The sequence below is a fragment of the Mytilus trossulus genome, unplaced genomic scaffold (genome assembly GCF_036588685.1).
Source record: "Mytilus trossulus isolate FHL-02 unplaced genomic scaffold, PNRI_Mtr1.1.1.hap1 h1tg000233l__unscaffolded, whole genome shotgun sequence".
NCBI lineage: Eukaryota > Metazoa > Mollusca > Bivalvia > Mytilida > Mytilidae > Mytilus > Mytilus trossulus.
In genome coordinates this window covers 1,025,631-1,096,343 of record NW_026963314.1, presented here as the reverse complement: position 1 = coordinate 1,096,343, position 70,713 = coordinate 1,025,631, and the positions used below count along the sequence as shown (strand labels likewise).

Genomic DNA, 70,713 nt, shown 5'->3' with positions numbered 1-70,713 from the left:
AATTTTTTCAAATTTGTTGTTTCTGGCTTCTAAGCTGACTATGCAGTGTGGGTCTTGCTCATTTTTGAAGATTGTATGGTGACCTGCAGTTATTATTTTTTGTGTCATTTGGTCTTTTGTGGATATACCACATCTTATTATTTTCATATGTTTCATCATGCTTATAGAAAACTATTTGCTTGATACAAGTGATATTTCAAATTAATCGTTGATACATGTCTGAGTAATGTGATTCATAAAGCTAACAATGTTAATAATTGCACTTGTTTTTTGGTTTAAATTATTTGGGGGGTGAGCATGATTAAACGTGTAATAGTGATAAAGATCAATGATTAATTATTTAAACAAATCGCTCGTCTATTCATTCATTAAAAAAAAGAATGTGTCCCCAGTACACGAATGCCCTACTTGCACTATCATTTACTATGTTCAGTGGAAATTGAAATTGGGGTAAAAACTCTAATTTGGCATTAAAATTAGAAAGATCATATCATAGGGAATATGTGTACTAAGTTTGAAATGTATTGGACTTCAACTTCATCAAAAACTAACTTGACAAACAACTTTAACCTGAAGCGGGACAGACAGACGGACGAACAAATGGACGGTATGGCGGACGAAGGAACGAACGATCGCACAGACTAGAAAACATAATGCCCTTCTACTAATGTAGGTGGGGCATAAAAAGATGTACTGCTTTAACTTGTTGATTGTATATCAGTAGCAATTTAAGTCTAAATAAGTGTAGCCTAGGTATTCTGTAATACTTAATCATTTACTATATAACTGTGTTTCTGCTTTCTAGATTAGCACTAAATGTACTATCAAGATAGAATTTTTGAACTGATATGTATAAATTAAGAATGGCCAGTAGGCAGGGTAGGCCATTTTGATGGAAAATTTATATAAATGAATGTCAATGTATCTTACCATCCATGACTTTTGTCCATACAAAACAGCATTAGTAGCAGTCTAGTTGTAAGGGTCCATATGTAAACTGGACCTAGAAAATTGTGAACCCCACAACATCAAACAGTCCCAAGGTCTAACTTCATCTGGAAATAGATTAAAGAATTTTTTTTTCTGCATACACCTGTAAATAAAAAAAAATGTATCCAAGTTGGTGTTTTAATTCAGTTTGTTATCAAATTATCATTAATCACATATCTCTAGTAATTTACATTGGATATATCAAAGCTAATGGAAGCAAGTGATTTCTTTATGCCTTTTTTATCAATAGAAAAAATGGTCTAGTAATTTATATCGGAATGGGATATATCACAGCTAATTTTAGCCAGAGATTTCTTCATGACTTTTTCATATATAGAAAAAAACAGGAATATAAATTGACTTGAAATTGCCCTAAACTTGGATTGACTCTCACTCATATATATAGTTATAAGAAGATTAGTCCGAGACTACTCTGACGTCCAACGGCTGTTTTCCCAGACAAGCTGGGCCATTGGACATCAGAGCTCGTCCCATATCAAAAAGTGGATATTTGCCCACCCAAAATAGATGCTCTGCTTTGTCGCTTCTTGTACCGACTGACGGCCTCTGAATTATATAAATTGGGCATTTATCTCTTCATTTATGTAAGTTTCACCTACCTATCAACCTTTATTTTCTCATAATTAGACTGTTTCAACAGAGACCCATCCATTTCGGCATTTTGCCTTTCATTTTCAAAGATTATCACGTGACCACAAGAAAACAGTGATGATTTATGCAAATGACCTAATGTAACACATCGTTCATTAATGATGCAAGTTATCTAAATGTCAGAGAGCTTCTGATTGTAACGTGGTCCGAACTTCATGCTCCATACCGATCTCCTGTAAAGGAGGTGAAAAAAAGTGGTTAGTTACTAAATCATGTTAAACATCGATCTCCTATAAAGGAGGTGAAAAATATAAATATTTGCATATTTTGAGTCTCGAGACCACAAACTCTCTTGTAACTTGATGTCCATTTGAAAGTGAAGGTCAAAATGCCGAAATTGATGGGTCTCTGTGGAAACTGTTAAAATATGGGAAAATAAAGGTTGGCTTGGACTATAAGAAGATGTGGTATGAGTGCCAATGAGACAACTCGAGATCTCCATCTAAGTCAGGATTTTTAAAAGTAAACCATTAATGGCATTATAGATCAAAGTACGGCTTTCAACATGAGTTTTTTTTGTGTTTATTTTTCTCCCCCAAACATTTTCCTTTTTATGTTTGTTTTATTTTGATGAAAAAGCACCAACAAGAAACTGATTCTTAATAAAAGCACCTTCATGATCTGGTTTGTTTAAACTGTTAGTCTGACTAAAATTTCTATGTTTTTTTCAACAGTTAAAGTTAAAGTAGCAGTATCACTGTACATTACATACATTAGGACCAATATCTTTCGTAAGTTCAGGTCTGGTGACTATAAATAGTTCATCCTCAAGATAGGTCCAACCATTTGGTCCAGAAGGGTCCAGCTCACTTATAAAAATGTCCATGTCCACTGTTACTGCTGCTGGTTTGCTATTCTGAAGGGGAAAAAAACAAATCATTAAAATTGTTGCATTTCTTTTCAGCTATTTTAACATGCGTTAGAAACAAACTTTGATAAACTTTGACTTCTCAGAAGAAGCACTTTAAAAGGACTACTGTTAACGAGCAATTGGAAAATGGTGGCAAAGTTTGTCATAAACTGTTGAGGGTTGAGATCTCATAAACATGTTTAACCCCGCCGCAAATTTTCGCCTGTCCCAAGTCAGGAGCCTCTGGCCTTTGTTAGTCTTGTATGATTTTAAATTTTAGTTTCTTGTGTATAATTCGGAGTTTAGTATGACGTCCATTATCACTGTACTATTATGCATATTTTTAGGGGCCAGCTGAAGGACACCTACGGGTGCGGGAATTCTCGCTACATTGAAGACCCATTGGTTGCCTTCGGCTGTTATCGGCTCTATGGTCGGGTGGTTGTCGCTTTGACATATTCACCATTTCCTTTCTCAATTTTATACCAGAAACTTTATATATCAAGCTTTCCACCACAAGACAACAAAGGCAGTTCCTACTTCAAGAATTCCTTAACACAGCATTGTTGAATCTTTCTTGTCTTTAAGCAATATAAGAAAGGTGTACTGACATAAGTAGTCTCTAAACACAATAACTCCAAATGGAGTTTTCGTTAGTAGAAGCCATATAAACCATGTGTATCAGTGAGATTCGAAAAATGTAAAAGCATAAAAATATAGTATATGTACCAATACACATAATTAACAGCGCCTAGTGATGTTTCATAGCCTGACCTTGTTAGTATTTTGCTTTTTATTTTTGGTTTCTACTCAAATTATCATTTAGAGAAGTCTGAACTTTTTCAGCACTAATTTTAGACTCAACTGTATTTTTTTTGATGATCCTATATTGACGTTTAATAATATTGATTTTAATGGCCTAACATGTACATGAGTCTAAAATTTAATAAGTGTTTTCATGCAATTACAAAAAAAATCATCTGAAAGGGAAGATGTGAACAATAGTCTAGTGCAAACTTGTAAGCCTGAATGCAGTCAGTATTATTTTTATTTTTATATCAGCTGAAATATTTAAATAACTTTTTATACAAAATTCAGCAATTTTATGAATATTTAGTTAAGATAACAAGTTTTCAAATTTTTAGTTATTAATTAATATTTCTTTTATGTCATTTTTAACCAAGTTGCTGGAGTCTTAACTGTTTATAGTTAATTTGATTTTGTATGCTTTTAAAAATATTTTGGTATATTTTTGATTTTGTAATTTTGTGTATGTATGAACTTGTGTACTTCTGTTTTTAATTGTAAAGCGCTTATAGTAATTGTAGTTGTATATAATGCTATAAAAATGCCTGGTAATAAATAAATACAAAGTAGTGTTATAAACTGGCTGTTTCTGTATTGGCACAGGTGTAGATTCAAGGTTTGCTGTATTGGCCTCGAGGCCCGTAGGGTCGAGGGCCAATACAGCTGATCGATAATTAGCGCCATAAAACCAGGTTTAATTCATCATTTTCTACATATGAAAATGCTATATTAAGTCAGGAATATGACAGTTCTTGTCCATTCGTTTTTGATGCGTTTTTTTATTTGATTTTGCCATGTGATTATGGATTTTCCGAATTGATTTTCCTCTAAGTTCAGTATTTTTGTGATTTTTCTTTTTGATAAGAAGAATGCATATACGTACTTTATTGAAGAATGTTAACACAACACGTTCTTAATGATGCCATTGCTCAACATAGTCGAGGCCATTAGTTTCGAACAACAATTTAATGTAGCATTTGCATTAAGCAATTCATTCGATTGAAGTATTTTCCGAATATCATTCACATGATGTAAATGGTTTCATCGGGGAATTTCATAGTGATGTATGAAAATTTTGTATTTTATCTGAACATAAGCATTTAGTTTATTAATGAGTATTTCTCGCGCGCAACTCTCTATCGTTTTTTCAAACATGTTGTTCTGTGGAATGAAGTTATGCAAGAAAACCGAATACTCAACATAACAAATCAGCCTGCATAAAGTTCACATAAAACAATGCATTGTATCTATAGGACACAGAGGCATGATGATTAATGTATTGTTAAAGGAACACACAAAATGAGGGCTTCTCATCTAATAGTATAAATAGGAAGATGTGGTACGAGTGCAATGAGACAACTCTCCATCCAATTCACAGCTTATAAAAGTAAACCATTTAAGGTCAAAGCATGGCCTTCTAGACGGAACATTGGTTCACACTGAACAACAAGCTATAAAGGGCCCAAAACCATTGAAACGGGAAAACCAACGATCTAATCTATATAAAACAATTAATCTATATATATATAAGTATCTTAATAAGGATGAGATAGATTCACCTATATATTTAAGCTAATTCGCAAAAAAAAACATTTACTCTAAATAATGAGTTAATAGAAGATGTTAGGCTTTCGATAATATATTTAAGTACATTATTTCCAAGCTAATAGCAAGTACCTTTTGTATTTATTATGACTCTAAAAGTTTACTTCTGTTATCTTTCTCTGAACAATAGTTTTATTAGTTTTATAAAGAAATGGTAACTTCCGTACTCCAAACAACAAAACAATACATTTAAGACCGTGTTCACACCAAACGCCGTGTACAGAAAACATGTTTACATTTAATCTAATGTAACGTGCACTAGTTTCAAATTAAATTTGTTCACATCTATACACCTTGTTTAGCTACCTGTACCTAAGATTTATTCTCACTTGTAAACTACATGTCATTTAAATGTTCATTACGTAGAACCGAATTCAAATTTTCTTACAACTTGTCCAGCAGTTAGGGAACGACCATATGACATTAAAAGGAGGGGGTTTTCCCACAATTTGATTACAAATTAAAAAAAGCTAGTCATTCAGATAATTAAAATGAATATATATTCTGAATCCAAAGTTTCCCCATATATTATAGTGTTAAATATTTTATTGGTACCATCGAAAAAAAAACTAATTAAAAACTTTTGCGCAAGAAAAAATTCTGACTCAGAAACCCCCGCTCCCTCCTTTTTTTGTAATTTTGGATGATTTGCAGTAGTTTAAATATGTCTCGATTACGCATTAAAAACGTACATTCACCAGCAGCGTGCTTACAGACGAAGAAAAATAATTGCGATGTTAAGGATCACTACATTTCTTTCTTTTTTGTTTGTTTCAAATGTGTTTTTTTCTCCAAGGAGTATTTGACAAAGGGGGGGAGTAATGTTGTTTTTATTTCTAATTGTATTTTAACGGATCTTAGATACTACACTATATATATAATATTATTGAATGTTGAAAAACAAATTGATTACCAGCATCGAAAAAAACCGGAATATGACGTTTACGCGGAGTAATGTCTGGCTCAAATAGATAAACAAAATACACCACCTTTTTTACGTTAAATGGTTGCTTCTTTATGAAATCCATGTTGATGATTTGCAGTAGTATAAAAATAATAATTATGTCTCGATTAAGCATTAGAAAACGTAGGCCGCAGCAGCGTGCTTGTAGACGAAGAAAAAGGATTGAGATATAAGGGATCGCTACATTTCTATCTTTTGTTTGTTTAAAATGGTATTTCTTCTCCAAGAAGTATTCGACAAAGGGATGGGCAAATATTTTCTTTCAGTTTTGAGTGTAATTTAACGGATCCGAGATACAAGACAAACAATACATTTACCCCACACTTCTTAAGTAATGCATTTATGAGTGAATCGTTGTTTGAGTAAAGACCAGTGGCAAATATTTCTGTGCAAGTCAAGTCGATTCGGAAATACCTTATTTTTCAAATGAATTATGTGTTCGGCAATGATGCTGGTTTGAGTCTTGATAAAGGCTTAATAAAACTACGTTAAGTTTTTTTCTAAAAAAATAAATAAATATATCAAGTTTGGACAAATATTTCTGTAAAGAACTTTATCAATAATTGTTATAAATATTAATATTATTCAAAAATTGTTTCTTCCTTAAATATACACGGATAAACTAATGTTTTAAATACCTAGTGTTGTGTACACTTAATCTACACAAGGCCTATATCGAGTATCGACTGCATGTAGACAAAACTAGGTTTACACTACATGTTAACATTAATTTTTATCAATGGGAACATAACTTTTGTTTAGTTTACGTGTTAGTTACACTTACACAACACCGAGTTTAGGTCAATGTGAACACGGCCTTAGATTTACCTGTGTAAGTTGTTTAATTCAACGCCATATTGTCTCAGGTAAGGGTGGTATTATTGACTTTCTTCCTATACATCTTTTTTTTTTCCTTTTACCTGTAACAACTTTGTTATATAGGCACCTAAGTTGTAATATTGTGTCATAGACCAATCGTATTCGTTCAGCGTATGTGTCCATTCTTTTTTTTTTTGCAGAAATAGGAAAATGTGGTATGGGTGTCAAGTAGACAAATCTCCATCCAAGTCACAATGTGTAAAACGAAAACAATTGTAGGTCACAGTACAGACCGACATATGTCATCCGACGTTGTGTTGGCGTTGTATAAGATTGCGACCAAAAACCAAGGTTCTATAACGTGAGCCGACTTTTAATTCAGATCGCCAACGTTAAGACCTATTTTCAACCAATTATCCACTTTTGTACAACATCAGGTGTATTATCTGAAACTAGAACATGATCGGTTTTCAACATGTGAGAACATTACTCTTTTTGGGATGATAGATAATGAACATTATTGTTCCTTATGCATTCATTCAAAAGTTTATTTTACTAAAAACATAAAAAAAAAAACATTTTAACTTTAAAATCTGGACGAGTTTTAAATACATTTTTGCAATTCTAATGTAGGTCAATGTTAAATACCAGACTTCAAACTTTATGTCGAAAATCATGTGCATGGTCTGTCAGTTTTCTAGTGAATAATATCAGGTATCCTGTTAAACATTTTCATTTAAAATACAACGAGTTATTTTAAATCAGTCGCAATGTAAACATAATACATTTATAAATTTTGTGGTTTGTCCGAATGAATCCCAAAATATATTTTATAAAGTTCAAATGCGGAATCCGTTGTGTTAAAATTTAAGTTATATCAAATAACAATTCACTTAAATGATGAATGTGTGATGATAAAATGCAATACTTTATTTCAAGTTGTTAAAATATATTTTTACAATTCTTATTTAGATCAATGTTAAATACCAAACTTCAAACTTTAGTTCAAATACAATTTGCATGGTCTGTCGGTTTTCTATTGAAATATATCAGGTATCATGTGTAAAATTTATTTAAAGAACAACCAGGAATGGCAATGAAAGGCACATAATACAATCATTAATATTGGGGGTTTTCTACATGAATCACAAAATGTCACTTTTCAGTTCAAAATGGAAAATCCGTTTTGTTAAAAGGGAAACTATTTCAAATAACATTTCACTTCAATGATAAATGTATGATGGAATTATAATGGACATCATTAAGTATTTATTTCATCATCTAAGTCTCATTTAATTCTAGATAAAGTAGTTTCAGGTAAGTATATAATGTTTTGTTAACATTGTCATTCTATGTCTTATCAATAAATTTTTTTTTTCAAAGTTTTCAATATCTTAAGATCTCATTCTACGCGGCATGTTGCCAGGGTATTGAGACACCAATGCATCGTATCGGTTATTCAATTTGCGATTTGTGAACGTAACATTGTAGTTGTTCTTCCTCATAATTATGTTGAGTCAGCTGTATAAACTTGGATAAAAATCTATAAAATAAAAAATGTTTCAATGATACATATAAACCGTAAATGAACAAATATCTATATGTGTAATACAATGTTATTCACGTATAAAAGATTATTAGGTTTAAAAAAAAAATTATTTGTTTTCTAAATTCATAATTTTGGTTTTCGTATTATCTTATATACATTTGTGTAAAATTCTAAATCATTTGACCTGTAATCCGAGATCATTTTCCAGAATTTGCGATCGTTATGCTTTTGATAAGAATGACCAAGACGGAACACGATATGTTTTCTGAGTGCATAAAAAAACATATCTACTTCAACAAATAGAACGTTTTCATCAATATCAATACAAGTCTTTAAATCGAGTCAATGAAGAGATCACAGCTCAATGCGTATTTTGTTATATGTATAATAGTTGAATTATACTATGGTAAATGGTAGTATCTTGAATGTGTATTTTAAACCAGGTTTTTTTCGTCATACCTGGCCAACATTTAAAACGTATATTGACAATTCTTCTAGGTCATTTTTGAATATATTTCCAATCGACAGTTAAATTTCCATGTCTGATACATGGGTTGTTTTAGGTTGTAGAAAAGGTATTTAATGTGGCATATCTCTTTATGAATTATAATCCCTAAAAGAGGAGATAATAGTCCAGCTGATTTGTGCATTTTTCTAGAGGAATTGTGGGTGTGATGATATAACCATGAAGCTATGCAAAGTTGAAAGTCTATATATGGTAGTCAATTTAAGCTATGGACCCACTCTGAAAATCAAGATGGCTGTCAATCAGTCAAAATTGTAAAACCGTATATAAATTACAGCAAATAATATTCAAATCAAATATTTTAAAAGCATATAAAACGTTATCAAATGTTTCTAGTACGTCCTGGCGGGTTGTTAAACTTTGAAACTTTTTTTTAAATGGCGGATTATTATTTCAAAATGGCCGCCAACAAGTGAAAATAAACTAAAACCAAGACTAGGCTCTGTGATATTCATTTCTTTTTTGAAGTGCTATTTGCAGTTCACACTATTCTATGGATTGTGTTTCCCTGAAATACAGCTCTAGCCATAGAGTGAATGATATTTTTACCATCGATTGTCTCCTCCCTCCTCACCAACGTCTTTAAATAGAGCAATGCCATTTGGTATATGGGGCATGTCATGGATTCTGTCTATTTTTAAATTTGCTAAACTAGTCAGATATCTACGTACTTTAGAGCAGGATATACAAAACCATGATAATTTGGACTTTCTTTCAAATTTTTATAGCCAATGCATAGTGTAATTGTAATGCCAAACCAAGTATAAATGGGATAACCAGGTTTTTGTTTTAAGCAAGTGTGCATTCTGCTATTGCCGGGACATTTTGCAGTTTGTGGACAGGAAGTTCAGAAGTATTTCTACAATATTTCCATGAGCATTAGAATAACGAGGAGGTCCATATCATATTCACTGAACTATGAATGCAAAGTGAAAATTCCTCATAAGTTAGTTTATTAGAAATACTGAGTTGGAATGACTTCAACACTTTACAAAATGAAGTTTTATATCATTTTAATTCGAAAATCATGAAATTATATATGTATTTAAATTTACAAATGTTGTAACCACTTCGTTAACATAATATAAAGTTTGCTTTAGTGAGACTGAATGAAAATGGACAAAATTAAGGAAATGTTTAATGAATTATAGTTTTACAATTTAAATTAAACACTTTAAACTCTATATAAAATGCAAAAGCAAAGGTCAAAAGACTAAAAAAAGTAACAATTTGTTTTTCCAATGTTAAAATTAGAAAAAAAAATTCAAATGTCCTTTTTCTTTCCGTTTTATAAACAAAAAATGCACCACAGAAAATGTCTACGACCGGGCAAAAAAGTAAGCTTATGGTGTTGGCATTGCAATTTTATCCAGCAGTTATGCCGGTCCATTAAAGTCGTAAATAAGCACCTGTTTCTTGATTTGTCACTCAACTGTTCGAATACAATAACAGTTGTAAAACGCATTTTTGTGTACAAAAATTACTTCGTTTCGTTATCAAAGTTGTGGTTAGTTAAAATATTCATTTCGTTTTTATGCCAATGTTATCATGAACAAAGTTTCAATATTATTATAAAAATATTTTATCATAAACTATCCGACAAAGGAGGCTGATTTCCCCAGGTTTAAAAAAGCAAGGTGTTGCAATACTTTTTTCCATGTGTATATATTCCATCGTGTCAAAATTGTGTATCTAGCACTAGGAAACGATATTGCGACCTTGGCTATTTGTTAATAGGTCATTAGAAAAAAGAGAATATCATGTGACTTTTCAATATCAAATAAGTACAATGAAGTATCAACCCGAGACATCAATATTATACCAAGAGCTTTAAAAAGCCTTTTCATCGACACTTATTTATATACTTTAAGTGAAAAAAAAAACATGTTTTATGCGGTATGACATAATACGAATTGCTATACCCCATCTGTTTTTTTTAATTCAAATTGTATTTAAACTCGTCAAACGCATACATCCGAATTATCGTGTTTCGTTTCAGAACAATTACACGTAGACATATTTGTCGAAAATATATTAGTGTTTGAACATGTTGAACGTGTCAACTAATATGATGCAACATTTTATTAAATTAATAAAGGTCAATCATTCGGTCTAAACTAAATTTTGACTTCATAGTGGATGGTTCCGCATGTGATACAATTTCCTGATACTGCACATACATGTAACTAAGTTATTCGTCTGTGTCTTGGTGCCCTTGAAACCTCGCCAGTTGAGAGTGTACATGTAGAAGCTTTCGAGTCTTGCTCTATCATAGACGTTTATAGCTTGTTGTTTAATATGCTGTCAGACAGCATTGATTACAACTGTGTTTTCATTCCTATTTATTTATTTTTGAAAAAAACATGATAACAAACTTCCTCAATTTGATTTCGTCCAGAACCACATTTAAATACCTTTGTTTTGAAATATGTTGCCCTTTTATGGAAACTTCCAAAATCAAATTTGATATTTTTATTGTATCCGTAAATACAATTATGTTGAAACAAATTCTCTTTGGAACCTACAACATTATGCTGAAATAAAATCCAACAAATCTGAATTTTCAACAGTTTATACTGATTGATCAAAGGATAAAGTGGCGTCAGTTCCTATCTTTGAAGACAGAGCTGCAACTCTCCGCTAACCATTTAACAATAATATTTAATACATACGTCTCAAGATGTAAAGTTCATGCCTTAAGTTCTTTCAAATTACTATTGCAGTATATAATTGGAACATACAATTTAACAATTTTTAAAATGTCTGCTGCATCTAAAGAAAGGCAAGCACGATTATGCAATATTGTACAGAAAATATTTCCAAAAGTCATGCAAAAGATATTTAAAGAAAGTGTTAGTCCAAGAGGTTTACAAGTGAAATATCAACGGAAACACATACCTATCGATTTAACAGAGAACGAAATATCCTTAATGGAAAAACTTCCAAATATTGATGACTTCACAATTGAACTATGCTATAAAATATTGCGGTACGAAAATGTATTGCATGAACCGTCGTGTAAGTGGGGTAATGTTCCACACGATACAGAAGTTGCAATCGGTGACGATGTTCAGAGAATACTTAATGCAACTAATGAAGTTATCAGTAGGAAGTCGGAGGAAATATCAGAGCTATATTACGAAGAATTTCATAAAAGAACACGAGATGTACTAAAGAGAGTGGACAATTATCTGTGTCAAGATACTTCTATACAATTGTACCAAACAATTCAGAGCTATGATATTGATATTACTGATATGCTTCAACAACTGGCACTTATGCAGCAAGTCAATGGTATGGTTAATAGTACAAATGTAGTATAAAACTATGACGTTTAAACGTAAACATATTTGATATCTCATCAGATTTACCAACAAACGTGTGAAATTCATGAAAGTCAGAACATAAATAACACAGTTAACAATTATAACACATAAGTTATATATTTGACAATAATCGCGCTTTTATGTGTTTTGAAAGATAGTGGTCGTGATACAAATTGAAACCCGTGAAATACTGACTAATATTGGTATGTCTTATTTTAGTTTCTTTCACTTAATTTTTATCGGAATGCGTAGTTCTCAAACGTAAGGGTATTATTCGTCATGTATGAAATGACGCAACGGCCGATATGATGTACATTAATTTGTTTTTAATTAATCTTACATGAATGAAATATCAGGATTTAAGTGCGTCTTTTGGGCTTTACTGATTGGCATCTCAAAAGGATAAGTCTCCGCTGCATCTTTAAATGACACTCGTATTGATATTAGGACCGTAATGTCTATTTAGCATCCTGCCATATGGCACACACATATCCAGGACAAGAAATCTTAAGTTGATCGTAAAAACACATTTTCTGTAATATTTCATTGTTGGCGACTCTTAAATTGATTAAGTAAAGTAGTTATATAACATGTAAAACTGCGTTTACTGTATTTGTAGTTATCCAGACAGTTGATGAGGATAGTGAAAATATAGAACGTTATTCAAGAGTTTCACGAGTTATCATTGACACTTTCCTAAATATCTTCAGAGATATAATCCGCTCAAATATTTCTGCTAACAAATTGTACCAAATGTGTTTGCCGCATCTAAAAAGTTTCTCCTCTGATCAGGAAACTGTATTAAAAGATGCGAACTCGTCCAATTCATATGATTCAATGGACATTACATTGATATATAAGTTGTTGAGACAGTTATCGCTGATAAGTCCTCCTACAAATGGATGGGGAAATAAACCAGAAAAAGCAGATATGAAACTGGCAGATGATGTAGAACGCATTCGTCGCTACAGAAACCATTTGGCTCACCGATGCAACACAAACATCGGAAAAGATGAATTTGATGATTACTTCGACAAGTTCCGTGATATTGGTTATAGAATGGATCTAAACTTTTTCAACAAGACAAATTATGAACGACTTATAAAACTGCATAAGACATGTAGTATGGATAAGCAAATGCAGACCAAATACATGACCGCCTTAAAACAGCTGGAAAATATAAAATGTAAGTGTATACCATCAGCGTTTTTAAAACATATTTATGTTATTACAGTAGCCAAAATTTATAGATGATCGTTGGTTAACTCAACGAGATTGATTTTCTCGCTTAAACCGGTACGGTGAGCAAAGCAATCGAGTTGACATGACCAATGATAATCTGTTTATCGCTATTTTACTTATGAAGATGTTGTGAATTTCCTTGACAACGGCACGTGTTTCCTTAGATAATAATATTCATATCACTCGACTCCGCTGAGAAAGGCAATTATCAGTTAGCAAGATCAAAGGGAAAATTCGTAAAATAGCGATAATTGTATAAATTTTCTGAAAGTATATGCAGAATCATGAGACTCGGTATATTTGCCGATGGAGCTGTTTTTGTGATTTTTAATGAGTCGTGTCATTTTGAGATCCTTTGTTATTTTGCATTTTGTTTATAGATTACTTTTATTCTGCCCATATATTTCTGAGCTGACGTATATTACAACACTTACAATTACTTTTACGAAAAGAGAGGCGAAGAATGAATATTTGGAAGTCGAAAAACAAACTATACCATGGCAAAAATCATTAAAAAAACACGACGAAATGACAACAACAATACACCAAAACAACTTAGAAACCTAGAAAAGGAGCAAAACAAATACAAACGCAGCAGTAACAGTTTCCTGTTTCACATGGAGAGGCCGTCATGTGGCTCATTTTACAAATATAGTCATAAGTCTAAGTCAGTTGGTTACACTCGAGTAAAACGGGACGGGCTACCAACTCGTTATGACGACCAGAAAATTTGCCTTCATCATTTATAGTTTATAATAATTTTCAGCAGATTGAGAGTTGTATAAATATGGCATGATAACGAGATAGAAGTTTTTAGGTGTATTTATATTTTTAATCAAATACAGGAGATGCATGGTCACTATTAACGTTAGTGAAAAAATAGAATTTTGCATGGCAATACTGTAAATTTGACCCGATATATTTATTCATGCCGAAGACCTCCATGATCCATAGTGTTTTGATGTATAGCGTACATGAAATTTTTGTACATGAACACACTTTTGTGCCCGATTTAATTTGTATGCGTATTTATATCTACAGCAGCATTTTATTTCACATTCATGCTTTTTTGTTGTTTTTTTTTACGGGTGATGAACATTTTCAGAGTTGCACCTCCTTGTTAATTTTTATATTTCTTATGGGGGATTTAGTTTACAAAACATGTATGTTTCTGTTCTGCTTGATTTCGTCCGTTCCATATGTGTTATATATTTATAGATTATTCACGTTTTTCTTAAACGAGATGCATTTTCTCATTTTCATCTCATCAAAGGGCGAGATGAGATGAGAATGAGAAAATGCATCGAGTTTAAAAAAAAAACACATAAATAATCTATGTATCGCTATTGTGTGTATTTTCGAATATAAATTGATACCCATTCCATCAAAAAATATCTCTTACACGATGATAATGCATTTCCTTTTAGGTACTTTTTTTGGCGCAGGCTTATTTGATATAAATATGTAATCACACAAGCTTGTTCATTCATTTGAAAAAAAAGTTGTTTCATCTGTTCATCCGCTGTGTTCAATTATGGCGAACACCATTTTCACCGTTTTAAAGTCAATGTTAGGTTGTAAATTGGATGTTTGATTAATATTTTGAGTCGTGACTTCTTGTTTTTCAGTTTCAGTAGTTTGCTTTTTACTAAATGTTTAGTAATTGAAATTTGGAACGTCAAGTGAAAATTTTCCAAATTGTGCATACACATTTTCCCGATATTTAAATTTTTCTATGATTTGAAGCGTTGTATCTAGGTCGAACTCCGAGTCATATAATTCTGATGTGTCGATGACTGAGCATAGCACACGAAGAAATATACATGCATTCAGAAGAAATGCAGACAGACCGACGATCATTTGTAGTAGATTCATGTAGAATTGACATTTTTTTATTTGTAAGAAACATGATTTGATAACTTTTATTAATTATAAATTAATTAATTATTAAATTCACGGTAAACTATTTACTGAACGTCTTACGAGAAATCATCTTTTATACTGCAAGTATAGCAGTGTTTATTTCCTAAATATAGTAACATAGCTATATTTTGTATTATGTCAATTTCATCATGGAACACTTTCTCCAGAATCAGGGGTTCATTAAGGGATTGAGATAAGTTTGACATTTGTGTTACGATTTGAAAAGCTATCCATGTATTAATTTAAGTTCCAGTATAAAAACAATATTAGGTCAATGTCATAAAATTGTATACTGTTTTGTACTCGGCGCAAAACTGGGGAAGGGCTCGGTAGAACCTCGCCCTTTCCCAGTTTCTCAGCCTCATACAAAAAAGTTCATATTTTCCTGACATGACCTAATATTGTACATTTCTGTTAAGGTTTTTTATAGTTTCGGCTAAACTTTTCTGATTGGCCGACACTCTAACGCGTGGATGTGAATTAATACCCTGTTGCTAAGAACCTTAGAAACAAGCGATAACTTTCATTCACTCTACTCGAGTGATATGAAAATTGTCACAAAAAAAGATTAAGGAAAAATACAGATAATAGCGTTAATAGAATATATATGTCTCCGCAATTTAAGCTATATACGTATACGTTTTATACAGAGTGGACAAAAATTATAAAGTAACATCATTTGGGATATTTACTGGTTGTCGTCTAGTTTCATTCTTAAAATGCGCATCGTATAAATTTATGTATTAATTGAATAAGTACTTTCAATTTACAGTGCAATTTGAAAACAAACCTATAAAGTTTTTCTGGGGAGAAAGTTTTAATCAAAGTTTAATGAATCTGAGATCTATATTGAAGGAAGAATCATCAGAAGGTAATTAGCATGAATATATGATAGTTTTGTGTTACTACCTCAGAACACAAAATGAAATTAAAAAATATATATACTATAAAATAGCTTTTAAATAAATCACGAATCCAAAGGATGATTGATTGGTTGACGTTTTCTGAACGTCCAGTGGCAAATGAAAGACAATGGATAGATAGACACAAATTTCTCAAAGATTCGTTCCCATCCTTTCTCACACCACATTAATATTGGGCTTAGCTTACCCATTCCTACCGGTCCTTGCTAGGTACCTGTACATCACGAACAGGCTAACAGATACGACACCTTGGCAAGGTTAATAAAGACGGAAAAACATACAGAATATTTCATGAAGTTCAGTGAAAAGTCACATCATATTCAATATAATTTGGAGATTAGTTGATGTAAAAAACACCAATGGTATACGGATTTCACCTTCGACCTAAGAAATGAATAAAAAAAACATGTTAGATGCTTTCATAAAGAGGGGATTTGAAGATTTAAATAACTGCCAAGCAAGTACATATTTTCATTTCTGCAAAAGATTATTTTTTCAATAGATGTAAATATCAGCGTGTAAATAGCTTTATAACATTAGACTTGTAAGACATCACATATCCAAAAAAAACTCCGAGGAAAATTCTTAATGGAAAGTAATATAATGATACACTTTATAATATTTAGAAGAAAAACGTAAAGTCCGTGTACAGATCATTTTCCAGACTGAGGAGGAAGTCGAGACAACCATTGATATTCTGAACTCCCTCAGAGACGAAATAAACAAAGACTTGGGTGGAATTGAATTTATTGTTGCCACTAAAGGGAGTAATTTAAGCTATATACGTATACGTATTATACAGAGTGGACAAAAATTATAAAGTAACATCATTTGGGATATTTACTGGTTGTCGTCTAGTTTCATTCTTAAAATGCGCATCGTATAAATTTATGTATTAATTGAATAAGTACTTTCAATTTACAGTGCAATTTGAAAACAAACCTATAAAGTTTTTCTGGGGAGAAAGTTTTAATCAAAGTTTAATGAATCTGAGATCTATATTGAAGGAAGAATCATCAGAAGGTAATTAGCATGAATATATGATAGTTTTGTGTTACTACCTCAGAACACAAAATGAAATTAAAAAATATATATACTATAAAATAGCTTTTAAATAAATCACGAATCCAAAGGATGATTGATTGGTTGACGTTTTCTGAACGTCCAGTGGCAAATGAAAGACAATGGATAGATAGACACAAATTTCTCAAAGATTCGTTCCCATCCTTTCTCACACCAAATTATTATTGGGCTTAGCTTACCCATTCCTACCGGTCCTTGCTAGGTACCTGTATATCACGAACAGGCTAACAGATACGACACCTTGGCAAGGTTAATAAAGACGGAAAACATACAGAATATTTCATGAAGTTCAGTGAAAAGTCACATCATATTCAATATAATTTGGAGATTAGTTGATGTAAAAAACACCAATGGTATACGGATTTCACCTTCGACCTAAGAAATGAATAAAAAAAACATGTTAGATGCTTTCATAAAGAGGGGATTTGAAGATTTAAATAACTGCCAAGCAAGTACATATTTTCATTTCTGCAAAAGATTATTTTTTCAATAGATGTAAATATCAGCGTGTAAATAGCTTTATAACATTAGACTTGTAAGACATCACATATCCAAAAAAAACTCCGAGGAAAATTCTTAATGGAAAGTAATATAATGATACACTTTATAATATTTAGAAGAAAAACGTAAAGTCCGTGTACAGATCATTTTCCAGACTGAGGAGGAAGTCGAGACAACCATTGATATTCTGAACTCCCTCAGAGACGAAATAAACAAAGACTTGGGTGGAATTGAATTTATTGTTGCCACTAAAGGGAGTATAGTTCTACATGTAGAGATAATGATAATATTGCTGGAAACAGATCAACTATTACAATCTACCCTTACTTTATTTCTGAGAAGGATTTTAGAACGTATTACGACCTTCAATACTGAAAGTATTGATTTGGTATTGATACCTGTACAAGGTGTGTAACTAATGTTCCATGAAAAATATCTTAACCTCGATTTTAAATACTTATATGCTTGTTTTAAGTAAAATGACAAATATTTTACAGATTTTCAGGACGATTAGAAATTGACAATAGCACACAGTGCGTAGGTTCTGCAAACTAAATTGACCCAAATAAAAGTCGGAACTAAAAGAAAAAAAGTTGATATGCACTACTATTTAATTAAAGGTTTATTTTCAATATGTATATTCCTCGAACGAATTACGAGTTAAACTTCTACTTAATTCTGTACAGCCTTTCCCGTCACTTTGGGTCTCCCTCATACTTCAATTTCTCCGCTATACATGTGAATCTATACTGGTAACGTTCCCAAGTTATGTCTCTATGAGATAGAACAGATATCTTATCTAGGAACGTTAACAAACAAAATATTTATTAATAAAAAGTAAAATCACAAAAATACTGAACTAAGAGGAAAATCAATTCGGAAAGTCCATATAAACCACATGGCAAAATCAAATAACAAAACGCATCAAAAACGAATGGACAAGAACTGTCATATTCCTGACTTGGTACAGGCATTTTCAAATGTAGAAAATGGTGGATTAAATTATATATATATCTAAAAAAAAAAAAGGCGTGTTTTGTGAAACTGAATGAAACCTTCAGGTCAATGATAAAAATCATATTCTTTAAATAAAAAAGAAGAATATGTTATAAATACACATGCTACATGGATCTTGAAATACCCAAATGTTGCTAAGGACATTTCAAACCTCAATGACAGAGATGTGGTTGTCCCCACAGACAAATTCCAAAACATAGTGTGTGTGTAAAAATTATGTAAATCACATTACATAAACTGCGCCATACATGTAGATGAATTAGATATGATAACCCACTTGAAATAAATAAATAAAACAAATTTAAAAAAAAACATGGCACCTATTACTTCAGAAGAAATCATTAAAACATTATATTAGGATGGTATCCTTTTAGAAATTATCTTATGACTGTAACCTTTTATGAATTATCTAAGGACTGTACCCTTTTATGAATTATCTAAGGACTGTAACCTTTTAGGAATTATCTAAGGACTGTAACCTTTTAGGAATTACCTTAGGACTGTACCCTTTTAGGAATTATCTTAGGACTGTACCCTTTTAGGAATTATCTTAGGACTGTACCCTTTTAGAAATTGTCTAGGACTGTACCCTTTTAGAAATTATCTTAGAACTGTACCCTTTTAGAAATTATCTTAGAACTGTACCCTTTTATGAATTATCTTAGGACTGTACCCTTTTAGAAATTGTCTAGGACTGTACCCTTTTAGAAATTATCTTAGAACTGTACCCTTTTAGGAATTATCTTAGGACTGTACCCTTTTATGAACTATCTTATGACTGTAACCTTTTAGGAATTATCTTAGGACTGTACCCTTTTAGGAATTGTCTTAGGACTGTACCCTTTTATCAATTATCTTATGACTGTACCCTTTTATGAATTATCTTAGGACTGTACCCTTTTATGAATTATCTTAGAACTGTACCCTTTTAGGAATTATCTTAGGACTGTACCCTTTTATGAATTATCTTAGGACTGTACCCTTTTATCAATTATCTTATGACTGTACCCTTTTATGAATTATCTAAGGACTGTACCCTTTTAGGAATTATCTTAGGACTGTACCCTTTTATGAATTATCTTAGGACTGTACCCTTTTAGAAATTGTCTAGGACTGTACCCTTTTAGAAATTATCTTATGACTGTACCCTTTTAGGAATTATCTTAGGACTGTACCCTTTTATGAATTATCTTAGGACTGTACCCTTTTATCAATTATCTTATGACTGTACCCTTTTATGAATTATCTTATGACTGTACCCTTTTAGAAATTATCTTATGACTGTACCCTTTTAGGAATTATCTTAGGACTGTACCCTTTTATGAATTATCTTAGAACTGTACCCTTTTAGGAATTATCTTAGGACTGTACCCTTTTATGAATTATCTTATGACTGTAACCTTTTATCAATTATCTTATGACTGTACCCTTTTAGGAATTGTCTTAGGACTGTACCCTTTTATCAATTATCTTATGACTGTACCCTTTTAGGAATTATCTTAGGACTGTACCCTTTTATGAATTATCTTAGGACTGTACCCTTTTATCAATTATCTTATGACTGTACCCTTTTATGAATTATCTAAGGACTGTACCCTTTTATGAATTATCTTAGGACTGTACCCTTTTATGAATTATCTTAGGACTGTACCCTTTTAGAAATTGTCTAGGACTGTACCCTTTTAGAAATTATCTTAGAACTGTACCCTTTTAGGAATTATCTTAGGACTGTACCCTTTTATGAATTATCTTATGACTGTAACCTTTTAGGAATTATCTTAGGACTGTACCCTTTTAGGAATTGTCTTAGGACTGTACCCTTTTATCAATTATCTTATGACTGTACCCTTTTATGAATTATCTTAGAACTGTACCCTTTTAGGAATTATCTTAGGACTGTACCCTTTTATGAATTATCTTATGACTGTAACCTTTTAGGAATTGTCTAGGACTGTACCCTTTTAGGAATTGTCTTAGGACTGTACCCTTTTATCAATTATCTTATGACTGTACCCTTTTATGAATTATCTAAGGACTGTACCCTTTTATGAATTATCTTAGGACTGTACCCTTTTATGAATTATCTTAGGACTGTATACCCTTTTATGAATTATCTTAGGACTGTATACCCTTTTATGAATTATCTAAGGACTGTAACCTTTTAGGAATTATCTTAGGACTGTACCCTTTTATGAATTATCTTATGACTGTACCCTTTTATGAATTATCTAAGGACTGTACCCTTTTATGAATTATCTTAGGACTGTAACCTTTTAGGAATTATCTTAGGACTATACCCTTTTAGGAATTATCTTAGGACTATACCCTTTTAGGAATTATCTAAGGACTGTACCCTTTTATGAATTATCTAAGGACTGTACCCTTTTATGAATTATCTTAGGACTGTACCCTTTTAGGAATTATCTTAGGACTATACCCTTTTAGGAATTATCTTAGGACTGTAACCTTTTAGGAATTATCTTAGGACTATACCCTTTTAGGAATTATCTTAGGACTGTAACCTTTTAGGAATTATCTTAGGACTATACCCTTTTAGGAATTATCTAAGGACTGTACCCTTTTATGAATTATCTAAGGACTGTACCCTTTTATGAATTATCTTAGGACTATACCCTTTTAGGAATTATCTTAGGACTGTAACCTTTTAGGAATTATCTTAGGACTGTACCCTTTTAGGAATTATCTAAGGACTGTACCCTTTTATGAATTATCTTATGACTGTACCCTTTTATGAATTATCTAAGGACTGTACCCTTTTATGAATTATCTTAGGACTGTACCCTTTTATGAATTATCTTAGGACTGTAACCTTTTATGAATTATCTTAGGACTGTATACCCTTTTATGAATTATCTTAGGACTGTATACCCTTTTATGAATTATCTTAGGACTGTATACCCTTTTATGAATTATCTTAGGACTGTATACCCTTTTATGAATTATCTAAGGACTGTACCCTTTTATGAATTATCTAAGGACTGTACCCTTTTATGAATTATCTAAGGACTGTACCCTTTTATGAATTATCTTAGGACTGTACCCTTTTATGAATTATCTAAGGACTGTACCCTTTTATGAATTATCTTAGGACTATACCCTTTTATGAATTATCTAAGGACTGTAACCTTTTAGGAATTATCTTAGGACTGTACCCTTTTAGGAATTATCTAAGGACTGTAACCTTTTATGAATTATCTTAGGACTGTACCCTTTTATGAATTATCTAAGGACTGTATACCCTTTTATGAATTATCTTAGGACTATACCCTTTTATGAATTATCTAAGGACTGTACCCTTTTATGAATTATCTTAGGACTGTACCCTTTTAGGAATTATCTTAGGACTATACCCTTTTAGGAATTATCTTAGGACTATACCCTTTTAGGAATTATCTAAGGACTGTACCCTTTTATGAATTATCTAAGGACTGTACCCTTTTATGAATTATCTTAGGACTGTACCCTTTTTTGAATTATCTTAGGACTGTACCCTTTTAGGAATTGTCTAGGACTGTACCCTTTTAGAAATTATCTTAGAACTGTACCCTTTTAGAAATTATCTTAGAACTGTAACCTTTTAGGAATTATCTTAGGACTGTACCCTTTTAGAAATTGTCTTAGGACTGTACCCTTTTAGGAATTATCTTAGGACTGTACCCTTTTAGGAATTATCTTAGGACTGTACCCTTTTAGGAATTATCTTAGAACTGTACCCTTTTAGGAATTATTTAAGGACTGTAACCTTTTAGGAATTATCTAAGGACTGTAACCTTTTAGGAATTGTCTAGGACTGTACCCTTTTAGAAATTATCTTAGAACTGTACCCTTTTAGAAATTATCTTAGAACTGTACCCTTTTAGGAATTATCTTAGGACTGTACCCTTTTAGAAATTGTCTAGGACTGTACCCTTTTAGAAATTATCTTAGAACTGTACCCTTTTAGGAATTATCTTAGGACTGTACCCTTTTAGGAATTATCTTATGAATGTAACCTTTTATGAATTATCTAAGAACTGACTCTTTTAGGAATTATCTTAGGACTGTACCCTTTTAGGAATTATCTTAGGACTGTACCCTTTTAGGAATTATCTTAGGACTGTACCCTTTTAGGAATTATCTTAGGACTGTACCCTTTTAGGAATTATTTAAGGACTGTAACCTTTTAGGAATTATCTAAGGACTGTAACCTTTTAGGAATTATCTTATGACTGTACCCTTTTATGAATTATCTAAGGACTGTACCCTTTTAGGAATTATCTTAGGACTGTACCCTTTTAGGAATTATCTTATGACTGTAACCTTTTATGAATTTTCTAAGGACTGTACCCTTTTATGAATTATCTAAGGACTGTAACCTTTTAGGAATTATCTAAGGACTGTAACCTTTTAGGAATTACCTTAGGACTGTACCCTTTTAGGAATTATCTTAGGACTGTACCCTTTTAGGAATTATCTTAGGACTGTACCCTTTTATGAATTATCTTAGGACTGTACCCTTTTAGGAATTATCTTAGGACTGTACCCTTTTAGAAATTGTCTAGGACTGTACCCTTTTAGAAATTATCTTAGAACTGTACCCTTTTAGAAATTATCTTAGAACTGTACCCTTTTAGGAATTATCTTAGGACTGTACCCTTTTAGAAATTGTCTAGGACTGTACCCTTTTAGAAATTATCTTAGAACTGTACCCTTTTAGGAATTATCTTAGGACTGTACCCTTTTATGAATTATCTAGGACTGTAACCTTTTATGAATTATCTAAGGAATGTAACCTTTTAGGAATTATCTAAGGACTGTAACCTTTTAGGAATTACCTTAGGACTGTACCCTTTTAGGAATTAACTTAGGACTGTACCCTTTTAGGAATTATCTTAGGACTGTACCCTTTTATGAATTATCTTAGGACTGTACCCTTTTAGGAATTATCTTAGGACTGTACCCTTTTAGAAATTGTCTAGGACTGTACCCTTTTAGAAATTATCTTAGAACTGTACCCTTTTAGAAATTATCTTAGAACTGTACCCTTTTATGAATTATCTAAGGACTGTAACCTTTTAGGAATTATCTAAGGACTGTAACCTTTTAGGAATTACCTTAGGACTGTACCCTTTTATGAATTATCTAAGGACTGTAACCTTTTAGGAATTACTTAAGGACTGTACCCTTTTAGGAATTATCTTAGGACTGTACCCTTTTAGGAATTATCTTAGGACTGTACCCTTTTAGGAATTATCTTAGGACTGTACCCTTTTATGAATTATCTTAGGACTGTACCCTTTTAGAAATTGTCTAGGACTGTACCCTTTTAGAAATTATCTTAGAACTGTACCCTTTTAGAAATTATCTTAGAACTGTACCCTTTTATGAATTATCTAAGGACTGTAACCTTTTAGAAATTATCTTAGGACTGTTCCCTTTTATGAATTATCTAAGGACTGTAACCTTTTAGGAATTATCTAAGGACTGTAACCTTTTAGGAATTACCTTAGGACTGTACCCTTTTAGGAATTATCTTAGGACTGTACCCTTTAAGAATTATCTTAGGACTGTACCCTTTTATGAATTATCTTAGGACTGTACCCTTTTAGGAATTATCTTAGGACTGTACTCTTTTAGAAATTGTCTTAGGACTGTACCCTTTTATGAATTATCTTATGACTGTACCCTTTTAGAAATTATCTTAGAACTGTACCCTTTTAGAAATTATCTTAGAACTGTACCCTTTTAGGAATTATCTTCGGACTGTACCCTTTTAGAAATTGTCTAGGACTGTACCCTTTAATAAATTATCTTAGAACTGTATCCTTTTAGGAATTATCTTAGGACTGTACCCTTTTATGAATTATCTAGGACTGTAACCTTTTATGAATTATCTAAGGACTGACTCTTTTAGGAATTATCTTAGAACTGTACCCTTTTAGGAATTATCTTAGGACTGTACCCTTTTAGAAATTGTTTAGGACTGTACCCTTTTATAAATTATCTTAGAACTGTACCCTTTTAGGAATTATCTTAGGACTGTACCCTTTTATGAATTATCTAGGACTGTAACCTTTTATGAATTATCTAAGGACTGACTCTTTTAGGAATTATCTTAGAACTGTACCCTTTTTAGAATTGTCTAAGGACTGTACCCTTTTAGAAATTATCTTAGGACTGTACCCTTTTATGAATTATCTAGGACCGTACCCTTTTATGAGTTATCTAAGGACTGTACCCTTTTATGAATTATCTTAGGACTGTACCCTTTTAGGAATTATCTTAGGACTGTACCCTTTTATGAATTATCTTAGGACTGTACCCTTTTAGGAATTATCTAAGGACTGTAACCTTTTAGGAATTATCTAAGGACTGTACCCTTTTAGGAATTATCTTAGGACTGTACCCTTTTATGAATTATCTTAGGACTGTACCCTTTTAGGAATTATCTTAGGACTGTACCCTTTTATGAATTATCTTAGGACTGTACCCTTTTATGAATTATCTTAGGACTGTAACCTTTTAGGAATTATCTAAGGACTGTAACCTTTTATGAATTATCTTAAGACTGTACCCTTTTTGGAATTATCTAAGGACTGTAACCTTTTATGAATTATCTTAGGACTGTACCCTTTTATGAATTATCTAAGGACTGTAACCTTTTAGGAATTATCTAAGGACTGTACCCTTTTAGGAATTATCTTAGGACTGTACCCTTTTAGAAATTGTCTAGGACTGTACCCTTTTAGAAATTATCTTAGAACTGTACCCTTTTAGAAATTATCTTAGAACTGTACCCTTTTAGGAATTATCTTAGGACTGTACCCTTTTAGAAATTGTCTAGGACTGTACCCTTTTAGAAATTATCTTAGAACTGTACCCTTTTATGAATTATCTTAGGACTGTACCCTTTTATGAATTATCTAGGACTGTTACCTTTTATGAATTATCTAAGGACTGACTCTTTTAGGAATTATCTTAGAACTGTACCCTTTTAGGAATTATCTTAGGCCTGTACCCTTTTAGAAATTGTCTAGGAGTGTACCCTTTTAGAAATTATCTTAGGACTGTACCCTTTTATGAATTATCTAGAACTGTACCCTTTTATGAATTATCTAAGGACTGTACCCTTTATGAATTATCTTAGGACTGTACCCTTTTAGGAATTATCTTAGGACTGTACCCTTTTATGAATTATCTTAGGACTGTACCCTTTTAGGAATTATCTAAGGACTGTAACCTTTTAGGAATTATCTAAGGACTGTACCCTTTTAGGAATTATCTTAGGACTGTACCCTTTTATGAATTATCTTAGGACTGTACCCTTTTAGGAATTATCTAAGGACTGTACCCTTTTATGAATTATCTTAGGACTGTACCCTTTTAGGAATTATCTTAGGACTGTAACCTTTTAGGAATTATCTAAGGACTGTACCCTTTTATGAATTATCTTAGGACTGTAACCTTTTATGAATTACCTCAGGACTGTACCCTTTTATGAATTATCTAAGGACTGTAACCTTTTATGAATTATCTAAGGACTGTACCCTTTTATGAATTATCTTAGGACTGTACCCTTTTAGGAATTATCTTAGGACTGTAGCCTTTTATGAATTATCTTAGGACTGTACCCTTTTATGAATTATCTAAGGACTGTAACCTTTTATGAATTATCTTAGGACTGTACCCTTTTAGGAATTATCTTAGGACTGTAACCTTTTGTGAATTATCATAGGACTGTAACCTTTTTGGAATTATCTAAGGACTGTAACCTTTTAGGAATTACCTTAGGACTGTAACCTTTTAGGAATTATCTTAGGACTGTACCCTTTTTGGAAATATCTTAGAACTGTACCCTTTCAGCAATTATCTAAGGACTGAATCCTTTTTAGCAATTATCTTAGGACTGTACCCTTTTAGGAATTATCTTAGGACTGTAACCTTTTAGGAATTATCTTAGGACTGTACCCTTTTAGGAATAATCTTAGGACTGTACCCTTTCAGAATTATCTTAGGACTGTAACCTTTTAGGAATTATCTTAGGACTGTACACTTTTAGGAATTCATAAACTGTACTTTTTTATGACCACTTTACTTGCTCCGTAGGGGGAACAAATTAAGCTAGCACTATCCTTTCACGTGACGTTATGCTATGAATATGACGTCCTCTTACAAAATATCTTAAAATGTTGTGACTATGATGCATGAATCTGTTGTCTTTTGGATAATTTGTGCTTTTTAAGTTTTATTTTTTTATATGGTTATTATAGATTTAAATGGGCATTCAGATTTTAAACAGTTCACATCCGACAGGTTTCGTCTATATTCTATATGATTTCATGTCAGGTTAACACTAGAGACTTGAAGGAAACACGACAAAATCAAATTATAAAAACAACAAATGTTATGTTTAAATCATTCCATAGTTAATCAGTAATCAGTATATTAAAGATGTCAACAATATAAACGTAACTATTGGAGGTAACATGTTTTTCTTACCTCTACCTTTCAGAGTTCACCCAATGGAATGCACCAACAACCATGGGAGAACCAGTTTACTTAGAATTTGATTTCAAGGCAGAGTTATTTAAAAACAATATTAAAATGGAGGAACAATTTGGACATATTTTGGACGCCATCATCATACGTTCAAACGGAGGCGGAACAAACAATAACATTACTGCAACAGTCCTACCTATTTGTCTTGGTAATTAATTTAAGGCATTTTATAATTTGTAAAAATGTAAATACATCTAAAACAGATAAATAATAATGTTTACTGTTTTTAAATTTGTGTTGTCGTAATAATCCTGTATCATTTCTGCGAGCCAATGCAGCTGTCCTTAACAAAACAGCTAACTTCGACCTATTAAGACTGAAGAGGGACATTATACTGGATAACAAATATATAAAAAAGAATGATTGTACCTTTTTGATCGAATAAAATAAATAGCTACCAAAAGCGAAATGTTAGCCTTTACATCTGTAGGCAGACTAATACAGAATCAAGATGAACTAAATTAGCTGGCTTTATACACTTATGTGTGCTGTCAACTTATTATCGATGGCGTTCCATTAAAGGGAAGTGAGTTGACACTTCGGAACGATAAAATTATACCCTTTAGATTTTCATCTTTATTTCAATTTAAAAGTCCAAGGTCAAAGTACAAAAAAGAATAGCTGATCAAAGGTTTTAAATATCGGAAATTGTTCGTGACCGAACAACACTTATGAACTCGTGTTTGGTTATGATGCGTTGTGTGGTAACTCATTGAATATTCTATATTCATCCAATGTATATATATATATATCGGGACGGCTGCAGTGCAGGCGATTTGGTGTCACGATATCACAGTAGCATGGGTTCGAATCCCGGCGAGGGAAGAACCAAAAATTTGCGAAAGCTAATTTACAGATCTAACATTGTTGGGTTGATGTTTAGACGAGTTGTATATACATTATGTACACAGCCATGTATCATCATCATTGATGGCGATCCGATGGATACATCTGTTGTAGGGTTGTCACTGACTCAGACGTACTTATGAATATAATTATTTTCTGTGACTGTATCTTACATTAATTTGTAGGATCCTTTACTATAGATAATTTAGCTGATCTGTAACAATAACATCTTCATGCCTTATATATCATGTACTGTAGTACGCCGCTAGATTAAAACTGACGTGGAAAGGTAACATATGGTCACCGAAAGCTCTTTTTTGAGAGCCCAGGTGGTCGTGTGGTCTAGCGGGACGGCTGCAGTGCAGGCGATTTGGTGTCACGATATCACAGTAGCATGGGTTCGAATCCCGGCGAGGGAGGAACCAAAAATTTGCGAAAGATAATTTACAGATCTAACATTGTTGGGTTGATGTTTAGACGAGTTGTATATACATTATGTACACAGCCATGTATCACCATCATTGATGGCGATCCGATGGATACATCTGTTGTAGGGTTGTCACTGACTCAGACGTACTTATGAATATAATTATTTTCTGTGACTGTATCTTACATTAATTTGTAGGATCCTTTACTATAGATAATTTAGCTGATCTGTAACAATAACATCTTCATGCCTTATATATCATGTACTGTAGTACGCCGCTAGATTAAAACTGACGTGGAAAGGTAACATATGGTCACCGAAAGCTCTTTTTTGAGAGCCCAGGTGGTCGTGTGGTCTAGCGGGACGGCTGCAGTGCAGGCGATTTGGTGTCACGATATCACAGTAGCAGGGGTTCGAATCCCGGCGAGGGAAGAACCAAAAATTTGCGAAAGCTAATTTACAGATCTAACATTGTTGGGTTGATGTTTAGACGAGTTGTATATACATTATGTACACAGCCATGTATCACCATCATTGATGGCGATCCGATGGATACATCTGTTGTAGGGTTGTCACTGACTCAGACGCACTTATGAATATAATTATTTTCTGTGACTGTATCTTACATTAATTTGTAGGATCCTTTACTATAGATAATTTAGCTGATCTGTAACAATAACATCTTCATGCCTTATATATCATGTACTGTAGTACGCCGCTAGATTAAAACTGACGTGGAAAGGTAACATATGGTCACCGAAAGCTCTTTTTTGAGAGCCCAGGTGCATGGTCGTGTGGTCTAGCGGGACGGCTGCAGTGCAGGCGATTTGGTGTCACGATATCACAGTAGCATGGGTTCGAATCCCGGCGAGGGAAGAACCAAAAATTTGCGAAAGCTTATTTACAGATCTAACATTGTTGGGTTGATGTTTAGACGAGTTGTATATATATATATATATATATATTAGTGTATTTTTTAAATAGTTATTTATTTTTACGAGGTTATTTTTACACATGTATAGAAATGTATGTAGGTGGAAATGAACAAAAAAATCGAAATCGAGAGAAAACAATAAAATCATATATGTCATATAGCACTTTCATGCATACATTTGTCTGAAATTAAACTACCTATTTTTCATTACCGGTCGTGTTTTAAATGTGTAGTTGTTTTCAAAGTAATCTATGGATTGTACTTGTATTGTTTTTGTTTTTTTTTGAGTTTTCAAGAACAGACACCACATTGCCGAAAGTCTGGCGTGATCAGGCTTAACATGTGGTACATCGACGCTGACACCGACTGTAAACAGCTTTAAAAGTATTCGATAGTCTAGAACCATTGCTGTCAATGCACGGTTACATTCATTCAAGTCAGCTTTAATAATTCATATCATGTCAAAACTTTCATTAATTCTATACATCCCCATGACACCGTGAATGCATGCAATCATTTTAATCGAGGGCCGTTGACACTTATGACCAAGTTATTAGTAAGGAACAAATAACAAAATGCCAGGGGTTCATATCAACCTGTTATGAATGTCGTTCTGTTTGGTGGTGCTACTACGTAGACAGTCTATCCGAATCATTTTGCAAAGATTTCCCCTCAAAGTGATGCTGGAGCCATGAGAGTAATATTTTTTTGCTATGTGTTGAAGACCTCTCTGTTACTTTGAAAATGAAGAATAGCAATTAGAGTGCTGTTCCTTCCCTTTGTGTTGTTGGCTGTACATATTTGCTGGCATTGATTGATACCCTATATCCCTTGTTTTTCTTATTTTGTAATACAAAAAATTTAAGATTGAATCGTCCATCAAATACTGTTATTAATTCGACGATTATTTATATGACATCTATATCATTAATTGATTGTTGCTTGCTAAATATACAGTTGCCAATATTTCATGCATGTTCGGAATGAGAGCAAATTAACAATTATTACAATAAATAGGTCCTATAATTGATAACACCTGGAATAATTTTTGGACTGCCACTGGTAAAATGATTTTAAATTAAGTATATTGGATAGATGCAAAACATTTCCCCTCGAAACCGACCACCTACGGACCCCTTTAGGAGTTATTGCAAGTGTTTCTGACGTGCAAAGAACCTTACACGAGGCATCCGAGGTCATGCTCCCTTTCTGACTGCATACTTTTACATGCCGAAAAACCAACGGATGTTTTTCCATGTCAACGGTTTTGCTGTCGTTCGGAAGAGCACCTGTAGTGACCATATTCCTATTCTCGATTAATCATTTTTAACTGATGTTGGTAGTTTCTTTTATATATTAAACTGTTACACATCTGCCCCAGGTTTAGAAGAGGGTTTGACGCCAGCAGACGCGTTTAATACCGCCACAATTTTTAGGTGCCTGTTGCGGGGATCGTGTGTTGCTGTTCATTATATTTGTTTTAAATTTCTATTATTTCAGACATAAATCTGGCCGTTAGTTTTTTTTGGTTATACATTTGTCATCTTAAGATCTTTAAAAGTTGACTATATATTATACTTTTGTGCATTGATGAAGGCTTTACGGTAACATATTGTTAACTTCTATGACATGAGGTCTCTAGTGGATATATATTTCAATAACAATTATACCACATCTATATATTAAAACAAATTGCCCGATAAATCCTATGCATGCATCCGAGTCTTTTGTCAAATAGCAACATCAAATGCTCTAACACATCAAACGAATTGAAAACCAGTCATATTCCTGACTTGACACAGGCATTTCCTTATGTAGAAAATTGTTAATTGTATAACATTGTAACTATGAGTCACACATTAACATAACATTTTTGCTACAAGATCAAAGACATTATGTACGGCCATGTAATAGTCCAACTACTGTTTTCGTAAAGCGATGTCGTAAGAGTTAAAATGCAGGAAGCGTATTCAACCTCCCTATTTTTTTTCTGATGTGGATGCGTTTTTATTCATCACGCGAAACAACCTTGCCCCTAAGAAAGTTATTAAAGCATTATTTATACTGTATAAGGAAGCGCCCTCGTTTAACGTACTCCCTACGAGATCACTGCAATAGCGAAAGACTTCATGGTAAAGTGTCCATTACCATAATAGTACGTGCCTTTATTTAAAAAAAAAAAATCAGGAGGAAGATATCATACCAATACAAATTTGATACAACAAACCATAAGAGCAGGTCATAAGACATAGATTGATTGATTATTTGCTAATATGGAATGTACGTCTTCAGTGCGGCAGTTCGGGATGATGGTAGGAGAAAAGAGGGACGAAACAAACCAGAGGGACAGTCAAATTCATACATTGAAAATAAAACGACAAAGCACTGGCTTAAAACTAAAAAGACAAGCAGAAAAATAATAGTACAGAAAACATAACACAGAAAACTAGACTAAGCAAAGAGGGTATATTGGATAGGAAAGTTGTCATGTAAAATATCACCTACGGACTTAAAACAAGTTGTAACTTTGGTTATTTAATTGCAGAATGTGTGGCATCGCTCTACACGAGGCTTTGGATTTAACGTCCCCATTCTGAACAAACATGACTGCGTACTTGTACATCCTATACAGTCAAAAGGGCGTCACTTTGGTAAGGGCTTTACTTCCGGTTAGACGATAACCTATGGTGACAAAATATATATTTCCCAGTCATACCAACTGTGGCAAATGTTTCAGTCATTTGAAAGGCGAGAACAAAAAAGAATACCTTTGTAACACAGGTCATCTAAACAATTAGTTGATCAGCTGATATAAACGATTTTTTTATCTATTACAGAAAAAGAAGAAGCATCCTCCCAATCTGTGATAACCGAAGGTAAGAACAGACATGTAACATGCTAGCTGTTTTCCCCTCAAAGATAACTGCACTCAGTAACATTATTTTTTTTAATAAATATTGGTTTTGAACTAGCTTCAGTTAACTCTAAGTATTCTCAGATATGTATATTGTTTTTAGTGTTTGTGTTAGGGTCGTCATGTGATATTTATCGGTATGAGGAGTAATGTACATCTTAAACTGATGTTGGTAGTTTGTTCTTCAATATATTACACTGTTACACATCTGTCCTCAGGTTTTACAGACGATTTGACGCCAACAAAAATGTTGAATACCGCCACATTTTGTATGTGCCTGTTGCGGGATCGTTTGTTGCTGTTCATCATATTTGTTTTAAATTTTTATAATTTCAGACATAATTCTTGCCGTTTGTTTTTTGGTTTTACATTGTTCATCTGAAGATCTTAAAAAGCTGACTTTACATTAAACATCTTAACAACGTGTTATATTGTTTTTTCATTTGTCTTTGTCCTATTATTAATATTACTTTTACTGTTGTATTAATTGTTTTCTGTGATACCCATTTAACGTGGCTCGATACTTATACATCCCGTAAATGTGTTTGTATTATCTTTCATTTTTGCTGGTATGTTTTGTATATGCGACTTTTTGTGTTTCGTTGTTCTTATAACATGACTCTGTACTTTAAAAGATCCAGTCAGTATGTAATATTGCTATTAGAAATTAGAAAATATGTGGAACCACAAACGTCAAAATTATAAAATCACGTAGTGAAATGAATCATTTGTGGATTTTTAAAATATATAGAACTTTTGGACTATTTCAAAACTTGGTCTATTTCTTAAATGAACTCTTACATACTGATGAATTTTAACCCTCTATGGTACATGTAACATTGACCATTTGAAATTTTAAAATTGTTTGTATAAAAAATGAACGACACAAATATGTGATGTTTAAACTTTTGTGTCTTCTGTTTATTGTTGAAGGCCTTACGGTAACATATTGTTGTAAACTTCTATGACACGAGGTCTTTATCGGAGATTCATCTCTATGACAAGCATACCACATCCATATATTATTACCTTTACACGATAAATCGTATTAATGCATTCCAGTCCTTTGTCAAATGGCAACATCAAAAGCTCTAACACATCAAACGAATGGAAAACTAGTCATATTCCTTATTTGACAAAGGCATATACTTATGTAGAAAATCATGGATTATTAAACTTTATTTATAGGTACATAAAGAACCTCTCACTTGTATGACAGTCACATATAATTCCATTATATTGACAGCAACGTGTGTCCAAAACAAACTTGTTTTTCGTTCATTCTTTTATAAATAAAGACAACAGTAGTATACCGCTGTTCAAAACTCATAAATCCATGGACAAAAAAAAAATCGGGGTAACAAACTAAAACCAAAGGAAACGCATTAAATATAAGAGGAGAACAACGACACAACACCGAAACGCAACACACAAATAAACGGACCAAGCATCAGACAAAATTCCACGAGAATAACAAATATAACATCAAAACCAAATACATGAATTTGATAGACAAGTACCGTGCCACGTCTTATCTTAATATCTCAAAAATAAGAGAATACAAACGACTCAACGTAAAAATGCACAGACACAAGAACGAACAATAATATAACAATGGCCATCTTCCTGACTTGGTACAGGGCATTTGTAAAGGGGAATAAAAATGATGGGTTGAACCTGGTTTTGTGGCATGCCAAACCTCGCACTTTAATGGCAAAGTTAAATATAACATTGAAATGACAACATAATAATACAGGACTACAATACAAATAAATAGGAGAACATATTAGACAAAGAAACACATGATTAATAGATAACAAAAAGCATCAGGTTTAAAATACAATACGCCAAAAACGCGCCTCGTCCACACAAGACTTACCAGTGACGACCAAATATAAAAGATCGAAAGTGAAAAAAGTACAAAATTGTACAGCACTGAAGATCAAAAGTTGAAAAAGATTGTGCAAAATACGGCATTGTTTTTATGCCCGGGATAAGAACATCCTTATTATATAGAACAATTAATGTTATTGCAAACAGTAAATTTTATCAAATGAATATGAATTCTCAATGTTATGAAAGAGGTATACATAATGAAACTGAAGTATTAACTAATTACAGACAACTAAACCCGAATACATAATGCTAAGACCAACACAGAATAGACACACCCGAATCAGTCCAGGCGTCACCGCAATAAATCATAAAAATGACGTCACATACGATGTCGAAAAGGCACAAACGTTACGCCACATTAGAATTTATGAAATTTAGAAACAGCATGACGTCACATATGAAAAACTAAAATTGAAAAGTAAGATAGAATTAGGATTGATTTAAGATTATATTAGAACTAAATACTGATATTACATTTAAACAAAAAGCATATCGCAATACTTATTTATAGCAATTAACTGTAATATATATAAGTCCAGTTTGTTATGAATCCAACTTCAAACGTAAATAATCGTACAAAATAAAATATAATTAATAAAGGCGTTGATTAATTTTTCTATCCGTAACACTTAAATATAATAAAAAGACGTCAACACATTTGACAAAATCCGATGAGAATTACAAATATAACATTAAACATTTAAACTAAATACATGAATTTGGGATAAACAAGTACAGAAACACGTCTTATAGCAATGCGAATTCCCATTCAGCAAAACAGTCACAATCGGGATTAAGTCACGTTTGGTAATTAAAAGATAAGACGACATAATGACAAACCACAATCTACCATGTGGTAAAAATGTCCTTAGCTAGTTTGGTTAAAGTCACATCGTATGGATCCACCAATTCGTGATGGTGTCCATAAAATTTACGGAGTGTCAATTTTAATCTGTTTTCCTCTTAACTTTGTTGGAGCAGTTTCTGCGCTATAAGGAGCACACTCCTGTATATGAAGTCAGTATAGTGTGAACAAGCACGTGAATAACGTATCAATTGTAAACACCATACGAAGGGGCAGAGGGTATGTTACTGCTGAGAAATGGGAAATTGATAATTGGGAAGTTGAAATCATCCCGTTTATCATAGATTTTCGTGTGAAGTCGTCCATCTACGTCAATATTGAGGAAAAGATCAAGGTATGAAGCAGTCCTTCTAGTTTCAGTAGTATCCTTAATTTCAAGTTCACTGAGATATATGAGATGTAAGTATTGGCTGAAGTATGGGTTGTTCAATGATAAAACATCATCAATATATCGGAAAGTAAAATTTAAGAATTTCGCAAGGTGTTTTTTTCATTTTGTCTTTTAGAAGGATCTGAATAAATTCTGCTTCATACGAGTACAAAAACAAATCAGCCAGCAGGGGTGCACAATAAGTACCCATTGGAATACCGACTGTCTGTTGAAATATAAATCCTCCAAACTAAACAAATATATTGTCGATCAAAAAGTCCAGCATTTTAATAATATCATCTTCAGTATATTTTCTGGAAGATTCAATGTGATTCTTCACAAAATATGAATTATTGTATCCCAAAACAAGAAATTTGTATCTACGATTCCCATTTTTATAGAAAAAGCTCTGTGTTATCAGATGGTGAAGTCTATCTTTCAACTGCGCATGGGGAATAGAAATAAGGCCGTTAGTTCTCTCGTTTTAATTGTGTTACATTGTCTTATCGGAGCCTTTTATAGCTGACTATGCGGAATGTGCTCTGCTCATTGTTAAAGGCCGAACATTGACCTATTGTTGTTAATGTCTGTGTCATTTCGGTCTTTTATGGACAGTTGTCTAATTGGCAATCATACCACATCTTTTTTTTTATAGACATGATAGACATGATACTAAAAATGTCAAAAAATGGTTACAGCAGTCACCATTGAGTAAAAATCTGAATAACTAAAAACAAAACAAGTCAAGAAGGAAATAACAAAATGGCTTAAAAACAAATCACATAAGCAAGCATTAAAGACCATACTACAAATAACGACCAGAACTCAATAAAGCAATGGCGGGATGTATAAGTATCGAGCCAAGCCAAAGGATTTTACTAAGATTAGACTAAACTATGAAGTTCTTAATTAAAAAAGACAGAAAAACGTAACTAAGATGAAAAAAACCGTCAGTATCTAGAATCTACGGTCTAAGACCATCATGTATTATTTATGAAGTAGATACGGAATTATCGTCAACAAGGTCATGGTTTCTTCCGATTATTTTTTTTAGAAAAAGGACGAGATGTTATATGACATAAGCAATTGCAATCATCATATAGGTTCATTATATAACTGTGGTATTGCATTTGCAACCATATAACACACAATCATGTAATATTTGTAAAGATATTTGTTTGGCCTAGAGATCAGATTTCATATGATTTCATATTCTGAAAGATAATCGACTGGTAAAAAAGACTAGTAATGATACAGCTACAAAATGGGTGTATAGTGCCTTTAGACAAAACTCTTTCTTCGAAACAGGCAACATAAGGATCTTAAAAACTACAGCAAGTCGTATAAGAGTCATCTTATTCAATCGCAATCATCCAATTATAATCTGATGTTGGTGCGTTCTTATAAATTCAGTAAATCCACCGGAGACCACTTGCAACAAAGCCCCGTCAGACCTAAAGGAAATTAAGCCAAGTCTGGTCAGAATGATGACGTCAATTCCGATGCCTCGTGTACATGGTGAAAGGGTGCCACGCTCTCAGTAAATCAAACAGCCTTGTAGCAACTCTTTGCGGGGCTCATAGGGGCATGTTACAAGGCAACTTGCCTGTCCCTAACCAATACACCCTCATGTTTCCCCGACCTTTATCCCAGACTGTAATTTTTTTCATCCTGAACATGCATGAAATATTAGTCACTGGACGTTAAGAAAGCAGCAACCAAGAACTCAATCTTTCCAATATCGTTTGTGTATCTACTTTTATTCATTGTGACTAAGTTTTCACTTTGTTTAGTTGTTTTTATCAGTTGGTTCTGTGAATTCCGAGGAAAAAACCCCGAAAAAGACAATAAATGCATATGTATCCTTAAGGAACAACAATATATTGAATAACGTTCATGGCAGAAACAATAAAGGAAGCTCATACAACATTTTTTCTAGAACATGACATAGATAGATAGCTCCAAACAAATTATTTCTCCAACTGGATAGGTCTCTCCAGTACATGAATTGCTCAACACATTTCTCTTGCTTTCAATCTCTCTCATTTCTCACTGCTTGAATTAGGGGAAGAATGCTGTGGAAATAAATTACTTTTCTTAAAACCGGATGAAAGGAATATTCTTTAACACAAAATACAGGATAATGTGCAAAAGTGAAAATAAAGCCGCCGAATAATGATAAGCATGTGAAGTAACCGATGAAAATGAAGTCGATCTGCCAAAAAATATCCACCTATTTTTTTCCAAATTAACATTCCATAGTTTACTTAACCAAATGATTAATGTTACAACATTCAATCCTATTTTCAGATTTTTATTCAATGTTTTTTTTGCTTTTATCTTTTTTAGAAAACACAACAAACACAGAAGAATCATTTACCCAAGCTCAAGCACCCGTCAAATACAACCTTCCTGTTTCTGTCAGTTTGAGTAAACAGATAAATATCAAGACGCATGATAATGAAAATCTGTCCATTACTAGCTGTATCAAAACAGGCAATACATTAGTGTTTACCGACTATAATGATACACGACTTATTATTTGTAATTCAGACGGTACTAATAAACATCACATTCCTCTGTCCTATACACCACATTATATAACAGAGATAGATAGTAACACTGTAGCAGTCTCCTGTGATGCTTACAGAACCATACTGATAATAAACATATCTACACGTTCTGTCACCAGTACAATCAACACCAGTGGTTACTGCGACGGAATATCATATAATGATAATAACCTGTACGTTGTTATTGATAGGAGATCAATACATGTGATAGACCTGACAGGTAAAGTAATACGTACTATACCGGTACCTTCAGACCATATCACCGACATTACAGTAGACAGAAACAGGTTGGTCTATATGGACTATAGAACAATATACTGCTGCTCGTTAGATGGAAAAGTAATGTGGAAGTTTAAAAAGGATGAAATTCAAGATTTAGTTCGTGTAACAACAGATGATGAGGGGAGTGTTTATGTGACTGATGAGGAGACACACACTGTAATAGTTGTATCAGATGATGGGAAACATCATAGAGAACTTCTTACTCAATCAGATGGATTGAACAGGCCGTTTGGAATTTATTTTGACAAAAAAGAAAACATTCTGCTTGTGTGTAATAGATATGGCGGAAATGCATTTCTTTTTGAGGAGAAAAAGAAACCATGTTAAATAAACATGAATAAATCTTTCAGACAATAAGTTTATATGGACTCAGATCTGTTTGTGTATTTCGTCATCGAAAAAAAAATATGTTTGTTTTTGTTTTATTTACTGTTTTATCTACTTTTTTTTCATGATCTGTACAGTTGTAGTCCGTGTTTAGGTTAAAAACAATATTAACACATTTGTTATGTACATGTTAATATCTGTGATCAACGCTTAAATTTCATGTGGTATGTAGATGTTTGGTGTCCTCAACGTTTTTATTTCATGTGTGACAACAAATCAACTGTATATGGGAATGTAAAGTAATGCTGCAAAAATGTGTTGTTCTTTGATACACATCCACTAACTGTTTGATTTTTGAAGAAGAAAACAAAATTGAAATTATATTGCATGATATCTTTTAAAACCATATAAACATTGTTTAAGAGGACATTTTTATTGAAGTCATAAGTATGTCCTCAGCATTATTTTTGGTAATGGAAACAAATATTCTATACGAATGTGTTGGTTTTAAATAAAATCGAAACCGATTAATAATTAAATTGGGTTGTTGGGTTGCTGTCTCATTGACTGGTTATCGATATAGACTGCCCATTTGTTCTCGTACTGAATAGGCATGACATATTTTCCACTATTATATACGCTATTAGAAGTTCTATTTATATTAAACTGTATGACATGTTTTGAGTGAATTCGAGTGTTCATATTTAGAAAATAGGGAAGTATATATAAAAAAGAGGATGATGTATGATTGTTAGTGCGACAACTCTCCACAAGAACCAAAATGTCAAAGAAATTAACAACTAAAGGTCACCGTAAGGCCTTCAACAATGAGCAAAGCCCATACCGCATAGTCAGCTATAAAAGTACCCGAAATGACAGTGTAAAAGAATTCAATCGAAAAAACTAATGGCCTCTTTATATATATAAAAAAAATGAACGAAACACAATTATGTAACACATACACAAACGACAACCACTGAATTACAGGCTCCTGACTTGGGACAGGCACATACAAACATAAGGTGGCGGGGTCAAACATGTTAGCGGCATCCCAACCCTCCCCTAACATGGGACAGTGGTATAACAGTACAATATAAGAACTGAAAAAAATCAATTGAAAAGGGCTTAACTCATTAGATTGACAAAAACACAAATGGACGTGGCCGGGTACTTGTACATCCCAACAACAAAAAGACACTATTAACAGATCTGAGAGTACTTGCAGTTAAGTGACAGCTAGTTCAAAGCCGCTAACAACTAATAAAAAAATCATGCATCTAAGACTAAATTAGCAATCTGTACACATCCAGCATCCAATGGATTTAGTGTAAAAACGTCATAAACAGTCAGAGAAAAACGACCTTGTGCAATGCCAAGATACAAGTAACAACAGACTATAGATCCATGAATGTGTACATGTAAACCTTACTTAATAATGACCTCAAGGTTCAGCTAGCAAGCAAGCTAACCAAAGATTATTTGTTTATTTGATTCAGATTTGTGTTCATAGAGTCATTCGAAATGAATTTAGGGGTTTGTGTTATCAACCGAATACAAATTCAACTTCATCAATTATGATTTATATCACAGAATTAATACAATAAAGGTTCAAAATTTGTTTTTAACTAAATGCATGTAGTTGTTCATGTTTGTAATACATGATTGCCGCTTAAAGAAACAGATATACATGCAATTTGTTGAAAATTTTGCATACGACGTGTTGTTAATGGCTCATTTTAGTGCATCCTTTAAGAACCCGCAACTATTGTTGTATGTACATATTATTAATTTGATCTTTTTGAAATGTTGTATGTTTTTTGCAATAAAGATTATTATAGAAAATTCAATCATATGTGTGTATGTCTTTAATCTTATACTGTCCTCAATATAAAAACTTTAAAATTTAAGTTTGTCATTATTATTCTTCAGTTCATTGTCCCTTACACCATTAACAACAACCAAACACAACCTCATGTCTTTTTTGTTAGACATAAATGTACGAAGAACCTCAATTTTCTCCTGTTTGGTCCTATATTTGCCACTAAACGTTGTAGAAACCACCTTTAATATTTCACATCCTTGCGAAAACGAAGGCCAGAGAAAGAAAACCAAAGTGGTATACGTCAATGACACCATACGCAAACGAAAAATGATATTTGAAATATACGTCAGTGATATAGTACACTTTTGCCCCCATTTTGACAGTTTTTTCACCTACGTTTTTTTATGATCAAGATAAAAATGTCCATACTGTGTTTATTTTGTAGCCCTATCCTTCTTGATTGTAAAGGTACACCAATTTAAATTTTAATCCATATTGAGTCATTGAAAAATGGGTTTGAATCAACCTCCAAACTATCCATGATTCTGTAACGAGGAGTACCCAAATTGCATCCATGCTTAGATTCACATCGTCAAAAGTCTAATAACCGGGCTTTTGTTTAATTTCTTCAAATATTTTGAACAATTGGATATTTGTCCATGCTTACTCTTCATATTTTACGAAATGGATACTTATAATATATTGTATTTGCTAATTTTAAAAAGATGACGTTTTGATGACGTCGCATGGTGACGTTTTCGTACATTTTGCTTTTTCAGTAACCAGTCCATCTGTTGATAAAAACCATGAACGTTTTGTGTATATCTAAATATGTTTACCTATGTTGAAAGAAGTGCATTGTGTCAAATCATAAAAATACAAATTGTTTAGTCTCTAGGAAATCTTGTAAGATTTGTGTTGCTATTTTTTTCTAAATAGGTGCAATTTGGGTACTCGGTGCAATTTGGGTACCCTTACGTTATACCCTTACGATGTAGATAATAAAAAGATGTGGAATATACGTCAATGAGACTTTATCCTGGAACAGATAACAAAAAAGATGTGGAATATTCGTCTATGAGACTATACCCTAATTTCACAGATAATAGAAATATGTGGAATAAATGTTAATAGGAATATACTATTACAACGCAGGTATTAAAAAGATGTGGAATATACGTCAATGAGACTATACCCTAACGATGCAGCTAATAAAAAGATGTGGAATATACATCACTGAGACTATATCCTAAGACGGATATAATAAAATAGATGTGGAATATCCGTCAATGCGACAATACTCCTACGACGCAGATATTCAAAAGATGTGGAATATACGTCAATGAGACTATACCCTTACGAAACAGATAATAGAAACATGTGGAATATATTTCACTGAGACTATACCCTCACGACGCAGATAATAAAAAGATATGGAACAAACGTCAATGAGACTTTCCTTTTACGACACAGATTATAAAAAATGTTGAATATATGTCACTGAGACTATACTGTTACGACGCAGATAATAAAAAGATTTGGAATATACGTAATTGAGACTATTATCTTACAATGAAGATAATAAAAAGATGTGGAATATACGTCAATGAGACTATACCCTTACAACGCAGATAATAAATAGATGTGTGATATACCTCAATGAGACTATACCCTCACGACGCAGATAATAAAAAGATATGGAACATACGTCAATGAGACTTCCCTTTTACGACACAGATTATAAAAAGATGTGGAATATACGTCAATGAGAATATATCCTGGAACAGATAACAAAACAGATGTGGAATATACGTCAATGAGACTATACCCTTACAACGCAGATAATAAATAGATGTGTGATATACCTCAATGAGACTATACCCTTACGACGCAGATAATAAAAAGATGTGGAATATATGTCGCTGAGACTCTACCCTTACGATGCAGATAATAAAAGATGTGGAATATACGTCAGTGATACTTTATCCTGGATCAGATAACAAAAAAGATACGTCACTGAGACTATACTCTAACGAAACAGATAATAGAAAGATGTTGAATATACGTCACTGAGACTATACCCTTACGACGCAGATAATAAAAAAATGTTGAATATACGTCACTGAGACTATACATTTACGACTCAGATAATTAAAAGATTTGGAATATACGTAATTGAGACTATACCCTTATGACACAGATAATAAAAAAGATGTGGAATATACGTCTATGAGACTTTACCCTTTTGACAGAGATTATAAAAAGATGTGGAATATACGTCACTGAGACTATACCCTTACGAAGCAGATAACAAAAAGATATAAAATATACGTCGATAAGACTATACCCTTACGACGCCAATAATAAAAAAGAAGTGAAACAGCTCCACATTTTTTTTTTTTTCAAGTGAACAATGTAAACGAGACATATCCTAGAATATGATGTTTCATAAATCAATTGTATAGTACTCTAACGAAAGAAATCATAACACAGATGTGTCATGTTACTCATTGGCACACATACAAACAATTTGGTATTTACGCCAATGGTTAATTGTTTTTTTGCTTAAGGACCAGGGACACACTTTTTCATTTTTAAACGTAAACAAATGTATAGTATAAACAATAGGTATGTCCTAAAATAGAACCTGTCGGAGTGTGTTGACTGTCTCTAAAAAAAAAGAGTAAAAGCGGATTAGGACATAATTTTGACTTGCAACATGCCACCTACATGTACGAACGTGCAGAGAGCATGATAATAACTGGGCATGAGACAGTAACCAAACGAGTTAATTGAACAAAGAGCTGCGAAAGATACCATGGGGACAGTCAAACTCATAGATTGAAAATAAACTGACAACGCCATGGATAAAAAATAAAAAAAAAACAGACAAATAATAGTACAGAAGACAACATAGAAAACTAAAGACCAAACAACACGAACCCCAACAGAAACTGGAGAGTGAACTCAGGTGCTCCGAAAGGAAAAGCAGATCCTGCTCTACATGTTGCACCCGTCGTGTTGTTTAGGTTATAACAAATCCGGTAGATAGTCTAATGTGGTAGGTCACACTCGTGAAAATTTTGGGAATGGTACTGTAGTAACGACATAAGGAACATATCTGATATCATCTATGAAAAGGTTATTCCATGACGGTCAATCAACTCGTGATGGCGTCCGTAAAACTTACGAAGGGATGACTTCAACTTCACCACTTGAAACTCTTGGTTTGAATATCTTCCTTGTGAGCAACAATCCTCTATCAAGGAAATCATGACAGGAAACGCAAGCCCGGGAATATCGTATCAATTAAGAGATAAATACTCCGTATACAGGCGCTGCTAAAATGTTACTACATAGAAATAGGAAGTTTACAATTGGGAAGCTGAAATCATCTCTTTTGTCGTAAAGTTTTGTTTTCAACCGGCCCTCATTGTCAATTTCTAGATGTAAGTCAAGATATGAGGCAGACTTATCTGTATCTGTAATACTCCGGTATCCTTTATATCATGTTCGATGGGAAAAATTCGTTCAACATAGTCACCAAATTTTGTATTATTAAGTGAGAGAACACCATCTATATAGCGGAACGTAATGTTAAAGGGTATTGCAAACTTCTTATCTTTTTTCCTAAGAAGTTCCTGTATGAAGTTAGTCTCATAACCAGTCGACAAGAAGATGGGCACAATTGGCTCCAATTGGAATTCCGTCATTTTAAAAACTAAAACATGTTCTCCAATTGGACGTAACAAATATGTTGTCAATCAAGAAATCAAGCATCTTCATAATGTCAGTTTCAGAGATTTTTTTGTTTGAATCGGAGTGATTCTTCATAAAGTAGGATTTATCCCTTTTAAAAACTAGATACGTGTACCTACGTTCGTCATTTTCTTTTTAATGAAACAAAGTAATACTAACTCTATTAATTTGTCATATCCGTCATAAAAAAAACAATCCTAAAAACACAAATAAACAATGTTTCACTAATCAGTCAACCAGACAATACTTGAACGACACAAAAAAACCGTGGCATATAGGGTTTTGTAGCATTTACTTAAATAGGATGTGTCGTATACATCAAAGACACAGTACTCAATTGACAAAAATAAAAGAAATAGGACATATATGTCAACCAGACCAAACCTTATCGACACAAATAATAAAGGAAAGATAGGGTACTGTACCACTGTTGCCGTTATATATGACATATTCGTCAATAACACAGCATCTTAATGTGGACAAGTTCATGTATATACATAGTATCTATTTGATATTATTCCCAACTTTGTACTTAGTTTATAACTATGTTACCCTATACTATAATGTTTTTACTATATTGAACATATTTTTTGTTATATGGTTTAATGAATCCAAAATACTCTATTTGGGCTCTTTGGTATTAACTCACCACTGGCTATTGAACAAACTACTTTATTTAGTAGTTGTTTTATCTGGTTTTATCTAGTTAAACAGTTCACCTTTTGGCTATTGTATATTGTACTTTTTAACTAAATTGTCAATGCAGAATAAGAAACACCAGACACAACATTAAGTGCCGTAGCCAGCATTGTAAGGTATTTACATTTAAGGGTTTTTCAAATTAGTTTACGGTTAAATGTTTTTGACTTACATAGTTTATTTAGTTTCAGTTTCTTTGCTAGTTATATTTTAAACTTTATATTTTCATATTTACCTATTATTAACTCTAAATGTTATATACTATTTTATATAGTAGTATTGTCAACTTACTTTAGTGAACAGTTTCCATAAGCATTGATTAACAAATTGTTTACATTCAGAGTGGTCATTTAACTGTATTTTGCATTATTTTTTTAATTGCAATTGTGTAATTAAACATAATATACATTATTTGCTACAAATTGATATATTCATATGCATTTATATGTAAAGTTCATTATCTGTATATTTCAGATATATCGTTGCCTTCTATTCTATGTTATATTTATTAAAATATATGAAAAAAGTCAAATCACAAAAATACTGAACTCAGAGGAAAATCAATTTGGAAAGTCCATAATCACATGGCAAAATAAAAAAACAAAACGTATCAAAAACGAATGGACAAGAACTGTCATATTCCTGACTTGGTACAGGCATTTTCAAATGTCGAAAATGGTGGATTAAACCTGGTTCTATAGCGCTAACCCTCTCACTTTTATGAACGTTCTGCATTCAATTTATCTGAGCCTTATTCCACCTGGTCACATGAAAGACAAAAATATGATGTTGTATATTCGTCCTTGAGACAGTAATATAACGACACAAATCTACAACCAGATGCTCCGCATGGCACATCCTAATACGACCACATATGTCGAACATTGATCAGTTGGGGTAAGTATGGACACAAGCTTAATACAGCTCTGAATTTGAATTGTGACTAAATAGTTGACACAATATAGGTTTCTGATACAGCATCAATGTGGTCTATGAACTTAAATTTAAAAACTTGAAAATTTTAAATTGGACATTTACCTATTATGGTCCAATATCCCAATTCTTAATACATGGTAAGATTCAGCATATCATAGAACCCCAAGAATTCAATTTTTGATGAAATCAAATAATGCTCAATTTTAGACCCTTTAGACCTCAATGTGGACCAATTTAATAACCGGGCCCAACTATTAAAAATCTAAATACATTGTTAGATTCACGTGGCATGCGCGTCTTTAAAATGGTTCCCTCATACTGTAACGCCGTACACTAGTACATACTTTATCAAAGACGAAAAACTGGGTAGCTTGCGAGATGGGCTATTTCACTTATTGATACACTTATTGATACCTTTAAATCCTTTAAACGGTCCCAGTGTTGTAGTTCGAGTTGACCCGGCCCCGGGTTTTTCGCCCCTTATGTGACGATTCATATTTAAAGCAACTCAACATATCAATTGAAATTGGCCGTGTTAAAATCGGAGCAAAATTCCAGTTGCCGATAATGCCATCGCTGTGCTCGAAGACGAGTTACTTTCTGAGGAACGCGATCATTCTCCTCGATCTGAAAATACACTAGTTATTGCTACTACATGTACTACGCGTGAACAATTGGCAATTTCTGAAATGAACCTTATTCGCGCACAGCACGAGGCTCGAAATAAAAATCACGGATTTAGCGCAATTTCTAAATGCAGTCTACCCCGTCGTCAGACCCTGATATTACAGTAGGGGATTTGGTTTACCTTTAAATACCGATAGGTCATAGACCCGATCGCGAGATCGATACCTTGTTGTAGCGTGTGATGGTGAACGGTTGTTCATTAAAAAATTCGCAGGCAATCATCTCCGCGCCTCGTCCTACAAAGTAAAACTTTCGGAGTGATATAAAGTTTTAAACACCATAAGTGTCCAGAAAAATCCGAGATATTCTCAGAACGTGTTGCTGTATGTTCCAGGTGTTGATTTATTTGAAGCTAAAATGTTTTCCTCTCTTTTACGATTTGGTGTTTTGGTCACAGTTTTTGTCAAATCGTTGACGTGAGATGATTTTAAATTTACATATTCAATCTCATTTGAAACGGCATTTAATTTGTCCCACAAACTGTTGGATTTATTTATAAATGCCTTATTGTTTAAATCGATATCCGATTTAATGAGCTCTGTTTGTGTAAAAACTTCTTGGACGGAGGTTAAAGCTGAATTGATTTGAACTTTGACCGTATTTGTTAATGATGCAAACTTGTCTTTTATCTCTTGAAATTGATTGTTTGACGAGTCAATATGACAGTTAAGGGCATCATTTAAATTTAAAACTTCCTCAGAAGTTGACAATAAAAGACTTTCAATTCTCCTGAGTGTTGACATGGTACAGGAAGTCGGAGAATTTGCCTTGTTATAATTTTTGCGAAATTTATTGATGGAGATAATTAGACGCGGGGTTGTTACCTTCATCAGTATAGCCTCTTCTTCATCGTCGGTCCATTCAATGTTGTTAAACATTTACGCCACAATGATTATTTGCTTGAACGGTGTTTCCAGACGTTTTTATATTCAGTTTTGCGAGTTTATCGGCTTCAATCTGACCGATTTCAGAATCACGAGCAACGTGCACCCACGTTACTTTTATATTTGATAACAAATGGTCTATGTCTGACCAGAGTTCTTTGTTTTTCACATCATTTCCGGAAGATTTAAGTTTCCAGTGGTTGCTTTTCCAATAAACAATGTCATTTGTTTTACCTCTAACGAAATATTCACTGTCGGTTTTAATGATAATGTTTGATATTTGATTTTCGTGTATTTGTTGAAGGCATTTTACGGCAGCATACAGTTCCCCTGTATTGTTTGTTTGCTTGTTAGATTCAGGAACTTGACCATTTATATTTTTGATATTATTTGGTTCCCAAAATATACCATAACTGGCCTTTGCCAATGGCTTGCCGTTATTCTTGCATGCTCCATCAATGTATACTTCCATTATTAAATGTCCAAACAGTTCAGGAAAACGTTAACGTTGTTTTCGCGGGCTTTCTTATATGACGTGATGACCATGGTTTTGATTTATAAATATTGTTTTGTTTGTGTTTTGTTACGATAAAAATGTTAATATTGATAACAAATAGTATAATTGACTGTACCGTTACACATTTTGAAGTCCATCAAACAGTAAAATCCATCGTAAATCACGAATCGAGTTTTCCAAAAAAAAACAACATCCACAATGGACCACTGTCTCAAATGAATTCTCAAATGTAGAATACAATATAGGAGTGTCCAGTAATAACAAATAACTTCGAACAATTTTGAACGATGCTTTAGAAAATTTCAACACTTTAAAAGTCATGAGATCAACGGAAATATATAATAATTCTGCATTGAAGGATCGTGAAATTTTTAGGCAGCCATAAGACCTTCGTGACGTCAAAATCAATATCATATTGTCAGACACTTTTCTTTTTTTTATTTGGTTCTAATAAAATGGCAAACATGTGTATATTTAACAGAGTTTAACATAAAATTGAGCGTTTTACCCTTAACAGACGTATAACCAACCCGATTAATAGACCAACCGCCCATATAGCCTCATACTCAATATAGATTAAACGACCAATCTATCGGTTAGCCGAGTGTCGGCCGTAGTGATCGAATAAAACTTGATCAGCAGATGGATGACAACGCTAGGCCGCATCGTTCAAGGGTGGTTACTGCATTTCTGCAAAGCTAAGCAGTAACTGCTCTATTATGGCCTGCAATGAGCCCTGATTTAAATCCGAAAGAGCATATTTAGGACACGTTAGGCCATTAGGTACAGGCAACCGAACCACCTGTATAAAATTTACGTCACTTGGAAGTAGCGTTGCACCTAGAATGGCGACAAATACCCCAGTAGAAAATCCGACGACTAACCGGAGGGATGAGACGCAGGGTTGAGGCCTGCATCAATTCGTCTGGTTGTTTTACCCGATTTAGAATACTGAACTATGGAGAACGTAAACAGACTTGTAATGGACGTTTTCTAAGTGAAATGACAACAGTATCATGTATAACGAACTCAGAGGATCCATACTTATAATAGACACGTTTTAGTGTTGAAACTGGACTTGTGGTGTTGTGACAACCTATTCATTAAATTATTTTTTTTGTTGCAATTTGATCTGTATTTCTTATAGTTAATGATATGTCCTTATAGTGTGCATTATTAATTATGACACCAAGTATCCAAGGATCCCATGTCCGATAGATACTTAACATATGGTATATAATAAGGGCTATACTATCTGCATTTTTCATACGGTTGCAAATATATCAGAGAGACTTGTGAAGTCAATATTATTATATCCTCAAAAGTTCAAAATCTTCGGGAGATAACTCGTGTTTAACTAACAATAGTGTTGGTCGGCTATAGAAATCAAAGGACTTAAGTAAAAAAGGCCTTCAGATTTTGTCAAACAGCTAATATTTAATGATGCAAATATACAGATAACCGGATAAAAGACGTATCGGGTTGTATTTGCATCTTTTGGGAGTGATTTCTTTGTTGAACCAACAACCGGGAGATGACTTGATGATTCGGGTAAAGCTTATCAATGTCGGTTCAAGTATTATGTTGCTGATATACTGAATATCAAAAGTAGAGTTCCAGTACTTCTGATTTTGGTACAGAAATAGTTCCTCTGCAAACAAAGCTGAAATAAGAGAAGTATATACTCATACGAAATTTCACAATACAAAATACAGAAATATATTGATAATTTATACAGTGGAAATACTGTCCCAATAAACAGCCCTGACCGATCACAGCTGGTATAATATTTTAAATTTTACAACTCCGTGGAAATACAGTCCCTATAAACAGCCCTGACCGATCTAAGCAGGTATAATATTTTTAATTTTACAACAGTAGAGCAGATAAAACAGGTTCTGTGTATTCAAACATCTAAAATAAGTAGCAGTTTGATTATGATTACAAAAATGAGTAATAAATACAGCATTCTTATACATCCCCGACAATCCATTTATTAAACTCGTATGATTAAAAAAATGCGAAATGTGTAAGAGTCCAGTACCAAACGAGGGTTGGTGAAGGGCCGACAGACTTGCTTGGAAAAGGGCATTCATGAAAAATCATAAAACGAGTTGCTCATTTTCCCTACCATCACTGACTTTTCGGCTATCATTATGAAAGTCCATAATCACATGACAAAATCAAATAACAAAATGCATCAAAAACGTATGGACAAGAACTGTCATATTCCTGACTTGGTACAGACATTTTCAAATGTAGAAAAAAGTATTTGAAGCTTTTAAAAGTGTTTTCTTATTTTAAACTTATCAACGTCGGTTCAAATATTTTGTCGCTGATATACTGAATATCAAAAGTGGAATTCCAGTACCACTGATTTTTGGTACAGAAATAGTGCCTATGCAAAAGTAGCAGTGTAAATAAACAAAGATATAATATCTATGGTATAATAAACTTAACTTATATAAGAAAAGTATATACTTATACGAAATTTCACAATACATAATACAGAAATATATTGATAATTTATACATGCTACACTCCTTTTCAACAAGGTGTTACATAATAATTATTCCAGTGCATGTTTAAAAGCAATGAAATTGAAACTTGTAACGTGACTTTTAAAAAAAGGGCTTGATATTTTAATCCAACACTCCTTCTATGTATATCTACTACTGGCTACTTTCCGTATGGTATATAATTAGCTATAACTACATTTATCATAAAGTTGCATATTATCAAAAAGACAAGTGAAGTCAATACTATTAATTATTTTTAAGTTATGATTGCGTTTGAAAACTTAAGGCTCTAAAGAGCCTGTGCAGCTCACCTTGGTCTAGGTGAATATTAAACCAAGGACGCAGATGGATTCATGACAAAATTGTGTTTTGGTGATGGTGATGTGTCTGTACATCTTACTTTACTGAATATTCTGGCAGCTCACAATTATATTTCTATCTACAATGAACTTGGCCCAGTAGTTTCAGTGAAAAATGTTAGTTTAAATTTACAAATTTTATGAAAATTGTTATAAATTGAATATAAAGGTCAATAACTCCTAAAGGAGTCAACTGATCATTTTGGTCATGCTGACTTAATTGTAAATCGTACTTTGCTGAACATTATTGCTGTTTACAGTTTTTCTCTATCTATAATAATATTCAAGAAAATAACAAAAAACAGCAAAATTTCATTAAATTACCAATTCAGGGCCAGCAACCCAACAACGGGTTTTCAGATTTACCTGAAAATTTCAGGGCAGATAGATGTCGACCTGATACAAAATTTTACCCCTGTCAAATTTGCTCTAAATGCTATGCTATGTTATAAGCCAAAAACTGCATTTTACCCCTATGTTCTATTTTTAGCCATGGCGGCCATCTTGGTTGGTTGACCGGGTCACGCCACACATTTTTTAAACTAGATACCCCAATGATTATTGTGGCCAAGTTTAATTTAATTTGGCCCACCAGTTTCAGAGGAGAAGATTTTTGTAAAAGTTAACGACGACGGACGCCAAGTGATGAGAAAAGCTCACTTGGCCCTGTGGGCCAGGCGAGCTAAAAAGGAAATTTTTATACGTGTGCGTGTAAGACAAATGTCGTTGTAGAGGAGTCTACATACAGCACAGACAATATTTTCTAAAAGGCTAAAAAAGTGCAAAAGTAAACAAAACGCGTTTGACTAACAGGTCAAACAACTTGTGTTCGTTTATTAAACCATGTTGACTGCCATTGACAATCGCCAAATAAATTGATCACAAGTTTAAAAGGGTACAATATTACCAAAAAATAACAATAAAACGAACAAATGTAAAACATTTCGGATAACAGATATCCTTCATCAGTATAATCACGATGTGAAATGAATCATGTCAATCTATTTTGATTATAAAAACCTATCACAATCTTAAAACGTATACAAAAAAAACAAACATTTTAAGCGAACATCAGAGACGCTGGTACAATTTAATAAGTTCACAAACACGACACAAAGACTGCAAAATAAAGGTAATAGTATACCGCTGTTTAAAACTCGTTAATCTATGGACAAAAAACTATATCGGTGTAACAAACTAAATCTGAGGGAAACGCATTAAATATAAGAGGAGAACAAAGACTCAACATTAAAATGTGAAACACACAGAAACGAAGCATTAGACAAAATCCGATGAGAATTACAAAGATATGCCAAAATTTGAAATAGTAATTTGCGATATTAACTGATATCATTCTAAGACTCCAAATTTGACGACAGTTAAGATGTTACAACTGCGTGGAAATGCAGTCCGAATAAACAGCCCTGACCGATCTCAGCTGGTATAATAATCATTTTTACAACGGTAGAGCGTACTGCGTCCAGTACTAATCGAGAGTTCGTAAAAAGGTGACAGACTTGCTTTGAAAATGTCATTTATGAAAAATCATACAGCAAGTCCCTCATTTTCCCTACCATCACTGATTTTCCGGCCATCACTTGAATCCAGTAACTTTGATGTGTTTGAGCTTTTGATTTTGCCATTTTATCAAGGACTTTCAGTTATGAATTTGTCTACCAAAAGAATTATTTGAAAAAGCAATCGGATTTATGCACAAGTGATCAATTAAAATAACGAGAATAAACTTTACATATCCAATGCTCAATACACATTTTGTAAACTCAAATGATATGGCTGAACATTGTATTAATCTTTTAAACAGGGGAAATGCATCCAATTTAAATAAAAAAAGTTTTAAAAAATATTTTGGTATTTTTTTTCAAGAATACAGGCATATTCGATAATATTCATTGCAAATCCTTCGACATACGATAAAATTATGATTATTCAAAATAAATGGCACACAAGTGAGAGTTCTTTCTATTCATAAACAGGTTTAATACAATATTTTCTGCCTAACGAAATGCCTGTACCAAGTAAGAATTGTGACTATATTTTCCATTCGTTAGATGGATTTTACAATTTTTTAAAGAACTTTCCGTTTTTAAATTCCGCTTGTAGTTCGGAATTTTTGTTATTTTCCTTTTTTTTAAATTACAATACCTGAATAACTGCAAAAAATTACAGTGGTTAAAAAACATCTTGTCAAACCGGTCCTTCAATTATATCTTAAAAATATGAAATCCATCATTTAAGTGCCTCTTAAAATATATGTTGCGTATCATTTGCATACAGTGAATTAGTCACGTCATTTGTATTTTTAGCTCACCTGGCCAAAAGGGCCAAGTGAGCTTTTCTCATCATTTGGCGTCCGGCGTCGTCCGTCGTCGTTAACTTTTACAAAAAGCTTCTTCTCTGAAACTACTGGACCAAATAAAATCAAACTTTGCCACAATCATTATTGGGGTATCTAGTTAAAAATTTGTGTCCGGTGACCCGGCCATCCTACTAAGATGGCCGCCATGGATAAAAATAAAACATAGGGGTAAACCGCAGTTTTTGGCTTATAACTCAAAAACCATTGCATTTAGAACAAATCTGGTATGGGGTTAAATTGTTTATCAGTTCAAGATCTATCTGCCCTGAAATTTTCAGATGAATTGGACAAATGGTTGTTAGGTTGCTGCCCCTAAATTGGTAATTTTAAGGAAATTTTGCTGTTTTTTGTTATTATATTGAATATTATTATAGATAGAGATAAACTGTAAACAGCAATAATTTACAGCAAAGTAAGACCTAAAAAAAAGTCAACATGACCAAAATTGTCGATTTACCCCCTAAGGAGTTATTGCCCTTAACAGTCAATTTTTAACAATTTTCACAGAATTTGTAAATTTTTACTAACATTTTCCACTGAAACCTATCATTATAGATAGGGATAATTGTACACAGCAAGAATGTTCAGTAAGGTAAGATCTACAAAGACATCACCATCATCAAAAACACAATTTTGTCATGAATCCATCTGTGTCCTTTGCTGAATATTCACATAGACCAAGGTGAGCGAAACAGGCTTTTTAGAGCCTCTAGTTTTAGTTGTTATGTTAATGTGTTTTAGTTGAGAATTTTTTAATTGACACGTGATCGAAAAGAAACTGGATCAGCATATACTGTTAATATAAATTGACGTTTTTCGCTGAGTTTCATATATACATACAGTCATGTTCCAGAATTACAATATGTCTGCATGGAAATCTGTTGGTATAATTTTCATCATATTTGTTGTGGCTATAGAGGCTAGATATCATAAAAGTCGGCGTTATTCCTGTAAGTCATTTCTTATCTTATTTCAGTTTTCAATATCAACTGCAGTTTTCAATATAAATTGAAACATAAGTATTAAAAAAAACATATTTTATATTTTATTCTCAAAGACAAAATCATATAAGAAGAGTCACTGGTTCATTTTTTTAAAAACTATTTGTATGTATAACATTTAAAAGAAAATGCACCAACGAGAGTCGCAACATGATAGCAAGGAGCCTGTAAAACGTAGAATCACAAACGCACTGAATTTCGCATAAAAAAAAAGGAAAGTTCCTTATCAAATGGCAAAATCAAAAGCTCAAACACATAACACAAATGGAAAACAACTGTCATATTCCTGACTTGGAACCGGCATTTTCTTATGTAAAGAATGGTTGATAAGATCTGGTTTTATAGCTAGCTAAATCCCTCACTTGTATGCAGTGATGCAGTGTGTGTCGTTGGTTGCAGTTTATAGCATCTCTGCTTTTGTTTTATCACTTGAAACCTTTGATTCTAGTTTGAACGATTTAACATTTTGTCACGCTGGTGCTTTTTGTCGCTTACTATATACAGAATGAATTCTTCTGACTATTGAAGGCCTAAATCTACATCTTCGGTCTCTGGTGGATATTTGAACGATAAGCAATCCTACAATATCTTCTTCTTTTATTAAGCTTTTTGGCATAATAACCGATTATCAGGTTGTCAGCATGTTGACGATGTTAATATCAGCTGTTAGTCACAAAATGACGTGTTTTGTAGAGTGATCGCAGCGAACGAAACCCAAAAGCCTTCATATTGTGTCGAACAGCTAATATTTATAATACTAATATGCAGATAACCTGATATAAGACTTATTTGACTGTATTTGCATCTGTCGGGAGTGTTTTCTTATTTTAACCAGCAACCAGAAGATGACTTGAAAAGTTCGGGTCAAACTTATCAACGTCGGTTCAAATATTATGTCGCTGATATACTGAATATCAAAAGTAGAATTCCAGTACTACTATTTTTTGGTACAGAAATAGTTTCTATGCAAAAGTAGCTGTGTATAAAAACATAGATATAATATCTATGATATAAGTTACTTTTTATGTCATATAAGATAAGTATATACTTATACGAAATTTCACAATACATACATGTAATACAGATATATATTGATAGTTTATACATGTTACACTCCTTTTCAACAAGGTGTTACATAATAATCATTCCAGTATGACATGTTGCATGTTAACAAGCGTTAAAATTGAAATCGGCATAACGCGTACTTTTAAGACAAAAATGGCTTGCCATTTTAATCACACACTCCGTCGATTTATATTTGTAAGACTCAAATCCATGGTGGGTTCCAAATCTATGGCAGATTCCTAATCTATGGCAAATAAGATGTCATGCCATTCCAATTCTATGGCAGCTTTTAAAAATCCTAATCTATGGCAAGTTTAGTAATTTCCTAATTTTTGGCGGTATTTTATTGTGTCCAATAGTTAGTAAAAGTACCAGGATTATAATTTCATACGCCAGACGCGCGTTTCGTCTACATAAGACTCATCAGTGACGCTCAGATCAAAATAGTGAAAAAGCCAAAACATATACAAAGTTGAAGAGCATTGAGGACCAAAAATTCCAAAAAGTCTATGGAAAATACATTGCAAATGGAAAATAATGCAGTACACATACGACCATTAACTTGCATCATTTAAACAAGTGAACATGTACGACAACGGAAGCATGTCTATAAACATTTGTGAAATAAACAGTAAATACTGGTCAACAAAATAATGGCGGCAAACACAGGTAAATGATGAATTCATAACATAAATACAGACTTCAAGATTGAAATGATATGCCTTGTAAAAATAAACATTTTCTAATCTGTGCATTTATTTAACCAACTAGTACTGAAGGTCAATGAACGTTAAGTCCCTAAACAAACAAGAAGGTGGATGTTTAATAAATAAAAAAAAGGGGGATAAATACAAATGAACAGTTTGAACGTTCAAATAATATGTTATTCATCGTTATGGCATCTTTTTTATTTTATGACAATCTAAATAAAATTGGTATCCGTTAATTTCATGTTTCACTTTATAAACTCTGCCAACCGTAGACAGTAAAATGTTTACTTTAATAACTCTTTTTCTGAAATATCCGCTAGTGAAAAAGCGCGGTGTCCTTGTTCATCGCGGACTTCGACCGGTACAGCACATTGTGTCCCTTTTTTTGGCTTATGGGTCACATCTTCATGTTAAAACTCGTCAAATTGTTGTCATCTAGAATGGTGTTCAAATCTATGGGTTCTGCCATCGTTTGCGGCGGTGACGATTTAATATGGCGTTATTGAATTGTGACGTTATATGTTAGATATGCCATAGATTTGGAGAAAACAAAAATCTGCTTTATATAGATTTGAGTTGTTTGGCGTTTGTAACGTCACATTTGCCATAGATTAGGATTCTGTCATAGATTTGGAACCCGCCATAGATTTGAAAACATAGATATTATATCTATGGTATAAAAATACTTTGTATGTCATATAAGATAAGTATAAACTTATACGAAATTTTACAATATATACATGTAATACAGAAATATATTGATAGTTTATACATGTTAAACTCCTTTTCAACAAGGTGTTACGTAATAATTATTCCAGTATGACATGTTGCATGTTAACAAGCGTTAAAATTGAAATCGGCGTAACGCGTACTTTAAGACAAAAATGGCTTGCCATTTTAATCACACACTCCGTCGATTTATATCTGTAAGACTCAAATCCATGGTGGTTTCCAAATCTATGGCAGATTCCTAATTTATGGCAAATAAGATGTCATGCCATTCCAATTCTATGGCAGCTTTTAAAAATCCTAATCTATGGCAAGTTTTGTAATTTCCTAATTTTTTGCGTTATTTTATTCTGTCCAAGTCTATGGAAAATAAATTGCAAATGGAAAATAATGCAGTACACATACGACCATTAACTTGCATTATTTAAACAAGTGAACATGTACGACAACGGAAGCATGTCTATAAACATTTGTGAAATAAACAGTAAATACTGGTCAACAAAATAATGGCGGCAAAAAAACGTAAATGATGATTTCATAATATAAATACAGACTTCAAGATTGAAATGGTGTGCCTTGTAAAAATAAACATTTTCTAATCTGTGCATTTATTTAACCAACTAGTAATGAAGGTGAATGAACGTTAAATCCCTTAACAAACAAGAAGGTTGATTTTTATTAAATAAAAAAGGGGGATAAATAAAAATGAACAGTTTGAATGTTCAAATAATATGTTATTCATCGTTATGGCATATTTTTTTTATTTTTTGACAATCTGAATAAAATTGGTATCTGTTAATTTTATGTTTCACTTTATAAACTTTGCCAACCGTAGACAGTAAAATTTTTACTTTAATAATTCCTTTTCTGAAATATCCGCTGCCGAAAAAAGCGCGGTGTCCTTGTTCATCGCGGACTTCGACCGGTACAGCACATTGTGTCCCTTTTTTTGGCTTATGGGTCACATCTTCATGTTAAAACTCGTCAAATTGTTGTCATCTAGAATGGTGTTCAAATCTATGGGTTCTGCCATCGTTTGCGGCGGTGACGATTTAATATGGCGTTATTGAATTGTGACGTTATATGTTAGATATGCCATAGATTTGGAGAAAACAAAAATCTGCTTTATATAGATTTGAGTTGTTTGGCGTTTGTAACGTCACATTTGCCATAGATTAGGATTCTGTCATAGATTTGGAACCCGCCATAGATTTGAAAACATAGATATTATATCTATGGTATAAAAATACTTTGTATGTCATATAAGATAAGTATAAACTTATACGAAATTTTACAATATATACATGTAATACAGAAATATATTGATAGTTTATACATGTTAAACTCCTTTTCAACAAGGTGTTACTTAATAATTATTCCAGTATGACATGTTGCATGTTAACAAGCGTTAAAATTGAAATCGGCGTAACGCGTACTTTAAGACAAAAATGGCTTGCCATTTTAATCACACACTCCGTCGATTTATATCTGTAAGACTCAAATCCATGGTGGTTTCCAAATCTATGGCAGATTTCTAATTTATGGCAAATAAGATGTCATGCCATTCCAATTCTATGGCAGCTTTTAAAAATCCTAATCTATGGCAAGTTTTGTAATTTCCTAATTTTTTGCGTTATTTTATTGTGTCCAAGTCTATGGAAAATAAATTGCAAATGGAAAATAATGCAGTACACATACGACCATTAACTTGCATTATTTAAACAAGTGAACATGTACGACAACGGAAGCATGTCTATAAACATTTGTGAAATAAACAGTAAATACTGGTCAACAAAATAATGGCGGCAAAAAAACGTAAATGATGATTTCATAATATAAATACAGACTTCAAGATTGAAATGGTGTGCCTTGTAAAAATAAACATTTTCTAATCTGTGCATTTATTTAACCAACTAGTAATGAAGGTCAATGAACGTTAAGTCCCTTAACAAACAAGAAGGTTGATTTTTATTAAATAAAAAAGGGGGATAAATAAAAATGAACAGTTTGAATGTTCAAATAATATGTTATTCATCGTTATGGCATATTTTTTTATTTTATGACAATCTGAATAAAATTGGTATCTGTTAATTTTATGTTTCACTTTATAAACTTTGCCAACCGTAGACAGTAAAATTTTTACTTTAATAATTCCTTTTCTGAAATATCCGCTGCCGAAAAAAGCGCGGTGTCCTTGTCCATCGCGGACTTCGACCGGTACAGCACATTGTGTCCCTTTTCTGGCTTATGGGTCTCATCTTTATGTAAACAATCGTTAAATTGTCGTTATCTAGAATGGTGTTCAAATCTATGGGTTCCGCCATCGTTTGCGGCGGTTTCGATGTAATAATGCGTTATTGAATTGTGACGTTATATGTTAGAACTGCAATAGATTTGGAGAAAACAAAAAACTGTCATAAATTTGAGACGTTTGGCGTTTGTAACGTAACATTTGCCATAGATTAGGAATCTGCGATAGATTTGGAACCCCCATAGATTTGAGTCCTACATATCTACTACTGGCTACTTTCCATATGGTAAATTATAAAGACTATATCTGCATTTGTTATAAAATTGTAAATATCATCAACAATTAAATGTGATAATTCTTTAAATTATTATTGCGTTTGATAACAACTGCCATCTTTATACGTGTGTGTGTGTAAAACACATTTCATTGTAGAGGGGTCTAAAAACAGCAAAAACAACATTTTCCAAAAGGCAAAAAAGTGCAACAAAATGCATTTGACTAACAGGTCGAACAACTGGTGTTCTTTTAAAAATTTTAATAAACCAGGTTCACTACAATTGACGATCGCCAAAAAAATTGATCACAAGTCTAACAGGGTACAACATTACCAAAACATAACAAAAAACGAACAAATGTAAAATATTTCAGATGAAAGATATTCTTCATCTGTATAATCACGATTTGAAATGAATCATGTCAATCTATTTTGATTATAAAAACTATCACAATCTTTAAATGTATACAAAAAATCCAGTTTAAGAGAACATAAAAGACGCTGGTACAATTCAATAATTTCAAACACGATAAAGAGACTGCAAAGATATGCACAAATTTGTATAGTAATTTGCTATATGAACTAGTACCATTCTAACCCTCCAAATTTGACGACAGATAAAATTTTTAAAATGCGTTGAAATACAGTCCCTATAATCAGCCCTGACCAATCTAAGCTGGTATAATATTTTTAATTTTACAACTCCGTGGAAATACAGTCCCAATAAACAGCCCTGACCGATCTAAGCTGGTATAATATTTTAAATTTTACAACTCCGTGGAAATACAGTCCCTATAAACAGCCCTGACCGATCTAAGCAGGTATAATATTTTAAATTTTACAACAGTAGAGCAGATACAACAGGTACTGTGTATTCAAACATCCAAAATAAGTAGCAGTTTGATAATGATTACAAAAATGAGTAATAAATACTGCATTCTTATACATCCCCGACAATCCATTTATTAAACTCGTATGATTAAAAAAATACGAAATGTGTAAGAGTCCAGTACCAAACGAGGGTTGGTGAAGGGCCGACAGACTTGCTTGGAAAAGGGCATTCATGGAAAATCAGAAAACGAGTTGCTCATTTTCCCTACCATCGCTAATTTTTCGGCTTTCATTTGTATCAAGTAAAAAGTTAAATACTGAACTTAGAGGAAAATCAATTCTGAAAGTCCATAATCACATGACAAAATCAAATAACAAAATGCATCAAAAACGTATGGACAAGAACCGTCATATTCCTGACTTGGTACAGACATTTTCAAATGTAGAAAACAAGTATTTGAAGCTTTTAAAAGTGTTTTCTTATTTTAAACTTATCAACGTCGGTTCAAATATTTTGTCGCTGATATACTGAATATCAAAAGTGGAATTCCAGTACCACTGACTTTTGGTACAGAAATAGTGCATATGCAAAAGAAGCAGTGTAAATAAACAAAGATATAATATCTATGGTATAAGAAACTTAACTTATATAAGAAAAGTATATACTTATACGAAATTTCACAATACATAATACAGAAATATATTGATATTTTATACATGCTACACTCCTTTTCAACAAGGTGTTACATAATAATTGTTCCAGTAAAACATTTTTCATGTTTACAAGCGATGCAATTTAAATCGGCGTAACGTGTACTTCTACAAAAAATCATTTGACATGTTAATCCCACACTCCTTCTGTTTATATCTACTATTGGCTACTTGGCATATGGTTTATTATAAGGACCATATCTGCATTTGTCATAAGGTTGTACTAGTGTTTAACGAATAATATTGTTGGTCGGCTTTAAAAAAGACTTTTTGAACTTAACCAGTAATGCCACATTCATATGTTTCCAAAAGTTTGTTCATTGTTCTTTTATGTGTGTTTCTAGTGAAAGGAGGAATTCTACAAACCATACATACCAATAGGCAAAATAATTATTTCATGAAAACCTAGGAGTAAAATTAAAGGACAAAAAGGACATCGAGAGGATAGGGTCGGAAAAGCAAAAGGAGATATAAAAAAGGACACACAATAATTTCGTCTTTTTTTATTCATTTGTACTAGAACTCACAAATGTCTAGAATAACGAAATTCTTTGAAGAAAACATTGATAAATGACGTTCAATCCATATTATAAAAATAACTATTGATAATATATAGAGTCAGTTTTTTCAGGGACACGACACCTTAAACATAATCTTAAAATACCATACATGATAATTCTTCAGACAGAAAGTTGTATCCTGGAACTAGTACGCACAATATAATGGTTTTATTTCATATTGGGGCAATCAAGAAATATAAAGATGTCATATCTAAATGTTTACTAAACTCAGTATTTTCTGATGTATATTTTAAAGCGAGGTCATGTGATGATGTAGCTATAATAGGAGCCGGTATAGCTGGAACATACGCTGGATGGAGACTCAGAAACCTAAATAAACAAATAACTGTGTACGAATACTCTAACAGAGTAGGGGGAAGATGTTACACGATGAAATTTCCAGATATTCCTGACATCAATATTGAGCTCAGCGCTATGCGATTCTCTGCAACACGTAAGATTAAAAAAAGTATAAAGTCAAATTTAAAAAAAAAATCATCAACTTAAATTATAATTCTAAATTTCAGTCTCTTTATATTCGGAAAGAACAATTCATTTTTTTTTCTAATAGATCATTGGTATATGTTTTCCTGAGCAACATTTTCTTATACTTTGCCAAAATGAAAATTTACACTGCTCTTTACAATTATATAATAAAAAGGATGGTTCACCTTGTTATTGTTAGTTAGTCGTTGAAAAGTTTTTTTATTTTTTTTTATTGAGTAGGGAATAACAAAAATAAAATAGAAAATTTTTGATCTGCAAGGGGGGATTAACAGTTGTTACATTTGAATGAATCATCACTATAGCATTGCATTATCTAATTAAATATTGAAATTTAGTTATCAAAATAATGCATTGATATGATTTAAACTGATCTAACTACTTATTACATATTTCCAGCACACAAATTACTGTATGATACAATACGAGAATTAGGACTTTCGGTCCAAAAATTAGTTTTAGGCAGTGGAGCATCAGCTGATACTACTGTACACGTACGTGGAGCACATCTACGATACAAAGATTTAGGGGGTACCAGTACTCCTTACAAACTACTTCCGAATGAGCAGAAACCAGTTAGTCAACTTCAATGGTACATTTTACCTAAGTTGTTGCTTACATTTATTAGATCTGTATCCCTGAATAAGTTTTAACTATCAAATGTAATCATAAACAATTGAAATAGTTCAATTGTCCGACCTTTGCAGAAATACGCCATTAATTGGAAAACTTAAAGAAATGTCATAGATTAGAAAACAACACGAACTCCACTAAAATCAGGTAGTGAAATCAAGTGCTCCGGAAGGGGTAAGAATTTCCCGTACTGTATACGGCACAAATCGTGTTACTTCTTTGTTCAGTTCGGTAATGATGGAAAGTTATTATGACTGCGGAAGAAAATCATATTTGGTTTCTGACACACTTTTATCATAATGGCCAATCAGCTCATGATGACGACCATAATATTTCTTGATTGATGATCTTAATTTAAAATTATATCATGCCCGTTCAATATAATAATTATATCAATTTATGAATAAATGATACCTTCAGAGATTTAAAGTACCCCATCATAAATGTAATTCAATTATACTTTATATTTTGTATAAAACTTTGATGATAAAAAATAGTTGGTTATTTCTTTATCAAAATCTGTTGTTATATAATTTCAGGGAAATGTTCACGAATTTATACCGACGTACTAACGACTAATGTCCCTGAAGATGCTAAATGATTTCAAATTAAAGATGTTAATGGACTTCCAATGTACAAGCTAAGGTAATATCTAATTTTGTTGTATCATATCAATTATTCAAAATCAATGCGTGGTTAATGGTGAAGTTAAGCATCAATTTAATGAATTAAGAATGTAAGATCAAAAATAATATAAAAGATCCGACTTAAAAGGATCTATAGTTTATACGTCAGTCAAACAGCAGCTTAACTATAGAATCAATTTCAAGACGTTTCTACACAAAGATCAGCAAACAATATTTAACAATTAAGAATGAAATGCTTCTTTTTGTAAATTTATTGGGGTGTAACAACGTTGACCGAAGTACATTTTGTATGAAGCGCGGAGTCGCTTAATGCTAAAAATGTACGCACGGTCAACGCTTTTACAACCCTATAAAGTTACAAAAAGAAGCATTCAATACTTTTATTACATTTTTTTTTATCTAGGATCATGAAAAGACGATTTTTATCAAGTTTTATTTAATTCACCTGTGCACTTTATTGTGAGACCTCGTGTCATCATGAATGATAAATTTGATTTTCTAATGCAATTGCTTACGGAATAACATGTGATGTGCAGTTAGCCAATCAGAATAACGTATTATAATGAAACATACATCTGATGTAATTATTCCCATGTATAATTATGATATGTAGTATCATTCTTTGTAATAATAAATAGTATTGGTAATAGATAAATAGTATGTTAGCAATTCTATAGACTCAGGGCGAGTTTGAGTGTGACAAGTTTTAAAGACGACGATATATTGTTGACAACTATGGTTTCTTCTTTTGATGTGTTATGAGGTCTAATAAACACCTATTTCAACTTCCATAAGAAAATATATTTATAGAGCAAATACATAGAGAAAAATGTAAAGGACCAAGAATAAACACCTATCTTAATATATTTTTCAAAGATCTTATTTTTTAGTCTTAAAACAATAATTTGATGGGGATGTGAATTGTCATAACCCCTACGTTGACTGACAGATGGAATCGTCAGCATTTCATTTAGATGAATATATTAGAGAAGAACTAATTTCTGCCCAAAAAGGTTTCATCTACTCTTTGGTCGGGTTGTTGTCTCTGACACATTCCTCATTTCCATACTCAATTTTGTTTGTAATTGAAGAGAAAATTAAATTTAACTGTCCTAGGGACTATCCGTTTTGAATTTTCTTCGGTATTTATTTGAATTTACGTTTTATCCTCCATCTGTTAATCTTACTTTATAATATTAGAATCGTAGATGTTTTTGACGAAAGGAAATGTGATTAATTTTAAAAGCTTTAATGTATATCAGTATGTCAGGGAAAAAACCCGGACCGAAATTGAAACGAAAATAACAGTCGACCACAAGTGAGTGAAAAATATTATTAAAATGCATTTCATATTTGTGCTCTATTTTTGTATTATCAATTCGTTGTACCATAAATTCCTTAGTTCAGAAGCACAGAATTATATCAGAGACACAGCTTCCTTCATTAGCTTAGGTTTAAGTGCATCGGCAAAGGTTATTACATCGCCTCCGTCTCATGCAGAGAATGAAGTTTTAACAGTGACAACAGGATTTAGTTCTATACCTGAAAAGCTACTTGAAGAGTTCCTTTGGGCGACTCGAAGGTGAGTTCAAAATGAGAAAGGTTATAGCAACGTCAAGTTAAAACCGACGAAATCATGATCAAATATAAAAACAATTAAACGACAACTGTCCAAAATCATCACACATAAAACTAGCGAATGAGCAAAACGAACACAAATGAAATTATACGGTGAACTATCATGTTTCTCTTTAGTGGCAAACAAATCCTGTAGAAGTTAAGATCCTGGTTCACTCAGGGCACTCGTTCAAATCTTATATGTAGAAGTTAAGATCATGCTTCACTTATATCACTCATTCAAATATTATATGTAGAAGTTAAGATCCTGCTTTACTCATGGCACTCATTCAAATCTTATATGTAGAAGTTAAGATCATGCTTCACTCATAGCATTCGTTCAAATCTTATATGTATAAGTTAAGATCATGCTTCACTTATATCACTCATTCAAATATTATATGTAGAAGTTAAGATCCTGCTTTACTCATAGCACTCATTCAAATATTATATGTAGAAGTTAAGATCCTGCTTTACTCATGGCACTCGTTCAAAATTTATATGTAGAAGTTAAGATCCTGCTCCACTCATAGCACTCGTTCAAATCTTATATATATAAGTTAAGATCCTGCTTCACTCACGGCATTCGTTCAAATCTTATATGTATAAGTTAAGATCCTGCTTTACTCATGGCACTCATTCAAATCTTATATGTAGAAGTTAAGATCCTGCTTCACTCATGGCACTCGTTCAAATCTTATATGTAGAAGTTAAGATCATGCTTCACTTATAGCACTCGTTCAAATCTTATATGTAGAAGTTAAGATCCGGCTTTACTCATAGCACTCATTCAAATATTATATGTAGAAGTTAAGATCCTGCTTTACTCATGGCACTCATTCAAATATTATATGTAGAAGTTAACATCCTACTTCACTTATATCACTCGTTCAAATCTTATATGTAGAAGTTAAGATCCTGCTTTACTCATGGCACCCGTTCGGATCTTATATGTAGAAGTTAAGATCCTGCTTCACTCATGACATTCGTTCAAATCTTATATGTAGAAGTTAAGATCATGCTTCACTCATGGCATTCGTTCAAATATTATATGTAGAAGTTAACATCCTACTTCACTTATATCACTCGTTCAAATCTTATATGTAGAAGTTAAGATCCTGCTTTACTCATGGCACCCGTTCAAATCTTATATGTAGAAGTTAAGATCATGCTTCACTCATGGCATTCGTTCAAATCTTATATGTAGAAGTTAAGATCATGCTTCACTCACGGCACTCGTTCAAATCTTATATGTATAAGTTAAGATCCTGCTTCACTTATATCACTCGTTCAAATCTTATATGTATAAGTCAACATCCTGCTTCACTTATATCACTCGTTCAAATCTTATATGTAGACGTTAAGATCCTGCTTTACTCATAGCACTCGTTCAAATCTTATATGTATAATTCAACATCCTGCTTCACTTATATCACTCGTTCAAATCTTATATGTAGAAGTTAACATCCTGCTTCACTCATGGCATTTGTTCAAATCTTATATGTAGAAGTTAAGATCCTGCTTCACTCATGGCATTCGTTCAAATCTTATATGTAGAATTTAACATCCTGCTTCACTCATGGCGATCGTTCAAATCTTATATGTATAATTTAACATCCTGCTTCACTCATGGCGATCGTTCAAATCTTATATGTAGAAGTTAACATCCTGCTTCACTCATTGCACTCGTTCAAATCTTATATGTATAAGTTAAGATCCTGCTTTACTCATGGCACTCGTTCAAACATTTTATGCAGAAGATAAGCAACATCTTGGCCGATACCCTTATTTGTTAATTAACGTTATAATGTAAATTTCTCCTTCACACATCATTAATTCACACGTTTTCATTTGTCAGTTTAGCTGTAGATAAAACATTGTGTTTGGAAAATATCGTAAATTTAAGTAAAACTTCGCGTGAATAACATAATAATAACTGATCATGTGTTTTTGTAATATCAATGTAACGATCAAGTGTACAACTGAGGGAATGCAGATATTTCATTTTATTTTACTAAATTGATGAAACAACTTATAACTTCGTTCCATGAAACGAAGCAAATATAAGACAAAAGTCAACAAGGAAAAATCAATTCTCAAAATTCATTGCATCTTAACTAAATTAAAAATATATATGTAATATATTTAAACAACCAGCACAATGTTAAGCTGAATCACCACTTAAAAGCAATTAAGAAAATGAGAAATGGTTATTACAACTTGTACTTCGAACGTACGATTACAAGAAATGGACGGACAAGCATTGTAAAGGTAATTGATGTATACAATACTATTTAAATGTATAATGAAAAAACTATATTGGTTTTCAAAGGTATCAGGATTATAATTTAATACGCGAGACGCGCATTTCGTCTATATACGATTCATTAGTGACGCTCATATCAAAAAGGTTTAAAAGCCATAAAACATGTACAAGTTAAAACTTTAAGAGCATTAAGGACCCAAATTCCCAAAAGATGTCCCAAATACGACTAAGGTAATCTATTTCTTGGATAAGAAAATCAATAGGTGTTTAGAAGGGGAAAAAATTTTAACAGGAAATTTATCAAAATGACCATATAATTGGTATTCATGTCAACACCGAAGTGCTGACTACTGAGCTGGTGAAATGTCAACTAGCAATGGCATCTTATAAAACAATATTAATTTATATAAACTCATTATAATACAAATGTGTAAATTTTGTCTTATGCATAGTCCGTTTCTGTGTGTGTTACATTTTTATGTTGTGTCGTTGTTCTCCTCTTATATTTAATGCGTTTCCCTCAGTTTTAGTTGGTTATACCCCGATTTTTTGGTCCATCTTTTTACGAGTTTAAAAAAGTGGTATACTCCTGTTGCCTTGATTTGTAAACTTTGTGTCGCGTTTGTTGTTGTTTTCTTAACGCTACAAAAGTAGAAAAAATACATTGTTTAATAAGACTTTATTTACCCTTTTTTTTAACTTTCAATAACTGAATAATGCATGTACATGATATTTGTAATCAGACTTTTTACAAACGTAGAAACAAATACTTCGTTTAATCAGTTTGAAGTTAGAAACAAATGTAGCGTTTTAGCAAACAAACGACAAGCAACAAGGCGCATTTGTAGCGTTTGCATAGTTTGTCAAATTGTATGTCAACTTGACAAACGTATTTTAGAAACAAATAATCAACACATGTGCGCGCTTAGTCGTTTGTGTAGTTTGTGTTAGAAAGTCAACGCCTACAGTTTGTTGTTCATCTTGTGTTAGAACAAACGCTACCATTGTTTCTAACTTCACCATGATTGAACGTTATTTTTACTTTTACGGTTGTGAAAAGTCTGTTTACCAACAACACGTGGATGCGTTATCATGGTTATTGAAAGTTCAAATAGGGTCAGTAAACAGTGATTAAACGATGTGTTTGTTTCTACATTTGTAGCGTGTATATAACAAACACCACATAACGTTTAAGTAATTTTGGTTAGCAATGAATGCACTCTAGAAACCACCTGTGTTAAGCGAGTACAAATGTTGGTGTTACCATAATCTAAAGTTCGGGTCTTATGAATTTCAAATAAATTGAACCTGTATTAGCCGTGATTGATTTTCACACGGAAAGCATACAGAACCACTACCATTGGTTACTTATACATACAATACTCTTGTTTTCACTATAAAGTATATTAAACAATATGCAAATACATTAAAATAAATGTTTTGTTTTCAGAATAAACCTTTGATAAAGAAGTGTGCTAAAAAGATCATCCTTGCAGTCAATAGATTATCACTTGAAAGGCTGAACTGGAAAGGTTTGCACCAACCTCATATCAGAGAATACATAACCAAATCAGTGAAAGATGTCAGCGCTGGGAAACTTTTTCTAGCTTATAATATCCCTTGGTGGAGAAATTCTCCGGTTTACTCCAAATATGCTATATCAGATACCCCATTAAAGCAAACTTCCGATTTCGGTACATCAAAAGCTAATCCTACAAAGTCCATACTACTACCCATGTACACCGATAGTGAAATGTCATACTGGAACGAACTAATTGAAAGGGAACATGGTAATATAAATAATAGGGATGTGGTCTTCTCCGTTGGAAAAGAAATTGTCAAAGTTACAAACAAATATTTGTCTGCCATATATCGACTTCCACTTTCAGACATACCACCACCAATAAATGGAATTTTCGGTTATTGGCAGAATTATCCATATGGTGGGGCGTGGCAGCTATGGATGCCAGGATATATATGGCCGGAAGTTGAAAAACAGATGACAAAACCGTCAAAGAATGATGATGTGTTTGTAGCTGTAAACGCATTCAGTTCTCGCTCTTCGTTCTCTAACTCAGCGTTGCAAGTAGTGGAGCTCGTTATGCCATATTTTGGTTTAAAATGTAGAGAGTAAAACTATTACTTTATTTTTGTAGTATGTGCTTTTACTTTTCAGGACTTTGCAATTAAGAAATAAAACCTGTTCGTCATAACTGTGTTGTAATGAATTCTTTTAATCTGAAATGATGAACCAAATATATAAACTAAATTATTTGCACTTAAAGATCTATAACTGCTTAAATTGCACCCATAATTTTCTTATATTCTCATTTTTAAACGATATATTAAAGCAAAGAGAAAAGAAAGACGAAAGATACCAACAGGGACAGTCAAACTCATAAATCTAAAACAAACTGACAACGCCATGGCTAAAAATGAAAAAAATACAAACAGAAAAACAATAGTGCACATGATACAACACAAAAAACTTAAGAATAAACAACACGAACCCCACCAAACCTAAGGGTGATCTCAGGTGCTCCGGAAGGGTAGCAGATTCTGCTCCACATGTGGCACCCGTCGTGTTGCTTATGGGATTACAAATCCGGTAAATAGTATAATTCGGTTGATCACGTTCATGAGGAACATATCCGATATCATTTGTGAAACGGTTATTCCATAACAGTCAACCAACTCGTGATGGCGTCTGTAAAATTTACGAAGGAATGATTTCAATTTAACCATTTGGAACTCCTGGTTTAATAGCTTCCTTGTGAGCAGTAACCCTCTATCAAGAAAATCGTGATAGGAAATGCAAGCACGGGAATATCGAATCAATTGGGAGATATATACCCCGTATGCAGGTGCTGCTGGAATGTTGCTACTGTTGCCTGTCAGATTTGCTTTAAATGCTTTGCTTTGGTTTTTGAGGTTTTAGCCAAAAACTGGATTTTACCTCATGTTTTAGCCATGGCAGCCATGTTTTATTAAAGAAACAGAAAATAAAACACAAACTTTATTCTAGATAACCCAAGGGCCATTCAGCTCAAATTTGGGTTGAATTGGTTCAGTAGTTTTAGAGAAGATTTCTTAAAGTTAGAAAATATGATAAACAAATTGTGTAAAATTGTCCTTAAATGGCAAATACCCTTTAAGGGGTCAATTAAAAAATTTTGTCATACGAATCTATTTGTAGAACCTACTTTGCTGAACATATTTGCTTATCGTTACAATTAATACTATTCAATATAATAACCAAAACCTCCAAAATTTCCTTAGGGTGGTACCTAACACTACAGGGAAATAACTCTACAAAAAAAGCTACACGTTTTTAGTACGTTGTATTGTTAAAGGCCAGGAAAAGAGTATAAATAGCAGCCAATGAACGAAATAGAGGTAAATTGAAATTTCTTTGCCACATTCATATCAGGGACATATTTTTTTAAAGAATAACCTTGTTCAAAGAGTGATTTTTTGAAAAAAAAAAATTTCACAGAGCCTGGAACTGAACTATATTATCTGTTGCAAGAAAAATAAAAAATATTAACTAATTCTATTTTGTTAT

The 70,713-nt window shown here is 32.7% G+C and overlaps 1 protein-coding gene and 1 pseudogene across 1 annotated transcript; both read left to right on the top strand.

The window, feature by feature from the left end:
* Positions 1 to 11,528: 11,528 nt before the first annotated feature.
* On the top strand, positions 11,529 to 38,790 carry LOC134701166 (uncharacterized). The gene is made up of 9 exons (XM_063562307.1): positions 11,529 to 12,076; positions 12,728 to 13,294; positions 16,046 to 16,144; positions 16,823 to 16,963; positions 17,121 to 17,219; positions 17,897 to 18,187; positions 27,310 to 27,504; positions 32,401 to 32,439; positions 37,958 to 38,790. The coding sequence occupies exons 1-9, from the start codon at positions 11,542 to 11,544 to the stop codon at positions 38,788 to 38,790; spliced, it is 2,799 nt and encodes a 932-aa protein (XP_063418377.1). The 5' UTR covers positions 11,529 to 11,541.
* Positions 38,791 to 54,211: 15,421 nt separating this feature from the next.
* Positions 54,212 to 69,282, top strand: LOC134701165 (aplysianin-A-like; annotated as a pseudogene).
* Positions 69,283 to 70,713: the final 1,431 nt, after the last annotated feature.

Coding starts and splice junctions, on each gene's coding strand:
- LOC134701166 (XM_063562307.1), top strand. CDS start 11,542: ATGTCTGCTGCATCTAAAGAAAGGCAAGCACGATTATGCAATATTGTA. Junction 17,220..17,896: donor GAAGGAAGAATCATCAGAAG/GTAATTAGCATG, acceptor TATAATATTTAG/AAGAAAAACGTAAAGTCCGT. Junction 18,188..27,309: donor GGTATTGATACCTGTACAAG/GTGTGTAACTAA, acceptor TCTACCTTTCAG/AGTTCACCCAATGGAATGCA.